This window comes from Dipteris shenzhenensis, chromosome 5 (assembly GCF_047967505.1).
Source record: "Dipteris shenzhenensis isolate YYH24624 ecotype China chromosome 5, Dip_SZ_1.0, whole genome shotgun sequence".
NCBI classification, from domain to species: domain Eukaryota; kingdom Viridiplantae; phylum Streptophyta; class Polypodiopsida; order Gleicheniales; family Dipteridaceae; genus Dipteris; species Dipteris shenzhenensis.
The window spans coordinates 38,125,478-38,197,566 of record NC_141600.1 but is presented as its reverse complement, the minus strand read 5'-3'; the positions used below and the strand labels follow the sequence as shown (position 1 = coordinate 38,197,566).

Here is a 72,089-nt window from a genome sequence, read left to right as displayed (position 1 = left end):
GATGACGTGTCACTAATGATGTGGATTGCTGACATGGCACTGGTGATGTGGCTTGCTGATGTGGCTGTCAATGATGACGTGGTAGTCGGTGACGTGGCAGGATAACGTGGCCTGCTTAAGTGGCATTGATGATGTGTCAGCTGAGCTGGGCTACTGACGTGGCATTTGGAGATAAGATGATATGGCTGATAAGGATTGCCACGTGTCAATCTTTGAGCTAGACCCTATCTAATATTGACCCAGGGTAACTCTACACCAGGTTACCTTGACCTAAGGTGAGTGACTGCCACGTATCCAACTATGGCCCAACCAAACCCAAGGTTAGAGGTTAACCTAACATGGGTTAAATTCTATCTGCCACGTGTCGACTTCTAAGGTCTCTGAACCTTTGTGAAGCAAAAAGAGACAATGACGGATTTCAACGATGGAGTTTGAGAGCTATGAGATGCGAAGTCACGTTGGAGATGGCTATGGATGCTGTTGGAGAGGTCGTTGTTGCATGACTCGTTGGAGAAGAGCGGCTGTCCTCTAGAGGCAGCTGAGCGAGTGAGACGATGTTGCAAGGTAGGCAAAGGAGCCTGTGGACGTCCCGTGCTATGGTTTGGAACGGTACTAGAGAGGTGATGGCTCCTGTTGATCGAGGTTGGTGTTGGCTGTGGAAGGGGCTGTGGAAGGACTGCTATGCATGGAAGCCTGGAGATGTCCGTCGGTTGGCTGTAGAAGGAGCCATTGTTTGGCCGTCTTGGAGAAGTAGCACTGGCTCGCTGGAGGAGCGCTTGGATCGCGAGCAAGGCTTTGAGTGAGGTTGTTGTTGTTGCCTGCGATGCCGAGGCAAAGTTTAAGAGCAACAAGCTTGGAGGCGGCTGGAGCGGCAGATGGAGTGCTCGTTTATGGCATCCGAGAGTAGTTCGTTGTAGCCCGTGGCTTAGTGACTAAATGGAGCCATTGCTCAGCTGCATTCGAGGACCTTGGAGGTGGCTTACATGGGCTGCCGGCCATGAGGATTAGGTAGTTGTGCATGCAAGGTAGCTACGTCGTATCATATTCGCAAGCCTGCGGACTCACACTGAAGTTCTCCAACGATCCCAGGAACAAGAAAATGATGATGGCTAGCTGTTTGGTGAGCTTGTAGATAAGCTATAGATAGCCTCTCAATCAACAAAAAAATCTCTTGCAAGGAATAAAAACCATGGTTTGTTGGGACTAGAAGATGCTTTTTTAATGCAGATAGCATAGCCCTATATCAAAAACCTCATAAAATAGCCATTATAAATGTATATAAGCCTCCCATAACAAAAACACAAACTCTATTCCACTCACTAGAACACATACTAAAAAGTTTCAATACAAACATTCCCACATATATCTTAGGAGACTTCAACATCGACTACAAAGTTAACTGTACTAATATGGAGAAACTACTTACACTCATGGGGAAATTCAACATGAAACAACTAATATCTCAACCACCTACAATTCACGGCTCAACCTTGGATCATATCTGAACAAATTCATTCAGCAAAAACCCACTTGGTGGAAAACACTACACATATTGGTCAGACCATTCAAAAATATACACAAGCATTTTGCCTAGATTGCAAGCCTAATGAATCATATTCATCTTGTTTAGTAGTATAATGCCATAAAAAACTAAATCCACTTATCATCACCTCCCTTATTTATCATTGGTAGATTGTGATGATCTACGGGACACATCGGTAGTAAGGCCATATCACTCACCAGTATCACCTGTTGAGAGTTCACGCTCAACATCATGTGATCATGTGTGCATAGCACCATCACGTGATCATATGTGCATAGCACTAACCTTATAGAATGCTATAAAGGAAAGGGTTAGATCCCCTAACCCTAACCCTAAAAGGGTTTGTATATATTCTATTTTTTCAACTAAATCTAGTGTACAGTTAGTCATTTGTGGTGTGCTCTCTAGCTATGCTACTATTGCTCCTTTGTTGTCAATGCTAGAATCCATGAAAGTGGCATCTGCTCCATTAACTAAGCCGTCTGCAATGTCCATATTTCTTGAACAAATTTCTACTATCCAATCTTTAGGCATAGCTCTGCATGGAGTCCTCCAATACTTTTGGGGTCTATTGTGGTATGTTGATTGTTTTGCTACAAGTCCTATGCCTAACGTCTTTTGCTCTAAGGAGGTGTGGTTTTGAAGTTAGCAAGTGAAAGACGTCATCATTGTGTTTATCTTTTGTTGCGTTCATATAGTATAGGTGTGACATCTCATGTTTTGACTTAGGGGTGCGATTGTATAGGTTGTTTAAATAGAGAAGATTTGAAAGTGTTTGGGTGCCCAATCGTATATGATTTAATATTGTGCGGAATGTGTTATCATTTTGCCGCATTGGTTCTTCTAGCTCATAGTACATCACATGGTCTTTCCAAATGGATGGTACCATAGACAACGATGCAGATCTGTTAGCCACAAAAGATCCATGCATCCTTTGTTGGACTTGCTTGGCATAAGTCTCCACAAAGCAAAACGTCCACACCACCAAATGGCTCCAAGTGGTTGTGTTTTATCTCACACATTCGCATATCTCCAGCGATGAACGTGTTCTACCCAATGACAGGAGAATTTGCATGTGGTGGAAGTGAGAGGAAAGGACAAGCATAAGTAAACAGCTTGTTGAGTGCTTATGCGCTATATGTTTAGAATGGCATTGTTGACCTTACGTAGACACTCATTGGTTGGTAGTTGTCCTTGCATGCACTCAAAAAATGCTTTGCGAACTGCGCCAATAGTGTCTTTATCTCCTTTTGTCATATATGACGTGCAATATGATGCTGCTCCATGTGGGTTGAGAAGGAATTCAAGGTCTGTATTAGCACCCCATAATTTGGAAATTGTTGGATTGAATTTGTTTAGTGAAGACATCCTTTAATTCATGCCTCAAAAATATAGTCAGCTGGCTAATGTTTGATCATAGAATTAGTATGTATTCTTCTTCGGTAATGTGAAGTTGTTTGAGGTAATCATCAAAAGTTTGTTCTTGTATTGTTGGGTTTTCCATAAGATTGGTGATACTTTTCATTAGGTCTTTTGAATTGCTTTTGATTTCTCCCGTATGTAGTGGAGTCAACAACTTTGTTGTGCGCATGGGTGCACGAGGAAAACCAAAGCAACATTTTTAACCTCTTCTTTGGCAAGTTTTGCGATGTTTAAGTCTTTGGATTTCAGGATTAGGCAAGGCAAGCTTTGATAAGTCACAAGATATGTATTTGTCGATAAATTCTTCTATATCAATGCTTGTTGAAGTACCATAGGTAGGTGCGTCTTTGATCCAAAACAACCCATGGTCGTGTTGGCTGGCACGGTTTTGAAATTCTATGACAAAGAAGAAGTCCATCACCTTCCCTATGATTGTTGGATCTTGTTTCAACAAGTGTTTGATTGCTTGGAATCTGTGGACATAATACTAAGCTGAAGTTATTGGATCTCTTCGAATCAAGTTTTGTATTTGTGTAGAAGGAGTACCTTCTGAGGTATCTCTTGACTCTTCACGAAGAGTTTCTAAACATTGCAACAAAGGTTCCCATAGTCTTTCTGCTAATGAAAAGGTAATAAAAAAAGTTGGGGGCCCTAGTTGTCTAACCATGGCAAATAGATTTTGGATGACGTTCGCATGGATGTGAAGTCGCGATATCCAATATTGGAATGGAGAAGGCTTTCAACATCAGTGTTGTGCAGCGTGTCTTTTACTCTTAATGTTCATCCACGCAATTGCGCTTTGCGCATACGTACCCAAGTTGACGACAGCACTTGACGTACCAATACTTTCATGGTTTTAAAAGATATGTTTTCTATGGAGAATGCAAAGCGTCGATCACTTTAGTGAGTTCCCATTGCGCAATGTCTTGGTATGAAGTTTGATCCCGTATATTGTATAAGCATTCACGTCCATAGAAGAGTTTAGGGAATGCTAATTCTTCACAATGTTTTTCCTTGAAAATGCTTAAAGGTGAAAAGCCTTCCGAGGGTGCAATATTTATTGTCTTGTCTTCGAAGTCAATGACTTGCTGGCTGTTGTAAATCCCATGTATTAGCGTGTCAGTTTCTAAGTTATCATTATCATCATCCATGTCATTGTTTCTTGATGAGTTCTCTTGTATTTGAGTTTCTTGCAAAGACTATATATGTTGAGCCCATTCGTGGTTTAATCTAGCATTTTGTTCTTTGTATAGAGAATTTGGAAGTAGCTCCTTCAATGCACGCATTGTTAAAGTAGGTCTTACTAATCCACTCATATAATAATGAGTGTACTCTAGCTTTCTTTTAATCACAACCATGGCTCCATCTATAAGGAATCTCAGTAGTATGTGCTGGGCTCTGTCAACATCAAAAAACACATTCACAATGCTTCCCTTGAGGCTGTATTGCCCATCAAAAGTCAACTCATGAATTTGTGCAAAAGGGATTCGAACAGAAATAGTGTGCTTCAATATCATTAAGAAGACTAGTGTATTTTGTTTTCTTTGGAAGTGGCATGTTGATATGGGAAAATGTTGGTACAATATTTATCTTAATATATTTCGAACATTTGAATGGAGCATAAGCACTTCTCTTTGGGAGGAACTTCCTCGGTAATGATATCATTTTGTAGTTGGCGTTGGACTTATTATGTGTAGCTTGGACAACAATGTTAACGATAGACAACATTTGCAAGAATGTTGAGGAGTGTCCACAATTGCTTTCATGTACTTGTGTAGGGCACTAGACTTTCATGTACTTGCGTAGGGCGCTAGACTTAGTCGCTTTTCTCTTCTTTGTTTCTTGTTCCTTGCTTGAATCAAAACAAGTTCTTTGCTTTGAAATGCAATTGTCTTCTCTTCTATCTCTTTCTTTGTTTTGTGTGCTACTCTCAATACCCTTGGTATGTCCTTTTGCCACATTTGCATCTTCCATTCTATATATCTTTCGTGAAATAGATTGAATATTGTAGCAACCTCTTTAGCACTTAATTGAAGGTTGTTACGAAGAATTAAACCAAGTTGGCTTTCATGTTATTTGGTCCAAGGTATGTATGCTCTTTTACGTTGAATATGGTGCAAAGGCGATATTTGCATTGGTATTGTGGTTTCATCAAGTAAAAGTGTATGCACTAAAATATTGTCATGAAAGTGTGCATGAAAACATTGGTAGGCATTTGTAGTAGTTTTACAAATGACTTTGAATGAACAACCCAAGTATGAGAGTTCGTCAAGCAACTATATAATAAAGATCTTGATGTCAAAATATTTGTTGCCATTATTTTGACCTCTTCAACACATGTAATTTGATTGTATGAGTCGTTATCAAGGTTAGAAAGGATTTTCCAAGGGAAATTAACAAAGTTTGCATTTGTTTTAACACCACAATTAATAACGATTTCTAGCAAAGAGAAATATGATTGCAATGGAAAAAGATCAATCAGACAATTTATAATGTCTGTGTTTTGTGGGTGTCGCTGTGCAAGAAAGCAACGTTTGATGCAAGGTCAAATGCATTGAGACTTTGTTTTTCAAATGAGAAGTCCATTTTCTATTCAAAAAGGAAAAATGAATATCAACACAATGTTTAAATGTCCATCAACAATTACCAACCTTGTTGAATTTAAGAAATGCCTTAGTACAACCAAGAGCTTCCCTCGAAGCCTATTATATGGCCAAAACTATTCACTGTGAAAGTGCCACTACACTTGATGCAATGGAGCATTGAGCGTACACGAAGAACACTTTCACTAATGAAGTTCTAAGAAAGGAGCCTCTAAAGGTAGAATAGTGTCTACATGGGACCCTCCCAAGTGGAGGGCAATGTCTTCACCAAATCGTTGAACTATCTTTCCCATCAAGCAAGGTGTTCGAATAATTTCTTGTGCACGGTTGCAAGTGTAACAAAAAGGCCACTGATGATGTCAACTAACACGAGTGCCAGCATAGACAACACATGAATACTCCACAAGTTGTGAGTTTAGATTTGTAAACTGTAGAATACCACTAACCTGCACAACAATTTAGAAGTTATTGCAAAGCATAACAAAAAACATCGAACCTTGAAGAGTAAGGTTAGGATTTACCATGCAGCTATATCCAAGACTTCCAACTTGGGTAACAAACACTTGGGTAAGCTCTTCTTTCTTGGAACCATCTGGGATGTTTGCCAAGATTGTGAAGTAAAAGGCACACAATGTATTCCTTAGGGCCATATAGGATACATTCTTTAGTGTGTACTAACAATGCCTTCTTCATTGTATTCCTCAACAAGGCATGCAAATAGACTCTTGCGCTCATTCACGAAGGAATCTGGGATACATGAAATCCAGTGCAAATCATATACTCTGTACTACAAAGTTCAAAGGGAAGACATTACTATTGCACTTTTGTATGTAGATGATCTGATTGTGACAGGAAGCAATAATAGCCTCATTAGCAAGATGAAACCAGACTTCTCTGTAGAGTTTGACATGAAAGATCTTGGACTTATGCATGTGAGCTGAAAATGCTGGAAAATCTGAGATACATGAAATCCAGTGCAAATCATATACTCTGTACTACAAAGTTCAAAGGGAAGACATTACTATTGCACTTTTGCATGTAGATGATCTGATTGTGACAGGAAGCAATGATAGCCTCATCAGCAAGATGAAACCAGACTTATCTGTAGAGTTTGACATGAATGATCTTGGACTTATGCATGTGAGCTAAAAATGCTGGAAAATCTAGGATACATGAAATCCAATGCAGATCATGTACTCTGTACTCCAAAGTTCAAGGGGAAGACATTACTATTGCACTTTTGTTTGTAGATGATGCGATTGTGATAGAAAGCAATGATAGCCTCATCAGCAAGATGAAACCAGACTTATCTGTAGAGTTTGACATGAAAGATCTTGGACTTCTACATGTGAGCTGAAATTGTTGGAAAATCCGATTGTGACAAGAAGCAATGATAATAGCCTCATCATCAAGATGAAACCAGACTTATCTGTAGAGTTTGACATGAAAGATCTTAGACTTATGCATGTGAGCTGAAAATGTTGGAAAATCAATACATTCTTCTAAGTGTTATGAAATACATTATTCTAAGTGTTGGAAAATCAATACATTATTCTAAGTGTTGGAAAATCAATACATTATTCTAAGTGTTATGACATAATGAATTCCAATTAATAGATTATGTGTACCTGCAGCTCGATCTTCATTTCTTGGGCCATCTGCAATGATTAATTGATTTGCTGCTCCTCCATCCTTGTTAACTTTGATGATAACAAATGATATAGTGCCCATTGCCATATTGAGATGCGTCAAGGACCTACAATTCATGAAAGGGACATATTTTGCGAGCTTGTGATCATTCGGTAAAGTGATAGTTCCTTCAAATGGTTCACCTTTAAGCACATTTGTTGTGGTGTCAAGATGAATAGAATAAGAAGAAGTACCTCCTTCACCAAGGCTCTTTTTTATCATAGGAGGACCTTCAATCCTATAGAAGCCATCTACTTCCAACTTGTCTTTGTATTGATCTACATAGGAATGAGGGATAACAAATGTGATAGTGTCATAGTTGTGTCTATTAGCGAAGTCAGCTCGAAGAACGATAGCATACTCTGGGTCTTTAGCTTTGTAGGTTCCATATTATGCCAAGAGTTTTCCCTCGAAAGCAAATCTATGACTGATGCAGTCAGTGAGTTGCCATATGTATAGTACCGGTAGTGAGGTAGAATCTTTTAGGTACTACTTATTTGCAACGACGATGGCTTGATTATTTTCTTCATTCTTTTGCTCAGGTAACTTGTCTTGCGATGAGTTGACTTCATCTTCACAAGCCTTCATGGGTGTTACTGACAATTTGCTCGCTACGAATAATTGTGTGACATATATAAGTAATTGAATATTCTTATGAAGTTGCAATGTGACTAATTATTACAAAGACATATGTCCTTGTTCAATGTTCTTAAAACAACACTTAAACACAAGTTCTTACTCACACAATTGAAGAATTTGTAAAAATTGTTATGTTGTATAAAGTTTATGTTGTTCCCAAAGAAAATGACAAATCCCATCAACTCAACTTTGCAAAGCAATGCAGGCATTACATTTTAACTTAGAAACGCCTAATGTTAACTAGTGTTTTACTTAACTAATATGCAACACGCTTTTTTGAACTACGAAGTCTTCTAATGCATGTATATGCATGAAAGTTACATGATTATTAAAGCAACTTACTCAAAAGAGAATATGATTGTTAGTTTATCAAATTAACATTTAAAGAAATAACAAAATGAAAACTATTAAATTGTAACGTACGTTTTAAAAGAAGTCATTGTAAACATAATTAATTATAGTCAAGATTTGTTTTAGCAAAAACAAATGAAAGGGTTAGGCAAACCTTTGTATTTCATCACAATTAAAGCATCCTCAAAATTTACCACAAATCCATATCATCACTAAATTTGAACACGTAACTATTGGCAAAAAAAAAGAAGCGAAAACCATTACCAAATATTTAAGTAAAAACGATAGTTCAAATGAACGACAGGAATTAGGGCCGACTATACTTCGTCTGCCACATAGTTGTACTTCATCGACAAGGGCTATGTCTAACTAAAAGAGGCGCAGCACAGATATATTCAATGAACAAAACAGATGGCTATCTATTGATGCTGTAAGAACAAACAAAAAAGAGAAATTTTATCAAACTGTCACGGCTGGCAAACTATACGATTTCTCAGAGGCAGCACGAAGATGCACGAAATTTGCAATCACTGTTAAGTGTAAGAGTACGAGCAGAATGTCGATTGGAATGCAAAGTACCTGCAAATAAACATGTAAAATAATGAATGCTCAAGGCAGACGGACGACTGAAATACACATGCAGAACCAAATACTTACCTTCAGCGTATGCCGCCTTCACAACTGCTTGAAAGGCCTTTTGCAAAGACTTCTTGGCTGTTTTGTTGATGGCAGAATGGTTCAACAAGTGGGCATCTCTTTCCAAAAGACGATGCTAGGATGGGATTTGAAGGAACCGTCACGAAACCATCACCGTACTGAAGCTCCACCTTCCGTGAGGTTGCGCCATCTGCACGCACAGGTACAAAAAGACAGAGATCACCACCATGCAATCACAATATCTCCAAGGAAAATAGAGGTTCCATCCGCACAAACCACCTTTCCATAGCGCTTCTCCAGTTCTGCAACAAAATAGTCATGAACTGACAAAGTACAACTATAAGAAGAAGATGGAAGTTAAAGATGAAGATGAAAAGGTGGATGAGAGAGTACCCTTGCCAAAGGTGTTGCTCTCTGTATCCATTGCTTCAGGTAAGTGCTCGTTGTCAGTCAGCGGTACGAACGAGAAGAGGAGGCGGACTTCGAATGAGTTGCAAAACAATGACCTCTCCAACTTTATAGAGCGAAATTGCATGCGGAATCGAGGTAGGCTCATCGATGGAGGAGGATAACCGTCAAGAGCGACGACCACCATGACTGCCCAAAACGGTAGAGCAACAAAGGTATTCAAAGGCTATTACACCTACTTTCATGGGCTAATGAGAAATTTCCATGTCGCCTTTGACGGGCCAATGAGAAATTTCCACGTACAACAAAAATAAATTAAAAAAAAACACATTTTACCTTTCCAAAGTGCCCAACCTTCCCTATACCCTTCTAGAGGCAGGCCAAAAAGAGCAATTCTCATATTTGTGTAGTGCGGTGCCCATCCGACATCTACATGCCGGAGTCCGATTGGCCACCGGTGCTTGCCTGACATACACGAGTCTTTGGAGGCCTACTCGATTGGCCACTAGTGCCCGCTCTTGTTCGGTGCCACGAGTCATTGGAGGCCTACTCGATTGGCCACCGGTGCTTGCTCTTGTCCGCACTGCCATCGATGCTGCCCGTCTGACATCTACGTGCAATCGAGAGTTCGTGGAGGCCACCGGTGCGGTGTCTATGTCGTACGCAGATGTCAGATAGACGGGGCACTGGTGGCCAATCGAGGAGATGACTCGATTGGTGAAGTGACATGTGTTCGATTGGCCACCGGTGCCCGCTCTTGGCCGCTGTGCCGCAAGCAGCGAAACAGCTTCATAAAAGGCGGGAGTGAGTTAAATTGGCCAAAGAGGCGGGAACTTGGAACTAAGCTCACGTTTTCCTTCTCCATCTCCATCGTCTCAAAATCTCCTCATTTGCTTCACTTCGCATACTTGAAAGTCTCTCCGAGGCGTTGGGATCAGCTTGGCAGCCTTTACATTCAGAGGAGAAGAAGACGACGCGGAGGAGAAGAAAGGAGGAGGAGGAGGAGACGAAGCAGCGTTCGTGTAGATAAGTCTTGCTGCAGATAAGAAGCAGCGTTCGTGTAGATAAGAAGAAGAAGAAGAAGAAGAAGAAGTACCCGCAGAAGAGAAGCAGCAGCTCCCGCAGTTCTTTGTCGAGGGCTCTTGAATTCAAACGTTTTCTGCAGGAAGAAAGATCTCATTTGCGGTAATGCAACGACGACGACGACGACGAGTAGCAGGGCTTTGAATTTGCGGTAATGCAACGACGAGAAGGACGAGCAGCAACAGCTCCAAGCCCAGGGATCGAGGGGGTCGCTAAAGAGGCCAGCCACAGCTGCGTGGTCAACAACAAAAAGGCTCAATCGGGTTGAGCATCCGAGAAAGCAGCAGAAGAACGACATCAGACATGGCGCTCGAGGCCCAGCAGCGTATGCGGAAAGCACAACAGAAGTTCCGATTGCGTGGAGTCACTCTTACTCTGGATGCTCTCAAGGCCGTCGTCGCATTTCTTGAAAAATCTACGGGCTCCATTGATGATCTCTTGGAGCAGATTGCTCAGGAGCTTGACAAGATGCCTCGTAAAGCTCTTCCCTGTTTCCCTACCCTGCAGAATTTCCCTTCGGACCGCTGTCTGCGGGGACGCATCTCTTGCTCTCACAGAAATCTGTTTTCTGGCAGTTAAAAGCAACGTTCTGAGCAAGGAAGCGATTCAAGAGGTGCTGGCGTCGGTAGAAGGAAGCTTTTATCAGGATCAGAAAGCGCTTCATATAGTCGATGCTTTTCAAGTTCCCAAGTTGCGCTACGATCCCATTCGGAAGATTTTTTACAGGTAAAAAACCAGGCTGTCTTCAAAATAGCTACGCTTGCCGAGCTGTCTACCCTCGCTCACTATCTTTGCCTTTTACCTGGCCTTGTCTGTGGTATGGATGGGGCACGCTTGGAATTCGTCGTTCTGAGTCTTATCTCGATGTTCTAGCGACCCTGCATCTCCTTCCTCAGGAACCTCAATTACTTTTGTTCTCACACCTCTTTGAGCTCTGCAGTAAAAGGTCACAAATTATCTCCGAATCAGTAACTGTTGTATTGTTGCTATTCTTTTAAACTATAGCATAATATTCATGCTCTGAAATGGATGCCAATTGTTGTAACCAGGTGTACAGGCAACCTGCCAATTCATGGGGATGCACAGTCGAAAGCATCCCTGTACCGAGATCGGCTTCAGCTTCTACAGCAGAGGCTTGTTCGAGACAAGCACTTCGCTAAACCCGCTTTGAATTTTGAAGGCGCACGCACTGGTAGCTGTGAGGTGTGGCCTACGAATTGTTATCTAGTTTTACACTTGTCTAAGTTTTGACAGCAAGGTTATATGGTTGCCTGACTCAGAACTGCTATATGGTTTTTTCTGGCTCTTGCAACGCAGATGACACCATTGCAGTCCCTGATAGGATGCACCGGAAAAAGATGGGTAATGGGTGTGATTTCACAGTTAGAGGATGGAAGGTTTTTCCTAGAAGACCTCACAGCTTCAATTCCTATTGATCTATCACAAGCAATATCCTTGTGTGACATTGTGAAAATGATATTATGGAGAATTTTTTTGCATGAGGTGCATGTTAGAGTCTTTAGTTGATCTGTGTAACTGCTCGATTGTACTGTTCTAAAAACTATAATATGCTTGGGGGAGGACATATGACTGCCTAAGGTAACGGGCATGAAGCATAAGATGATGTTTTCCTTAATCATTTCCTCTCACAAGAGAACTACAGGTTTTTTTGTTGAAAACACTATCATTGTTGCTGAAGGAGCTTTGCAACCAAATGGTACATTTGAGGTGAGGATCGAAATTGCCTTTTCTTGACACTTTTTTGGAGTGTCTTCAACATGCAGTGGCTTTAACCATGTGTGCTGGTCCATTTAGCAACTATTTACATTTTCAATTGGTGATAGTCCCCCTGTCCTCGTGTCTGTGATTGACTGTGATCCGTTGTTTGAATTTCAGGTCTACACCTGTGGATTCCCTCCCTTGGAGAGTAGGAATGTCTCACTTGGTGTGACAGCAGGCTTGGACTTCTTTGGTTGTGGTGCTTTGGCAATGGAGGAACTGGTATCCTACATAACAATGATGTGCCAGATTCATAATTCATTGAAACAATACTTTGCTCATGGTTGACATGCTGGTGTCTTGTTCTCTTCTTATTTACTCAAAAAATAGCTAGAGCAGCCCTTGACATTCCTTTTAGCTCCGGCTACAACAATTAGAGAAGGCGGCTGTTAATGACATGTTTGTCATCATATCTGATGTGTGGTTGGATCATGCTGAGGTTTGGCTCCTCCTTTACTCTTGATTTTTGATTAAAACTTGGCTAAAGTTGTACTTTGAGGTTTTATGGCTGAAACTGTATCTAGGGTTAGCTCCATATAGTTTATTTGCTTTTGTGAACCCCAATAAGTGTTACGCATTTGAGTCAGCTGTCTGTTTAGTTGGAGCATGGTTGATTCGAAGCTCGCAAAGGTGCCATTCCAAGCGTTTCATGCCTTTTGGAATGCACCTAATTGTAAAGTGCTTCCGTTAAGCATCATTCTGCATGGCTTTTGCTGTCTCCTTCTATGCCTTGGCACCTCTCTCATCCCTCTCGTTATGACCTTGCCTTCTCTCAGCCCTCTCACGATGTCCATGCCCTCAAAACCATTTCAAGTCCTCGCCCTTTCATTCCTCACCCTTTGCCCTCTCTCAGCCTTCCTCAATGCCGCCCGTTATAACATTCTCTCACAGTTTCTTTGCTTTTGATGACCATTTCTGTATGTGGATGTTGCAAGTCATCTATGCGTGTCCTGCTTCTCTATATATCATGTGAATATTTTCCCTCCCCATCAGTTTCATAAATAAAGTTCTTCTGATTGCGCACCTAAAGACTTGTACAACCATTCAGTTTAGAGAACATCCATATAGGGGAAAATGCCTCTCACCCGATTATGGGGTTTGTCTGATGTTTCATGAAATTCCTGTTTACAATTGTCATTTATGTTTTTTATATGGAGTGTCTGTTTTGTGCAGAGCAGACCTTTGATAAGCTCACTACGATATTTGATGGTTATGAAACAGTGGAGGTGGTTCCCTCAGTATTTATTTTTATGGGAAATTTCTGCTCACATCCATGCAATCTTGCTTTTCATGGCTTCGCAGAGCTTAGGTAAGATGGATTGGAACGTTATGGCGTCCAGAAGATAGCATTATGCACTTTTTTTCCTCAAGCCTCTAATGACAGTTATGTGATGAAGGTCACACTTTGATAAGCTTGGGATGATGATTGCTGCGCATCCTCGGATAAAGGAAGGAAGCAAGTTTGTCTTCATCCCTGGTCCAGAGGATATTGGTGATTTTTTTGCTTTTGTCTCAGATATATTCTTGAAATTTATGTTCTCAAGGGCAGTGAGACAGTTTCTGCAATTCTTTGTTCATTTTATTTGTGAAAATCTTAGTTCAGTGGTCTGACTAGTTCTTGTTGATCACATGCTCATTCAAGGCCCTGCAAACGTGCTGCCCAGGCCAGCTCTTCCGAAATTTTTTGCAAAAGAGGTCATCAAGCACCTTCCAGATGCAGTCTTTTCATCAAATCCCTGCAGGTATTTTACTGCTTCTGGGGAACTGCTTATCTTAATATGTTTTTTGGGCCTGCTGAAACTTAAACAATGACGTTGCTTTGTGTGATCTATTATCAGAATAAGATATTACACACAGGAGATAGTACTGTTTCGTCAAGATCTGCTTTACAGGATGCGCCGCTTATGTGTACTTCCACCATCCGAAGAAGAGACAAGTGATCCTTTTGAACATGTAGGTTTTCGTTACCATTAAACACAATTTTACTATTATGTCGTTTGTTCAAGATATGGTGAACGTCCGACTAGTGAACACTGCATTAGATGAAGCGTTACAGTAACTAAGCTTTACAGAAATCCAAGCTTCAAAATTTCACAAGGTCAGGGTTTTTACAAGTATTTGATATCGGGGTCAGTAGTTATACAACTTGTTGCTTGTTTTATCAGCTTGTGGCCACAATTGCCCATCAGAGTCACCTGTGTCCGTTGCCTCTGACAACTCAACCAATCAGCTGGAACCATGACCATGCTCTTCGCCTCTACCCGACACCACATACAGTACGCTATTCTGTCCATGCAGTGTTTTTGTCTTAAACTTCTAAACTTGAGCAAAACAAAACTTATTGCCATTCCATTCTATTTGTTTTTGAAGCTATATCTGATTCTAGAGTAACGCACTTTCCATGTCTTAATTTGAAACAGGTAGTACTCGGCGATTGTTCGGAACAAAAAGTGTTCAAATACACTGGATTGACATGCATGAATCCTGGGTCGTTCGCTAACGACGGTACCTTCATAGCCTATCGTCCCGCTTCAAGTGAAGCAGAGCTTTCGGCTATATGAAGTGTAATTTGTTGTACATATAGTGGTGCTGAAATTGCAACTTTGTAAAAGTTCGCATCTAGGCACTGTGTTTGATCTTGAAGGTCTTCCTAAAATTTCCACTTTGTAACAAAAGCATATATCTTTTCTCACTCGTAGGAACAGGGCTTCGCTTCGGGCATGCTAAATTCTTTGTTCGTGATTACGTCTCTCTCACTATATATTGCACTGCAACTCCTCACGTCTATTTGTCTCTGTATCTCTTCTACTCACTCATCGCCCTTGAATTCTGTCGATCACTTTGTGCATTGGAAGAGGACCATCATCTCAACATAGGGTGGAGCGCATCAAGCACTCAGTGCAAAAGCATGCATGTGATCGCTCCATTCAGCTCCTTTTGCTATTAGTTTAGTGGAAAAGTTTCTAATAATTTGGCAATGGTGGTTTATAAATTAAATGCCTCAAGGTAGGCCTCATTCTTCCTTAGCTCTTGAATGGTTTAGTGCTAGCTTCTTTGGTCAACGCTAGATTTAAGAATCCAATTTGCTTCCTTTGTCTAGATCCAATGGAGCTCTCGATTGTGTACTTTGCTAGAATCAAGGAAATGGATCAACCAAAAATTAGTTCAGAAATGGCCAAGGTTGAAACAAATGCCTATTTTAAACACTCTAGACTCCTTTTCGCACATGCATTGATCGGTATATTCTTCAAGATTTCATTTCTTCATGATGTGTGTTGGTCTTCAAAAACTTGGATTGGCTTTTGAAATTTTGGTCAAGTCTAAACTCAAGGCTCTAAGACCTTTCATCTCCTCCCTTCGTTCCCTTGATGTTTCATATTCTCCTTCCTTTCAAAGTTACCTCTTGTCCCTCCATCTCCTCCCCACTCAAAGCTTGTCTCTTGTCCGTCCATCTCCTCTAGATTCTCAAAGCCTCCATCTAGGAGTTCCTTCTTTGTGACACGTGGTAAACTCTTGTTCTCTAAGTTGCCACATTCCTCTCTTTTTTCCCTCCCCTTTGTTCATGGTTAATAGTTTAAATTTTCCTCCCCTTTGTTGTTCGTGATTAATAGTTTAAAAATTCATTCTGGATTCCATGTTCAAGTAGATGCCTCCAAGTGCCATAATGAAGCTCCCTCATATTCCTATATATGGAGGAGCCTACACGAAGAGACTTTAAAGGAGTGTCCATAGACAAAATAGTAGCTCTCATCCATCTCTTGAATTTCTTACTCTAAAATAGAAAAATTTTGATGAAAAGCTTGGAAAATATGTTTCCTTAAAGATTCTAGGGTCTTTAAATCCCATGTTCAATGTCATACCTCAAATACTTAGAGATGGTTGTTAATAATAATGATGGAAATTAAATGGGTTAAGAAGCAAGGGAAGAGTAATATGATAGGTTGACATTGAAGATTAGAGTACATAGCTAAAGCACCCTTTGGGATTTGCATATGACCAATGCATTCTAGTTAGACAAAATTGATTGATTGATTATATTTGTATATTTGTTTATTTATATCCTTTGATTGATTTCTTAATGAAAAGTAACAAAGTTGAAAATGAAAAATTAGAGCAATTTTGATTGTGTTGATTGTAGAAATAGTACTTTGTTTTCGCACCATTCCTCATTCACAATTTTAGAAAGGAGCACCTTTGAAGGCTTAAGAAGTAGTCCTCATTTAAACTTCAAGTTTGCTTGGTTGAAACTCTTGAACTTGTTAGTGATGACTTGAAGTTTATAGAGTCTTTTCATGATCTTCGTGCACTTTACATCCATCGCTTAAGTGTACATTTTTTCCAAATATGTTAGGTTTAGTATTTAACATCCATAGTGGTGACATTCCACTTGGCACTTCTCATCCTTGCCATTATTAGATATGTCTCCTAGTATAGTTGAGCTCATCTTGGGTGTTGCAAACTTGAATGGACAAACAAACTAATCTTTGGAAGGGCTTCCATGGATAGGTGGGGTTAAGAGCTTGTGATCTTTGAAATTTACCCACTCATTGACATACATCACACCTTTTGTAATACCTTATGACATCTGCATACATTGTACTTCGTAGTCTAGCATTCATTATTGTACTTCGTAGTCTAGCATTCATTATTGTCTTGTCTTTGATGTTGGTTGAGGAATGACCTCCCTCCATTCCTTGATGAGCTTTGGTCATTAGTATTTTCCCCTTAAGTGGAAAATTGGAGGATCTTATTCCCCCCTTTTTGAATATATGGTTGCTAATTAGTGTGTTTTTTGGGTTTTCGAACAATCCTTCACCTTTCATATGTTGATATGTTTTGACAAGATGTGGCTATGGAGAGGTCGTGTGAGATCTCTTTGCTTATCTCATGCATTTACATTTTGAACAATCCTACAATAGAAGCTCAAATAGCCTCCTCTCTAGATCTTTTGCCTTCGTTGAAAGACAAATAACTCGCTCCATAGTGGGAGAAACTAAGTTTATCGATGATCTTGAAATGGAATACATGAAGTAAAAGCATCGTTCTTATTAGTCTTGGCTTCATGATTGTCTTGTTGATCAAATAGGGCAATGCTTGGTGATCCACAAAAGATGCAAATGGGTTGCCCAACAATTATTGTCAAAAGTTTATAACAATATACATTATCTCTAGGGCCTTCCTTTTTGTGGTGGAGTAAATCATTTTTGCAATTGCCTTGTCCCCTTCAAGTTGAGCCAAAATGGACACAAGTGCCATTCTTGATGCATTTACTTGCATGTAAAATATTTAATTCCAATCTAGATTTTGCAATTGACGTTTTCATTATCATCTTTTGCAAGGTTCGCCATGATTTGACTCGCTTTGTAATCCATCTGAACTTTTTTTCTTGCATTATAAGTTGATGTAGGAGTTCAATTACTTTGCCAAATTTCTTGATAAATCTAAAACGAAAGCTCAAGGATCCCATGAATGAACTTTCCTAATAATGCTTGGCTCCTTCATTTTATGAATGGCATCAATCATTGTTTTCTCTATCTTTGCCCTTCACTTGAAATCGAGTGTCCCAATAGAATGCTTGAAATGACACAAAACATGCACATGTATGGGTTGATGAGGAGATTCGAGTTTCTTTGCATTTTTAGAACACCTTATTAGGCACTCTAAGTGCATTGTGTTTGTGTTGCAAATAGAGAAATTACTACCAAAATGGCCAATAATTCATCAGTGTACTCTTGAAAGATTTTCCATGATGAACCCTTGAAACATCCAAATGGTATGACCTTGCTTGAGCATGCCTCCCATTTAGTGATGAAGCCGGTCTTTTCTCTATCTTCTTTGGCTAGTATTATCTTATTGTATCCACTATCTGAACTAATACATCTTTTGCATCGCCACTTTATTTATGATGTTATTTGTGAAGGGTAGTGGAAATTGTCTTTGATTGTTAGTTCATCCAATGTCCACACACCCTTAGCTTCCATTCTTTTTTGACACAATGATGGGGAACAACCATTCACTTTGATCCACCACATAGATGAATCTTACCCTTAATGGCTATTCTACTTTGACTAACTTTGCATAGATGAATCCTACCCTTAATAGATAATCTACTTTGACCAACTTTGCATAGTTAGGATTCATTCGATATCTCTATTGTTTGTATTTGGGATCCAGGGGATCCCATGCAAAGACATCTTTGTATTGTGAAAAGAGTCTTGGGCTCACTCGATGAATTCGTTAGGGAATTCTTTAGTGACTAATAGCAATTTTGGTTATTCTTGTGACACATTGAGTTCTTTGATGGCTTGCCCCTCTGATTTGTTGATTGAGTTGATGCAACGGGTAGGATTCCCTCTTTCCTTATTCATCTTTTATAAGTCCCAATTTTGGCTCTTGTTTACCCATTGGAAGTTGTTGCTACTCTCATGGCATGAAGGGTTGCAATTAGCACAATGTCCATAGCAATTAACTTGTCCTCAATCTCCATGCAAATGCTTCCTCTACTTCCAAAAATTTGAGCTTGCATTCTTTGCTTGTTGTTGCCATCGGTATTTTTACTTCCTTACCTTCATTTTCTATTTTGAGCATATAATTTCCCCAATTGTGATTGCTTTTGCACCTTCAGCCATGCTCTTCCCAACAACATGGGGTATCCCCTTGCTTATTCTCCATCTTGACTACAATGAATGTTATTGTGAAGTATGCATTGCTTATCTTAATGCATACATCCTTGAGCATCTTGTTCAGCATCACCAATCATTAATCTACCATGTAAATTTTGAAGGTGATGGTTTCAATTTGTTCAATTTGAGCCACCATTAGACTTATTTTGAGATGATGTTAGCTTCAAAGCCTCCATCAATGAGGAATCCCTTGATTGTGTGGTTTTGAATCTTGCCATCGATCATTTCTACTATGATGATTAAAGTCTAGTTGCTTCCTAGAATAGTAATTTATAAACACGCAGCATAGTAGGTTCATTAATGGAAGGGGTTTTTTAAGTTGGGGGACTTACATGCCATTTACGGATAGGAGGGATTTTAAAATTACTTATCTAATACAACTAAGGTATGTACATGTATGAAGGGCGCTTTTGAATTCACAATTATTTCATGTATATGTATAGAAGTAGGGAAAAGGGAAAAAATGTAAAATTTTAAACATAGGGGTGTTTTAAATAAGTGCTTGTTTGCACATGTTATATGGTCTTTTATAGATTGACCACCTTGGGAGTTACTTGCTTGCTAGCAACCTTGGAACAAATTTGTACAATAAACAATGATTTCCAATAGTTGGTCGATGGAAATTGTTACATTCAATTTGTAGAATTTCTCCCAAGCTGCATTAATTTTATTTTGTTCGAGTAGGGAGAGTTCTCTTTCCTCATTATTGTCTAGCATTTCTCTACTTTGGTGTTGGGTATGACTAAATTTGCTATCTTCTAATTCATTAGCGAACTACATTTGAGATTGTTTGTTAGCTCCATCGGAGGCTCTTTTTGCTTCAATGCCTCGATGATCTTGATTACCATCTTCTTTTCTTTTCGAGCGAATTGCATGACTCTTTTGGATTTTTTTGATTCATCTTATCACATTTACTTCAATATGTGTAGAAACAAAACTTGAAATTGGTGCCTGCTCGTCTTGGTTACATACCCTTTGTAGCATGTCTGGCTGCTTTTTCCATAGTTTGTAGTCCTTTTAGTGACGTTCCTTCCCATAGAAGAGATATGCAATATTGGCATCCTTGGGTTTATATGTATGGTAGAGCCTTCTGCACCCTTTCTACTGAGTGAACCTCCGTTGTCCATTTGCTTTTGTTAAACCAATGCTCTCCAATAATGTGGCCCAAATATTTGTAGATATTGCAGTATATCGTGACAACTGACATTCATTGTGCTAGTATGCCCATCGCTTTGCACTTTGTGCACCAAGTTTTTGCTTTTTCTAGAGTTCTTTTTATTCCCATTCCTTTGAGAAGCCTTTTGAACTCATTCTTTTCTATCTTTACTATGTCTTTTTTGACAATTAGCTCATCTTTATTCTCTTCATTGTCCATGTCATGCAAGTGCACCTTTTGATTTTTTTTGGATTCACTAATGACCTTGGTCTTAATCACAATTGCTTTGTGTAGCAATTTGTCATAGTTTGACTCTTTTAGGGTCTGTAAATTTTATTAAGTGTGTCAAGAGAATGTGTCTAAGATTAAATTTGTGGATTTATCTAGGGATAATGGATAGATGACACTACTAGAAATCAGGATCTCAAGTGTGGTCTCTAGGTGTTCTCATGTTTTTTCCTAGATTCAATGTATGGGACCTAATTGGGGGTGGAGCCTGGGTGTGAGGAAGAAGGGTGAGGCGAAACGGGGCGACGCAAGTCGGGTAGGGGAAGCGGAGGCGCAGGCGAGGGCGGAGGCGGAGGCGGGGCAGGAAGGTTGGAGGGCGGAGGGCGGAGGCGGGGGTCGAAGGTGAGGGGGAGGGATGGCGGTGGAAGCGAGGGCGGGAGGCCGGGAGGCGGAGGGGACGGGCGTGGAGAGCGAGGGTGGGGGCTGAGGATGGAGGGGGGGGGGTGAAGAGGTGAGGGCGGGGGACGGTTGGGGTGGGGCGGAAGGGCGGGAGGGGGCGGGGCGGAAGGACGGGAGGGACGAGGGGGCGAGGCGGGAGGGCGGGAGGGACGAGGGGCGGGAGGGTGGGGAGCGAGGCGAGGGGCGGGGGAGGCGTTGCGAGGGCGGGGTGGAGAGCGAAGCGAGGGGCGAGGGGGGGGCAGGTGGAGAGCGCAGCGAGGGGCGAGGGGCAAGGGGGGGCGGGTGGAGAGTGAGGCGAGGGGGGAGTGTGGAGTGGCCTAGCGAGGGGCGAGGGGCGGGTGGGGAGCGAAGCGAGGGGCGGGGGAGGGCGTAGCGACAGGGCGGGGTGAGGCGGAGGGGCGAGGGGGTGAGGGCGTAGCAAGGGGGCGGGGTGAGGCGGAGGGGCGAGGGGGTGAGGGCGGAGAGGCGGGGGGGTGAGGGCGACGGAGGCTAATAGTGTATTAGAAGGTCTAGGGTGAAGTTAGGTCATTAGGATCAACTCTAGGGGTATGAACAATTCTGTGAGGTCTTTTACTAGAATTACGGTTTTCATTTTAGGACGTTTGGTGAGAGGCCATGTGTCAGGATGTTAAACCCCATCACCTAGCCACCCCATGAGCTCTCGTCCCAAAAATTCAAAGAAGGATTATTTCTAGATCAAGATATGTGTACTTGAATAATACTTTTCAAAATTTTCAAAAACATTCAAAATGTATAAAATAATGTTGCATTTGATGTGTCAAAGAGTCTAGTGGAGATTGTACTCAGTATTGATCAATTTGGATCAAGTTATGATTAGTTATATGAAAATTTATAATTGGAATCAAATAAATATTTAGGAAATCAAAGGATGTCTAAAATAATGACTAATGGACTACAAAATCCCTCAAATTTAAAATTATAGTGAGTTGAATCTAGGCTATGATACAGTTCAAATTTGACCTTCAAACAGTGAAGTTATGGCACCTCAAATTTAGGTCCAAAATGGCCTTTTGGGTGGTCTTGGTGGACTTCAAATTTAGGTTCAAAATGTCCTTTTTGGGCCATCTTGTGGTGGACTTCAAGGCTATGTGCAAATGGAGATACCAATAGGGTATATTCTTTGGACTTTTCTAGTTGATGTGGCAAAACAAGCCTTAGGTCGGATGGAGCTAACCTAGGTTTATCTTATTTTGGCCTAGGGAATGGCTTATCTTAATCTAACCTAGGTTTGACTTATTCTAGCCTAGGGAATGTTAACCTAATTATGGCCAATTGGACCTAGCTAGGTTCAATGCTACCTACCACATGTCTCACGGTGGTATCGCCTATTTTGCCATGTGTTAAACAAGTCCTGATGACGTGCCAACCTAATGTACCACATGGACTATTTGTTGTCCTCGCTCCATTTGTTACAATGTCGCTAATTGTTAGTGTTGCTGCACAATTTGTTTGACGTTGTTTGCATGCATTTTGTTTGTTATTGTGTAAGTGCTTTTGAACTATTTGTAGTGTGTGTTATGTTTGTTGTTGTGTTACTACTTTAAACATGTATGTCTTATGTGACTATCTTTAAGCGAGCTATGTTGTGAGTGTGTTGTGTGAGTGCTTTAGTCATGTGTGGTGTGACTATTTGTAGGTGAATATCACGTTAAATGTTGTGGGTGTGTTGTGTGGGTCTATTGTGTGGCAGGGATGCATGGTGTGTGCTATAGGTGTGGTGTGTCATGGTGTATGTGGTGTGTTTTATGGGAGTGTCATGGGTGGCTATTATAGATCAATGTGTGTAGTGTTTTGTTTGTGCTTTGCTTATGTGTTGTGTGTGGTGTTGCATTATGTATTGTGCACAGGTGAGTGTCATGAGTGGGTGTGTTGTGTGCTGGGTGTGTATGTGTGTTGCTGGTGTCTTAGTGTGGTGTTGTGTTGTATATTTTGTGTTTCTCTTATGGGTTTTGTGCATTCTGGGTGTATTGTGTTAACAAGTGCATTATATGTGTTATGGGTGTCACCATTTATGGTTTTGTGTTAGTGTCTTGCTTGTGTCTTGTTTGTGTCTTGTTTGTGTTGTGTCATGGGTATACATGGTGATATTGTGTGCTATGTTATGCATATGTGAGTATCATGCATGGTGTTATGTAGCACTATGTGTGGTATTATGCTTGTGTTTTGCTTAGTGTGAATCTGTGTGTTACATGCATCATGTTGTGTGTTGTGTTTTATGTGTGTTTTGTGTTAGTTGTGTTGATGTGTTGTGTATGACATACATGCTATTCTTGGTGTTGTATTAGTTTTGCAACTAGTCATGCATGCAATAGAGGGGTGGTCTTGACAAAGTGAGGGATCAAGGAGGATCAAAGAACCATAAGAGAGACAAAGGGTAGCAAACAATCACTCTATTGCAATGTGTGTACTTAACAATACAAGATAGGCTTCTTATATAGAGAGAGCCTTTAGAATAGTCAAACCATGTGGGATCCTCTGATCCACATCTCTCGTTGTGGATATCCTCAATCCACATCTCCACATCATGTAGTCCACATCCTAGGGTGGCTACTTTGATTCTTTCCTTAGCACATACCTTAGCCTCTAATTATGTGCTCATGGCACCACAACTCTCAATACCTCCCCTTGGTGCTATGATCCTTTGGCTACTGCAAGGTGGTCAGATGTGAGTCACATTCCATTACCTCCCCTTAGTGCATACATTTCTATTTAAGGTGGTCAAGTGTGGGTATTACAAGATCAAATCCTCCCTTGGATGCTCACATGGCTATTCTCAGGTGGCGAGGTTTGATTTACAAACATATGGGCTGAAGGTGGCAAGGATGTTGCTTCTCAATACATGTTGTTCTTGTCATTCTGCTCATGGCTTGATGATGACTCCACATAGTTGACCTGCTAGTTCTTCAATATGCAATCCTCTTCCTTGTGTCCCAGCTTCTTGCAATGGTGACACTTTGGTTTGTTCTTTAATCTGTAGTCACTTTGATAGTGACCCATCCTTCTGCAATGGTAGCACTTCGTTGATGTTTTACTGAACAATGCTTGTTCTTCATTATAGTTGTTGCGTGTTGATGTAGATGTTGATGTCGATGTTGATGCCTTCAACTCTCTTTCTTTTTCAAGAAGAGAGGATACACATTCCTCAAACTTTGGATTTGGCAAATTCTTCAAAGTGGTTGTGAGTGAGCTGTACTTTGCAGGCATGCCTTTAAGGAGAATTGCAAGTGCATCTTTTTCCTGACTTTTGCATTTATGCCTTCTAGTTGGGTCATAATGCTTTTGATTTTGTTGACAAATTGTGCCATGGATTCATTGAAGCTCATGTGCAAACCATAGAATTCAATCTTAAGATGGATGTCTTGGTTTTTGGCTTTTGCACCAAACACTGTGTTCAACTCATCCCATGCATCTTTGGCATGATCCTTGGAGTCTATATGATGAATTATGTTTGGATCCAAGTGCAATCCAATGAGTGATAGTGCTGCTTCGTCTTTTTCCTTTCAGGCATCATTTTATGTAGTGGGTATGTCTTCTTTTATAGTCTTCCAAAGCTTTTGATGCATCAAGAGATACCTCATTTGTGTAGACCAGGTGTGAAATCCTTCCCCAGTGAACTTCTCAACAGTTGGGGTGCGTATTGCCATTGCAAAGGTCTTACCAGTTGAAGATACTTTCAAATCTAATAGTGTCTAATTGCATACAAAAGATTTGAGTTGACAGGCATGTAGAGCTTGAAAAACCGATTATTTTTTCTTTTTGGAGCGTATGCAAATCATTTCTGGATTGAGAGTTATGGCTTGTCGAAGTTTTTATGAAGAAAGAAGAGGCATGATGATGTGGCACAGGGGGCATTCACATGCTGCAGATACACCATGCTTAGGAAGGGCTATGTGCTTAGATGGCACTATGCCACATGGCAACTAACTAAACCAAACTTATAAAGACCTAACCATGGTAAAGTTAGTCTAACCATAACCTAAACCCAGGGTTACTTGCCCTAACCTTGGTACGATTCTATCTACCAAGGTCTAACCTTAGGGAAGAAAAAGAAAAGCTCTGCAAAGCGACGACTGTGAATTCGGGTTGCTGGGTCGTCGGAAGAAGCGTTGATCGGTAGACAGAGTCGCCTCTGTGGCAAGGCTGTAGGAGCCGGTTGGACTACTTGGGTGTTTAGTTGATGGCGAGAGCCGTTCGTTGGAGAATCCGTCGATGGGCTTGTTGCAGGGCATATGGATGCGTAGAGTTGAGAATTGTCGTCGCTCGTTTTAAGGCTTGTAGATGGAGGCTTTGAAAGAGCTGGAGTGCTGTTGTAGAAGGCGAATGAGGCTATGGCGGGTTGTTGCTGGCTCGACGGTCATTGGAAGCTTTGCTTATTGTAGGTCGAGGCTATAGAGGTCCCATGAGTCGCTAAAGTTGAGAGGAGCTTGAATGCTGGCTGCAGGGCTGACTCAATTCGAATGTTCTGGGGTAAGGTTTCTAATGGACGCGTAGAAGCTTGGTCATCCTCGTCGTCTGAGAGAATGACTGTACGGCGCAACCCATGTCGAAGACGAGAGAATCATGCAGAGAGAGCTAGAGATGGAGTAGGAATGAAGCTCTGTAGCTCAGGATGAAGCAAGCTGACGACCTGGGTGGCAAGACGACTGTTAATTTCTTAACCTGCTGCTGTTTGAAGCACTTCTAGCCGAGGGTGGCTATTGGAGCCACCTTTGCTGCCTGTAGTCGTTTGAGCAAGCATGGTTGCGTTGTAGTTGTAGGATCCTTTAAATCTGGGTGTAAGGTCTTCGGAACCTTTTGATGAAACGTCGTAGTAGAAGGCTTTCTTCACAAAGAGGAAGATGAGCTACACTCGAATCTTGCTCTCTCGCATAAGTACACAATGTAAATTCTCACAACTCACATGGACAGAAATGTCTCATAAAAGAACGAAAATTTTCTCTCCTCTGATCCACATGTGGGATTCTTTGATTCCACATCTCTATGTGGGATCCTCTGATCCACATCTCTCCTTGTGGATATCCTCAATCCACATCTCCACATCATGAAGTCCACATCCTAGGGTGGCTACTTTGATTCTTTCCTTAGCACATACATTAGCCTGTAATTATGTGCTCATGGCACCACAACTCTCAACAGGTCTTGGGTTGAAATGTGAGGATGCAAGCAGGAGTGGGAATTGGGCATAGAATTGAGGACTTGAGCAAGAGAGGGGTAAATTGGAGCAAGATAGCATTTAACTTGAGGAAGAGAGGTAGGGTGAAATTGAGCACTTGAGCAAGAGGTGTGAATTTAGCATGAAAGGGGAAAACTTGAGCAAGATAGGGGTGACTTGATCAAGAAAGGGGATAAGTCAAGCAAGATAATAGTGAATTCAAGCAAGACAGATCGTGCACACTCACCTAATTAGATTCCATTACAAGCTTATGCTTCTAGTTAGGTAATTCCCCTCTTGTGCACACACACCTAGTTAGATTCCATTTCATTTCCAACTTTAAACTTAAACCTTTTTAGAAACTTCTTGCTTGTTCACCTAATCATGAGATTTGGCAAGGCCTTGTTTAACCTTTAAGGATTTTTGCATGTGGATCAATCAACTCACCATCATAAAAGCCCACTTATCCCTTTCAACCTCAAAATCACTACTACTTATAGTAGCTCTCACCATAGTCCCTAGAAAGAATTTTGGCGGTCCCCTTTTCATCGTATACTCATCTTGTGTTCATCTTCCTCTCTCGAACCTCTATGCAACTTCTTACTCCTTCCATATGCATAAACTTGTGGGTTCAATTTTTCTTTGGTAGATCTTAAGGTCCAACTATTTCAATGGGATAATTTTAGAGTGATCTAGACTCTTATCAACTTAGTTAGTAAGTCACATTTTTCCTTTTTTTGCATTTTCTTCTTGCAAACAAGGATGGCACCCAGCAAGGATTGTACCTTTCTAGCCTAGCAAAGATTTTTTGTCTCATGAATATCATAAAACCTAGAACTACTTCCTAAGAGAGTTTTGAACTATCCTTTGCTTACTATGATAATGATTGAGATGCTAATTATGCTACAAAAAAGCAAAGCTATGCAACTTCTCAACACACACTACAAATATGATTTGCAAGTCCACTTACTAAGCGAATGCTTTTAATAAAAAACCTAAAAATAAGCATACTAGTTCAGCAAAAGCTCATAACATAGACGGTCCAAATGCATTCCTAGCTAACATTTTTTGGCAATCCTACGTAGGGAACTTTCTTTCTAGATATGCTGATAAATATGATGGGATGGAGGCCGTACCAATGGCAAACAAGTCTTGACACTAATGAAGGATGAAGATGGGAGGAACTAAAGGAAGAGTATCAACAACTTCCAAGAGAGTTATAGTTCCATATCTATGCTAAGATGCAAGAAGTAGAGAGGCCCATGTGGAATCTCAATGAGCAAACAGCATGTGCGAAGTGGCTCTACATCCAAAACATCTCTCATGATTATCCTTCCACTCAGCCTAACCTTGGGAATATTGAGTTCTTGGCTTAGATAAAACTATGGAAAGGAAGTTACTTGCATATAAATGAAGTCATCAACTTGGCAATGATGTAATAGCAAAGAGGAGATATATGGGTCAAGTATATAAAGTGAATGCCTTGGTTTCTTCTATTGCCTCAACTTCAAGTATACTCAAGGGCTGCACTTGCTCTATTATTCCATCAACTTCATGAGTTACACCATCTAAGTGAGTAATACCATGAATGAGAGATGCATGTGCATGTCCTGTCTCATCTGATGCATGTCATGTCTCAGCTAATTCAATTCCTGTCTCCTTCGCATTCTCTTTGTGTTCTTCCTCTTCTCTTCTTTGCCCTTTCTTTGTATATGGACCTCTTTTTTGAGTCATAGGACTTGGAACTATAGCTCGTGAAGTACTCACCTTTTGCATTTGATGTCGGGGTTTATTTTTTAGGGGCTCTATGTGAACCACTTTAGATCGCCCTCAATCCATCTATTGGTGGAGTAAAGGCTAGAAGGATTTTGTCTCATCCAGAGAAAATAAAAATAAATGGCAGTAAAACAACATATGTATCGAGAATAAAGTATAACTTGTGGAGAAAAGTACACAATGCTATCAAAGATCATTAGGCAGATGGATTGGCAAGAGATGTCAAGGTAGAAGTGTGGAAATGCTTAGACAAGCTTTTTGTTTTTTGCGACCAAGTTACCTGGAGCAAGAATGATCAGCAAGCATTTAAAGAAGCGGTAAAGAGTTGTTGAGAGAGAGGAGGAGTTATTTCCAGTCTTTAATAAGAGCATAGATGTCCTAGGCACCTACTTGGAAGCCTGACCTCACAAATTTAGAGAGCAAGCAATCCGAATCATTATACAAAGAGTTTTAGGTACAAAGAGGATGTGAGAGCTTGTCGCTAGGAAAGATATCAACAAAGAAGAGAAGAGTGGATGGCAAAAGTAAATAGTCCATAACTCCCAGAATCTTGTCCTTGAATGATAAGGAATTTCAAACCAAATTAGAAAACACAGGTAGCTTGAGCAATCTAACATTGAATACAATCCTAAGGGTGATAGAGGGGAAGGAGTGCAAGAAGAACGGCCTTACCTCTAAAGGATATTTAGACACATCACAAGATGAAGGAATGAGAAGCCATATCCACATGAATCCACAAAGGCAAGAAAGGGATCCAAGTTTAGTAATATGCTTCATGAGAATGGCAAATACATCACAAAGCCCACTAGCAAACCCAAAGGCAAATCCAACTTGTTAGGATAAGACTACATATTACCATAAAATTCGAAAAGTACATGGGATGAGAGGTTGAAGATCCTTGTTATACTTGTAAAGCTAACGGATGGCAAAAATTCTGCAATGCAACACACACAAAGAGTACCTTACATACTTCCCTCACCACATTCATATACAAAGCCATCAAGTGGTTTGACTAGTATCCAAATAATCATTTCATGACATAAACGACATTGAAAGCAGACTTTTTGAAAAGGATTTAACTCAAGTTTAGCAAGGAACATGTCATGTTGAAGTTGAATAGAATCAAGCAAACAGTTAAAGAGTCAGTTTACAAGTTTATGACTTAAACAAGGGTGCTCACCAATATATTGGCAATAGCTATCCTCTTCAAAATTTGAAGTCACCTATAAGAAGGCAAAATGTGCAAGTTCCAAATCCAAGTGAAGATCAACCAAGCACACCAACACCTAGTATTGGTTAGTTAGCCAGTACTGATGCATATACAAAAGTAATAATAGAGAAGCCAAGATGGTTGAATAAGAACAAGAACAATCATTATTTAAGGTAGCACAAATAGTACAACTAAATCCTAGAGGGCCCATGCTACCAGCTATTGATACAATAATTAAGCCTCCACTCAATGAAAGAGTGATGAATCCTAACGCACCTTAGGCTAAAAGGTGTAGTATTATAGCTAATATGACTAGTTATTACCTGCTGTTAGAACCGACTAAAACATAACCGTGGTCTATGGTAAAGTTTCAAAGCATGGATTGAATCAAGATGGACCCATCAACATGAGGAGGAAGCTAAAGACCTATCAACAAAATCTAGTGACAAGGATGATGCCAAAATGTCATTGTGCCATATCCATTGTAAGAAATTTCACCAACTCCCAACTATTGTGGATGGTAGTGGAAGAGTGAAAATCCTACCAATTTACCTTTATGATGAATAGTAATTGCCAAAAATGAGGTAAGCACTAGTCACATCCCAAAAGACACCATTGGAAATTATGGAATTTGCACATCAATAGCATACCAAATACTACTAGGGAGTCCATAGTTGAGAGATTAATTAATCATTCATGATTTGGGATCCAAGGGACTCACTATAAAAAATAAGGATGCAATCGTTAGAGTGAATCTTGGTATATGGTAAATCAAGCCCACTGATATAAGAAACATTGATGACACCTCCTTTACTACAATTTCAACTAGACCATCTTTCCAATAGAGAAGGCGTTGAAGCAAGTGGAATGTGACTCACAAAGTGATTAACAGCAGTTAGATACAAGATTAAGTGGAATGTGACTCACAAAGTGATTAATAGCTAGATACAAGATTAGGCAACAATTGACAATTTTAAAACTCAACACCCAATGTTACCTAAAGTGGATGCCAAAATGATACAACCTGAACCACTAGTTTGGGATGAGGAAACATGAGAACAAACTCAAAATGTTTATGGTTGATAGAATGGGATAATGATCCAACAAAGCTATAATTGATAGCTCTGATGTAGAATTTAATTGGGATCTAATGATAGAATCTAGTTAAAGGGTCAAGTTTGAAATCAGAGAATGACTTGGTGATTCTACAAGCCCTGCTAGTGCTAGAATTCCCAAGGATAGGTCCTCCCAAATTAAACAACAATTACAATATCCTCATTCTCCTCACGATTTGTTTCCTTGACCTCCCTAGACCATACCTTAAGCTTCTTCACACCATTGGAGAAGCTTTTGAATAGGTTCTATAGATCCCTCAATTCTTGTTAGCCCCCTCATTAGCATAAAAAACAATCAATTTGGAGTGAGATGGCGTACCTAGAATTTAATTCTTCCCATTTTTCGTACAGGCATCTTAGGCTTGAAATCTATATTTTAGAATCTGCACAAAAATCCAAGCAAAAAAACCAATCCAAAGGGCTGGAAATCAGAGTTACCAAAGTCACATAAAATGTTGAAACAACCTTCACATAAAATGATGATTTTTATTACTAAATAAAAGATGGAAACAACCAAGAGGACTCAGGACGAATTGCTTAGCATTAATGTACTTGTTGTGGTGATTAAAAACTCAAGACAAAAAGCCACAAAGTCTTTGCAAGACACAAACGTGTGGAGGCGACACACAATCGGCTCTCTATGTTGAGAAATCACGACAACAAGTACATTAAACACTACTATCTTCTAGACTTGCTCCAGGAATTTGGGCCACCACCATGTAGAGAGATCTGAATCCAAGAGCTATGACATATGCAGCTATGAGAATCCCTCTCACAAGTAGAGCCAACTGCATCACCGATTAGAAAGACCTCAAGTAGAAAATGCCTTGAGCTGTTGCTAGCTTTGCCATCCAATCACTGACATGTACCAAAATCATGGAGAGATCCAGAGGCTCGCTCTCAGCTCCATGATCTAAGGAAGAGCCAAGAATTGCTTTGACTCTCATGGAGAGACACTAACCGACCTGAGAGAGAGGCGGCAATCCTTCATGAAGGTTGAGGACTCAAGTTCCACCTAGTTCCCATGCATGAATTCATGCCATGTGACAGATCATCTTTACCCTACAAAGGTTACCACTAAACATGCTAATAGTACATGCTAACAAGCCATGCTAACTAAACCAATCCCCCATAATCTGAGTAGGGGAGAAAATAGTATCAAGCCAAAAATTGTTGCCATGTGAAGAAGAATGGGCCAAACCAGCCTGTATCAAAAGTCATAATCCTCGTCCAAATCTATCATGGGTGGAGCCTCATATTTGACCAGTCCTACATAATGATTCTTTTCTTCTCCATCAACCATACACACATTTGAGCTACTATCCTCTCTATTCTTGATGTCGTATGCTTTCTTGTAGTAGTTCTTTTCTTCGTGCCCTTCACGTCCACAATAGATGCAAATTGGCATAATCTTCTTCCCAACATCTCAAGCCTTTCTTTCTCCTTTGTCTTTGGCTAGAAACACGGGCTCACACTTTATAGAGGCATTCATCTTAGATCGCCTTTCCTTGCTTAGGAGTATTGCAACCACATCATGGAAGGTTATTTTGTTGGAATTCAACCTTAAGAGTGTGACAGTTTTAAAGTACCTTGCAGGAAGACTTGTGAGCAAGATGGCTTTGGCATCGCCATCATCAACCCTAGTTCCAAGGGCATGGAGATTTTTCATGACCAACTACATCTTGTTGAGGTGTACTACTAGAGAATCTCCTTCACCCATCTGGAGTCTGAATAGCTCCTTGTAGAGCATAACTTTCAAAAAATTTATCTTCGACCCAAACACTGTCTCAAGTGTACTCCAATTTCATGCTGTTGACTTTGAGACATCCACATGATGAAAAAACTATGCACCCAAAGCTTTGCCAAGGAATCCTAGGGCCTTCTCATTCTTTAGATCCCATGAATGCATTTTCTTAAGGCCTCGATTATTGGCTAGCTTCTTCTCGATGCCAGAAACAAACCCCACATGCCCTTTTCCATGAGAATCAATCGTACAAAAAATTGCTAAGAGGGGAAATTCCTCCAATCAAACCTGACAACGAATGTTTCATGTAGATCAAAATTTTAACTCTTAGACCTAATGTCCATGGCTCAAGGATAGCCAGTATATGAAGAGGAAGCTTGCTCCTTCTTCGAATAGAACTCCTCAATTTTTTTGGGATTGCAACTTCAAGACTCACCAATTAATTTCTTTGAATATTCTTTCTAAGCATATGAGCTCAACTCCAAGCAGTATGACCTGCTCTAATACCAATTGTTGGAAATCTGAGTTACCCAAGTCACATAAAATAATGACACAACCTTCACATAAAATGACAAATTCTATTACTAGATAAAAGATAGCAATAACCAAGAGAACTCAAGACAAATTGCTCAGCACTAATGTGCTTGTTGCAATGATTACAACTCAAGACAAAAAGCCACAAAGGCTTTACAAGAAACCAAAGTGTAGAGGCGACACACAATCGGCTCTCTATGCTGAGAAATCATGACACCTAGCTGAGATATAAACACTACCATCTTCTAGATTTTCTCCAATAATTTGGGCCACCACCATGAAGAGAGATATGAATCCAGGAGCTACGGCACATGCAGCTATGAGAATCCCTCTCACTTGCGCTTTGTTTGACATACTAATTGGATGCATTTCTTCTTCCTTGAAATTTCCTCTATTGGAAGGGTTTCGTCCAATAGAGGGAAATTGACACAATCTATCACGAGATACATTGTGTCAAGTTCTTTGGCATAATGACTAGATTTTGATGTTTGCTCTATGATGATATCCTTGTCTTCTTACTGGATTGACCTCCTTCGTAATATCGATTCATACAATAATCTCTTTCATAATGTCTAAACTTGTGATAGTCCTTGCACTTTGTTTGACATACTAACTGGATGCATTATTTCTTCTTCCTTGAAATTTCCCTCAGTTGGAAGGGTTTACTCTTGGATGCTAATGCTGATGTTATTGTTAATGCTTATGTGCATTTCTAAGATGCTCTACCACTATTTGAGGTTTTGAATGATTCCTCATTGGATTGGCCTTTCCCTACTTGAATAGCATAAGTCCTAGGCTCATCATGTAATGTTGAATGGACTTTGCTTGCTTGAATAGAGTGAGTCCTAAGCTCCACAGCAAATAATGTTGATTGTATTTCTTTAAGTGATGGAAATTTCCTTTCCTTTCTAGACCACCTCCAAATTCTTCTTGGATCAAAAGTTATGGCTTGATAGAAAAGACAGGTCAAAAAAGAGATGTGGCCATCAAGTGCACATGTAGCGTGTGTTTCTAAAGAAGTGTGCCTCTGAATCATAATGATGATGGTGTGTGCACATGCAGATTTCCTCAATGTCACTTGCAAGGGGGTAAGTGTGCTTCGTTGGCACTATGCACAATAAATCTACCCCTTATATCATGAAAGTGTGGTTGATGTCATGAACATACATGGTTTTCGTTAAGCTAGGTGGGGCAAAATTGTGGGCCTACATGGTCTTAGTTGGGCTGGGTGGGGCAAAAGGATCATGTGCATGCATGTTCTTCTCAATGGTGGGCAACTTGGCTAGTGCCTAATGCACAATAAATCTACCCCTTATATCATGAAAGTGTGGTTGATGTCATGAACATACATGGTTTTCGTTAAGCTAGGTGGGGCAAAATTGTGGGCCTGCATGGTCTTAGTTGGGCTGGGTGGGGCAAAAGCATCATGTGCATGCATGTTCTTCTCAATGGTGGGCAACTTGGCTAGTGCCTAATGCACTATAGAGCTTGAGGAAGGGCAGAGGATTGCAGTATGTCTCTTTAATCCTCGCCTACTACCTGATGCTCTTTCAAGCTAGAGCTATATATCACTCTCAAAAGTGGGCTCTTGAGGCACACTCTATGCATATGATGCAACCTGCCAGGATCTCAAATTGTATGGCATCTTGCAACAAGAGTGGCAACCTACAAAAAGAGAGGGTAGGAGAGGAGATGGGGGTTTGGAGGGGAGCGTGAGTGAACAATAGGTGTGGAAATGAGAGATGAGGGGATGAGAGGGAGGATGGGAGGATGCGAGAGGGAGGATGGGGAGAATATAGGAGGATGATAGAGGGAGGATGGGAGAATGAGATGATGAGGCTTGATAAGGGGATGTTTATTGGCAATGAATGAGGGGGTGAGTCAGAGGATGGGACGTAGTGGGTGGAGGGGAGGGAGGAGGGAAGGGGGGGGTGAGGGAGGCAAGGAGGAGGGAGCCAAGAGGGGACGTGGGAGTGAGAATGAGGGAGGAAGGACAAGAGGATGGCGGGAAGGGAGGAAGAAAGGATGGGAGGGGATGTAGAATAAGGCGTGAGAGGAAAAGGGGGTAGTTAGGTAGGAGATTGTGTGCAAGAGTGATGATGATTATTGGCTACTATCATCAATGAGTTGATGATAGGTCAATTTTGACTTGAGGCGAGTGTACTACTGATGGTCAAACTAGACTATCTTGTGGTCGTAACTTCTTTTCAAATGCTCAAATAATCATGTCAAATAGCCGCTTCAACCCATGTTGAGTGACTTGCAATAGCATGTGGCAATCTAGAATTAATAGTGATGTTGATAATGGATCGATGTGTTGAAACATCATCTTTTGGTTGAGAGGACTCAACATGTTTCTTGCTCACTAGTGGTTGAGTCGAATGTCATGAAGGCTTAATTGGGACTATCGGTGGTCTTTTTTTCTCACCCCAGGTTTGACTATAATCTTGTACCCAACTTAGTGTAGGTGTGTGCTTAGCTCAGTCCGAAGTTGCTCGCCTTTGCAGTCCGAAGATTGTCTCTTTGGGTTTCCCACTCCACTCAGGATGGAGAAACAAATGCAAATAGTAAAATACTGATAACAGATGGGGTTTGTGCTATGTGGGCGTATTTGGAGTAAATATATAGATACAACATAATTCAATATGCAAAGTAATCACATTAATCCAGAACTCTGTTGCAATACAAATAGCTCGTAGTTGTAGAACTAGAACACCTGACTCCCTTTCTCATCCTACTCACCTCGGCTGAGACTCAAGACTCTATGAGCATAGCAGCTCAGACTCTACCTTCCTAGCCTCTACAAGACAAAACTAGTTCAGGTAAAAAGCTCATTACAACTCACACTTTACTCCTATACAATCATACTCTCTGCGTGCAGTGAGGCCATTGAGCTAATTGCTTTTCTAACTCATTCTCAAAAATTTACTAGACCACTCCTGTTGATTGGCTTGCAATCATTCTTGCCTCCTCACCTCTCTGTGAAGTCTGGGGGTGCACTGCTTGCCCATTGGTGTTAGCCAAATCCTTTTTCCTCTTGCTTGCATGGTCTTGATTTCGGCCTCAGTTGTGACCTGCTGACCCAAGTTTCCTACTAACCCAAGGGTTAATGCTCGCCTTGACTTATCTTGAGCTATGACCTCATAGCTCTTCTTGGACTCACTCCCCTCTCTGCTCAATTGTTAGAGGCCCACTAGTGGAATGCCATTGGCTAAATTTATGCGTGCATCGCTTGCGATACTAGAATCTATTGCTATTGTTGTTGCACGGACACTAAGGATTTTATCTTCAAACTTGGTGCAAAAGAACTTTGGCGTAAATCCTTTGCTATGCTAATGAGTACGGGCTATCCTTGAGGTTCAAGCTCTCTATATGGAGGAGTTTGTGTAGGCCCAGCTTGAATGCCACTATTAGTAATGGGCCATTGCTCTGGTCCCCAAGAGGAAAGTACTAGGATCTGCCACTCTTCCTCACATTGCTTGGTGAGGTCTAGGACTCTAGAGGCCAAAGGTAGATGCCCTAGATGTCTACTTGTATAGCATTAGAATGTCTCTACTAGTCATCTATCCAATCCCTCAATAACCAACCAAGCTCAGGACAAAGGCAATTCCTATTCTGAAAATAATAACTATATCTATAAATTACATTATTTTGTGGCATCATCCATTTTTGTAGGGTGAACTTATGCAGCCTCCATTAAGGTAGTGTCGGGTAATTATTCTATCAGGCATAATAGTTGTGCGAAATAGGAGGGAAACTACTCCATTGTTGGTGGTGACATAGTTATAAAGTATTGAGCAATTTCACCTTCCTTAGCTTCAAAAGCATCCATCTATTTATTTGCCTTGTCTAAACTGCCAAATTGAATGCAGATGTAGCCAAGTCATAAGCCAATGTTTCCCTAATCATTCAAACCAGATGGATTGTGCAGGGCATTTGAACCATTCTTGGTCTCGTTTGTACAAAGGCATAAGGGGGTGACTTGTATGAGTGCCTGTATCTACTCCAAAGTCGGCCATGGATGTGCTAAGTTAACCTATTCATCTGCATCATATTTGTATTGCTCTTCTATGTTATAATCCCCAAATTTTGCCTCAAAATGTGGTTGGTCTTTAATGTCAAAATGACAGAGGGGAGAAATCTGTGTGGCCTTGTCAAAAGGACTTATCTCGATGAAATCCTTACCTACGTTTTTGCCTGTAGCTCAGAGCCCAATAAAAGCAAAGTTTGGGGCATAGTTTAATCTTCCATGTCAGCTCCTACTTCAACTAACTGCTCATATGCTCCTTGCACTGAGTTGTCTCCTCTTGTCATTGGGATCATCGTGGCTACACTCCGCTAGGCCACCTTATCCCCCATGGCTTCCTCATCAACCTTAGGATCCTTTCTTTGTGTCCATCATAAGATTGGAGTAGCTCCTCAGCTATCTCTACACTCCACATGTCGTGCCATGGTATATTTGCCATATCACACAAGGTGCTCCTCTTTAGCATCTTCATTACTATTTGATTAGGTCCTCTTTAGCATCTTCATTGCTATTTGATTAGGCAAGGACCTTGAAACTATAAAGATAACTTATGTCGCTTGGTTGCAGTTTGAGAGGTAGCTGAAGCCATAGTGAAGTTGAAGCTAGGATTGATGACAAGAAGGAGGATACAATGATTGCCGAGAGTGCGACAACGAGTGTAAAGTAGCAAAGAGCTTAAGCAATGAGAGTTTGCTCTATGGAACAATAAATCTTCATACTCATTGCTTCTGCATGTAGCAACGGCTTGTTAGACAAGATGCACTAACAAATTTAGTGTCCCATGTGACACCTCAGTCGAAAAACGCTCACTATTAGTCTTATGATTAACCTTAGTTGTGGTAAGTTTGAGATGCTTACTGCAACGTGGCAGCCATATAGGCATCTGAGCTGCTCACTATCACCAAGCTTGCTGTGGCAGTTTGTATGGCTTAACTCGACTGCCATTGATCAATTTGGGATTCACTTGGCCTTACAAATTAGCCAATTCAATTGTGCCATTGTCATGAATATCGATCAACTTGTATGGCCCATTCCAACCAAATTTGAGATTGCACACTCCACTGAGACTCCACTAGAACAATAGCTTCTAATCCAAAAGCTATACAAAATGGTGTTAAATTGGTTTTTGTTTTTGTAAGTTGTCCCATAATCCCATAATACAACAGGAAGCTTTGCATCCCATTCTCTTCATTGTGTACTCACTCTCTTTGTGAGGATTCATTTACGAGATTTATTAGTCGACTTGGCCTATCCATTACACCTGGGGTAGTATGCTATAGCAACCCAGTGTATGACTATAAAATCCTTTGTCAAGAACTCAAACACTTCATTAGTTCCTTGATTTGTGACAAACTCAATTGGGCATCCATATCTATAAATAATATTTTCAAGAAGATGCTTGGGTGTAAACCATGCTGAGTTGTCCCTTAGCGCTTTGGCTTTTGTCCATTTGGTAGCATAATTTGCAGTTGCCAAAATAACTTATTCTAATTAGTTGAATGGACCCATAAAATCAAGGTCCCAATGCTGAAAATATTCCCATGGCTCACTCAGTTGCAAAGGCATGTGATCTGGAGGAAGCCTTTGACCCACATCCTGACAGACATCTACTGAACACTATAAGCATGGGCATCCTTGAAAAGAGTACTCCATCACAACCCAGCTTGCAACACTTTGCAAGCAGAAAGATCGCCACCGAGCCTGCATGAGCCTAAATACTGCAGCTCGTTCATGTGGCATAACCCGTCTTCTTAAAATACCATCAACACTCTGACGATATAATTGCCCACCAATCAAGCTGTATTTCCAAGCAATTGCACGTGTTTGTCTTTTGGAAATTAGAAAAGAAGCTGATAAATAGTTCTCTCCTTCTATGATTTGATCAAAACTACATGCATTGATGAATATGTTCAAATATATATTTGGGGTGGAGTTTGTGGGAAAGAAGTAAAGAAGGCAGCCTGATCATCGCCATGCATCTCTGAGAGCTTGCAAATTATTTTGCTTCTACATCATCATCGGCCTTCCCCATGAAGCGATTCTTATCCCAGGTGCTAGATCTTCTCCTGTCTTATGAGTTTTTGCTGAAAGATTTTAGAATCCTTTACCTTCCTGCCCAATCTCCATAATATTCTCTTCTCCAGATCCGGCCATCTAATGTCAAATCGGTGGTAGACGGGCTCAAGAAGCTTTACTTTGAGCGACTCAGGCCACTCGAAGAATCTTACCATTTCAATGAATTTGTGTCACCCTTTTTGGTAAGGGTCACGTTCTTAGCTTGGATCAACACAATTTTTGTCGTTCTAAAAACGGATAAGCGGATTGCTTCTCGGCATCCATTGGGAGCTAAGGACGACTGCATGCACCTGCAGTTAAACAGATTGTTTTCTTGGTTTCATACATTGAGCTTCATGTTGATTTCTGCAAGGTTGGATGCTTCATATGTGTACCCCTTGAAACAAATGTAGTTATTAACATAGACTAAGTGGCAAGAGTTTTGGGCTTTATCTAATTAAGGCAGATCAATTGCAATTAGGGGGCGTTTTAGTTGCATGGAGCTCGTTCATAATGTTTATGCGAAGGTATGAAGACGTTACGATCTGCGTCCTCCTTGTTGGATATTCATTGCTTCAGAACGCAAATTCAACAGGATATGGCGACCAAAACATGCAAACCTTAATTGATTTTCTCTAGCTTGTGCTGACCTATTCAACCTTAATAGCGACTCTAGAATGGGCCAGAACTCTGATGAGGCATCTTTCCACTATTCACTGTTTAGAGTGCCCTTTAAAATATGAACACCCAATTTAAGGATTGTGTTAAAGAAAAGGAGTCGCAATAGAGATCTGCCTCTCGTGTACACTTGGACTGTCCAAAGACTTCTACAAACTGACTACAGGAAGTGCCCCAATGGGCCTTTATGGGCTCCAGGACCTGCCGACCAGATCAGCCAACCAAACCCTAAGTCAACCGACTTGTATTGCTGCCAGCCGACCAGATCTGGCCCTGTGCCAACCTTACTCTGGCCCCTGACTGCCTTATGCAGTCTGCTATTGTAGGCAATTGCTTCCTGCTGTAGGTCTTAACCCACTCTCCCATGTGGTAGCCAGCCATTGGCCTGCACCAGCAACTCTACTGCCTACCAGATGCAGACCCTGTATGCTGCTGACCAATACTGGTCCTTTGCAGGCCTCTCCAGAATAGGTCTCGACTCTCATCCCAGCTCAGTCCCGAGCAGTGCTGTCCTGCCTCAGCTCAAGAGCCACTATATACACTCTCATAACACTGCTTTCTGTCAGCCAAGTTTGCTGACCAAGGTGACGTCATTGGCCGTTTTAAACTTAATCTAAGAAGGACTATCTGTCGCTGCCCATGTGGCAACCTGTTTGCTGTCCAGAATGGTGTAAATTGCACTATAGAGATAGGGCAGAGACGAACCCTGATCCTAGTCCTAATTCTAGGGGTGAAACATGTATTTCTTCGGAATACAACATAGTGTACAGTAAGTTATCTCTTGTGCACTCCACTCTCTCCCCCTTTAATCCTCCAACATGGTATCAGAGTCTCAGTTGCTCTAGAGAGTGCAAGCCTTTACTTCCGTCAAGGCACAAGCCCTCCTTCTTGAGGCTCTTCATCCTTTGAAGAGCTCATCTTGTAGCAATGCATAGGAGAGATGTAGAACCAACGAAACTTATATTTTCATCCTAAACAAATATGATACAAAAGTAGTGTGGCACCCTCTAGTATTAGAGTGCTATCTAGATGTGCACCCTTGTACATAGACTTTAAAAAATGTCAATTTACTTGGTAGTTTTTAACCTTTAATTGGTTTTGTAAATAGTAGTAGGATGGTCTAATGTTGCCACGCGGCATCCTAGGACAGCCATCCCATAAGCAAAGAGGTATTTTGTCCAGACCTATAGTACCTTGTACTCATACAATTTTGAATGCAATCTAATAAACAGAGCCGTGTTTTGCTGCTGAACTAGGATCTCTCCTAGACTAGGTTCTACATCTGTTGCTTGTGCAGCCCCTCACAAGCCAGGGATACCTTCACGGTTTCCAGGTACCTTTTGATGATTTTGCTGTTCTATCCCTCTACTTCTAGTTGAACCTCTAGGATGTGAAGACACACAGGGCAGAGTTCTCCTACCACTCCTCCAGATCCCATTGGTTACAACAGGGTGACAGGATGACTAGGCGTTTCTTTCAGAGTGCAGGCCCCTTGATCTGCGGGGACATAGGTACAACGACTGAGAGACTCGGATGGCATTATGCATTTGGATCCCCAGCAGATCCTAGAGATGACCATTGAGTTTTATTAGAGATTGTTCTAGGCAAAGGAGTCCGTCTCCTCGGGTGGTGGCTGCGGCTGGGGGAGACTGTCTAGAACCACATCCCATCAATGGTGTCATAGAGCATGAGCAAGCAACTAGAGATGCCATTTACCGATCAGAACTTTCGGAGGCTTTGTAGGCATTTCCTTTGCAGATGTGCTTGGGAGAGAATGGCTTGACGCCGACTTTCTTTAGGTGCTTCTGGGAGCACATTTGTACTCCTCGGGCGGGATTTCCAGGAGATCTTCAACATACGCCTTCTTCTTCAGTCCTTCAGCAGGGGATGGATTTGTTTGGGGCAATAGAGCAGACCTGCGCCAGTGGAGGCCGATTACCCTACTGGACAGCCTACAAGATCCTAGCTAAGGTCCTGAGTCTATGTCTGTGGCCAACACATTTGGTGGACATAATCCATGGCACTCAGACGGGTTCGTCCAAAAGCGCAGTATCTTGGGCCTAGGAGGAGTCCCAGCCTCTCGCTATGCTACTCTTGGATTTCGAGAAGGCGTATGATTGGGTGGAGTGGCCCTTCTTGGAGGGCACTATGCAGTGGTTGGGCTTTTCCGACAGGTGGATCAGAGGGTCTCGGCCCTTTATGCGGGTAGTTCCAGCCAGATGCTTATTGGTGGGCACACATGCGACGCCTTCTCTCTCTCCGGTTGAGTTCAGCAGGGCTGCTTCCTTGTCCGTTTCTTGTTTCTTTTTGTGCAGAGGCCTTGGGCTATTTTTTGCACTCTCATGTTGGGGGCTTCATACCATACTTTGTGGCTGCCAGAGAAAAGGGAAGCATAGAGCCATCATCATGAATAACATCAGCAACAATATTGATCCCTTTAAAAGAAATAAAGTAAGAACGGCGAGGTTCCTGTAAAGCAAGTGGCGGAGGCTGAAAAACTTTGGACTAGTGAATGCTTTCAGCCCGCAAAGAATTATCCATCAGAGACTGTTGACCATGCCATTCCAAGTGAGACAGAATATGCTTCCAGTCAAGAAGCAAGTTGGAGACCATAGGGCAGCCATGCAAAGTGCCATCAATGCACCCAAACAAGAAATCCCACTGAGTGGGTTGCCAATGACGAAAAGCAGGAGTACTGATATGTGTGACCAGAGATTGAATCATGAGAGCCCAGGGCTGATCACCTTTTAGAAATTGTAACAACATTTTCCCCCTGTGAGCAAGGATGTGCACCCGGATATTAGTGATATTCAATCCTCCATGCATTTTAGGGGAACAAATTCAATGCACCGAAGGCAGTCTAAGACTATTTCTGCCATGTTTGGAATGCCAAAAGATTTCCATATTCCGCAAGTCGAGGAGCTGCTGGACTCGGAGTTTGCAAATGACACAACACTTTATGCAGAGGGCTTTGGTAGAGAGTCTTGAGGTGGTTAGGAGGGCTCTGGCTACTTACTGTACGGCTTCCCATGCCGGGATCAACTGGGCCAAGTTAGTGGGCTTCCTTGCAGCCACTGAGGAGGTTCAAGAGATTCAAGATTGGGGGGTGGTCCTTGGTTTCAGATGGATCCTGGTGGTCAGACAATGCGGTATCTTGGGTGCCATGTGATCTCCGCGGAATAGCAAATAGCCCCGATGTTGGAGAGTAGAGAAGCTTACTGGAGCTTGGCCAAACTTTCTTTAGCAGGCAGAGCCCTAGTAGTGAACCAGGTACTCCTCTCCACAGCTTGGTACATAGCCTCTTTCTGGTGTTTTCACAGGGGCTACATGGGGCAGCTAAGGCATTTGGTACGCAATTTCCTTTGGACAGGTTCAGATGGCACTTGGGACACTCGAGCTAGAGTGGTGTGGCAAATAGTGATTTTGTCACTAGCCCAGGGGGGCCTCGGCATCATTCATCTCGAGATGCGGAGTAGAGCCCTCCTGGGCAAGTTGGTCTCACTCTAGGCTTGCATCCTTGGAAACTCTTGATTCAACGCAAGTTACTCAGGAACACCCGTCGTACAGGTGGTCAGTGGTGGCAGTAGTCTTTCAGATGGATACTCTCGTCTGTGCCTCTCACAGGGAAGGGCTCCCCTTGATGAGAAGCCTGTTTAGAGTGTGGAAGCGCCTATTTCTTAGTCTTATCAAAGCCGAGCCCACTTGCACGAATGCCTCTCTCTATGAAAACATAGGAGTCTGCAGGCCATGCCTTGCAAAAACGTGTGCGCCTTTCAGCGGTCGCTCTAGACTCCGGAGTCCCACGCTCCCATATAGCGCAAATGATATCTTGCCAGATGTTGACTAAAGTTTCGGCTGGAGTAGTCTGTTGGCCTCCCATCAGTGAGTGAGACCCATATATGCCAAGCAGTGATGCTAGCCATTGTCTCCCACACACTATCCTTGGTGAGAGGTACAGGGCACACTCACCTGGGAGGAACTGTCTCGTGTGCCTCTATCCAGGTCACTGTTTGTCCATGAATCCAAAAGGATGGCGTGGTGGGAGTCAATCAAAAACGCATGTGCCTTCTCCGTGAGCCCAAGCCACCGTCCCTCCCTCTCCATGCGTTGGGTACTCACTGTTACCTTTCAGAGCTGCTGACCAAACCCTCTGTGCTGTTGGGCATCCCCAAAGGCAGTGAGGAATCGTCTCTGTCACTCCGTCTGTACAGCAGTGGTATCTGTTGTGCGCCCTCATCTGCCCCAACGAGGGGCCAATTGGTAAGCCCCCATGTGCTCCCATCTAGAAGAAATAGGAAATAGTTCACGGTCGCAAGCTGGACGGGCTAACAACCACAAGGGAGGAGTTTGACAGGAAGCCATTGCTATGCACCCAGAGGTTCGAGATCCAGACAGCCGCATGCTTGGTCGACAGATGCATATCAGTTGGGCATAGTGGGATAGTGGCCCTACATGCTCCTTTGGGACTTGGAGGCAGCTTCCTACGGAGGAGTATGATAGAGACTAGGAGCCGGGGCCAGGGCAGCAGAGATTGATGCAGCGATACCGCAATCTTGGTGGGAGGGGCTGAGCACCACCTGAATGCCGCACTGTTGGTTTGGGCAGTTTTCACGGACAGTAGTGCCTCTCAGGGTATAGTTCGTCAAATAGACTCTTTGCCCCTTCCAGCACAGTTTTACAAAGTAGGGGAGGGAGGCCTTTTGTTAGCAGAGCTGGAGAGTGACTAGTGGGACGAGGATGCTATGGACGGCTTACTTGGCAGAGGATCAGGATTGTGGGACGGTTGGGCAAGAACTGGACCATTGACCCGGATACGGTTCTCTCGAAACAGAGAGGGAGCACACTTGCGCCTATGGTTATGGGGCGTCCTCTTAAGGACATTCAATGGGATCCAGGGGAGTGACTTTGGCCCACCCGAGTAGGGCACTCTGACAGGGTGGAGGAGGTGGTTTTGTTTTCTTACACGAGCTGTATAGGTTGTCGTTTGCAGTGGAGGCAGCAGCGTGGACTCCCTTGAGGGAGCAACACTGGATTGAGCAGGAGGTCCCTAGGAAGATCATTCCCCGGTTCTGGTCATGCCTTAGTAGGCACTATGTTGGCAGCTCTGGAAACAGGTAAATCAGATTTGTTGGAAGTTTAGCCAGGGCATATTGCGAGGGTAAACTGCTGGTTGGAGGGCTGCACATCGGCCTGGATTAGGGCTGGTTCGGAGACTGTTGAGGGCTATATTTGGCCACCCAACCAGGTCGGGTGACCTGACCAGTCTGGCCTGCAATGGCAGAATTGGAAGAGGGGGACCCTGCCCTCTTGTATCACATCCAATCATGGAGGTTTTTTTAGCAAGTTTATGCAGAGTTTTCCCTGACATCTCCTGCACATTCCATCTGTTTTCAATTGCAGTTCTTTGCATTTCAGTTTGCATATTCTGCCCTCAGTTTTTGCTCACATTTCTGCTACAATTCCACAAAGTGTGCCATGTTGGGTATGACTTGTGGTAAGTCATAGCATATAACACTATTTGGCATTTCGAGGTATAGCTATCCCTGCAAACATGTGTAGACTGCTATAGTTTACAAGGTTGTGGTAGCACTATAATTGGGTGGTGCGGTGTATATGAAATGATTATATTGTGCCCTGAAAACTATGCCAAAAGTAAAAATCTCTCTCATAAGTCTTGGAAGTGTTAGCCAGGCATCGTTGTGTCTTGACAAAGATAGTTGCAAAGTGCTAAAAGTTGAGAAAACAGCTTTATGTTTTGACTTTTTGTGGCTAAATAATACAGATCATGACATCGATTCTAAAAAGAAAAGATACACAAAGGTAGCGAGTGTTGAAGATGTGCTGTTGGATAGATTTTCTTTTAGATAATGTTTACATCACAATAGGTGATTCTTGTTTCAACAACTTACAGGAATTCCCATGGGCACTAATTGTGCTGTATTTTTAGCAAACTTTTATCTTTTCACTTATGAATTTGAGTTTATGCAATGTCTTATTTCTATCAATACTTGCCCTATCATTTTACATAAGCTTAGCCAAACTAGGCGTTTTGTAGATGATTTGTTTGTACCAAATGTTCCCGACTTTCAGTACAAAGACACTGTACTTTTGGAGAAGGAATCTATCCTCGTGACTCTTGTGAACTGAACTGCACTTCAAGAGGGGATTCTTGTGTTTTCTTAGATCTCATACTTTCTCAATCTACCGTAGGATTAGAGGTTGATATATTGGCAAAATATGGAGTCATTTGTTCCCAATTCCATAGATTTTCCCACCTTTGTACAACTAAGGAGTCTTTTATTACTCAATGTAGTAATTTGATCACTTTACTAATACACAAGAGGTATAATCCAAGAAAAATAATGAAAAAACTACGCACATTCTTAGATATGAAGTCTTTTATCTATGGTGTATCGGCCTTAGGTATGCTTAGAATGATTGAACATAAGCTGAAAACAAAAAGCGGGGAGCTGAATAGCCCGTTTTTCTTTTAGTTTCAAAAGAGAGTTTGATTGACTATGCATGTGCTTTCTTAGTTAGGAATGTATTTTTGCATCTTTGTAGGAAACGGTACATAAGTGTAAGGGGTCCATTTAGTTTTTATGTTTTAAATGAGAGAGAGAGAGAGAGAGAGAGAGAGAGAGAGATAGTCTAGAGAGAGAGAGAGAGAGAGAGAGAGAGTCTATTAACGTCAACAGGTCTATGGAACAGCAAGAAACCTCTAGTACATCTGCTTTAGGGAGAGCACATGGCAGCTCCCAAGGAGTGTGAAAGCAATCCCCAATTTATTTAGAGTACCTACATAATAGTTTGAAAGAGTAATTAGCCATACATCAGTCTAAGACTGAGAGTCTTTTGGTTTGAATTTGAACTCTTTGATTAGAGCTACGCCTTCACGGTAAATTACCCATTTTCCATCCTTTCTGGCAGCCTTGACTTCAGCTAATTCAGCTGTCTTATTCTTGAGTTGAGCTTGTGTAAGCTTCTCAGCTATCCATACTTTGGTACCCTTCAGCTTGTAAGATTGTTGAAGGAGCTTGATCCGCATATCTTTTGACTCCAGTGTAAGGATGGCATGACCTTTATAGTGCATAATAGAAGCTGGCCTGGAGTCGTCATCATCATCATCCATCCATTCAATGTTGGGTAAGCGTGCTTTGATCTTTGTCAATATTTCACTATATGTGTCCTTCTATGTACCAATCTTTTGGGAGTCCCCCTATTCTGATCTTTAGCGCATTATTACATCTAGCTTCATGTTCTTTAATCTCTGCTTGAATATCAGTCTTACTTGCTTTGGTATCCACTTCCACAATCACTTCCTTCTTAGTGGTTTGTACTTCAATGCGAACTAAATCTTTGACTGTAGAGACTAGCTGCGAGGTAGGGGGGGAAGCCTTACAATATTTCATAGCTTCATCAATTATTGCCTGCTTACCAGGCCCTTCTAGAACTTGAAGTCGTGCCTTTACCTTTGCCAGTTCCAGTCAGATCTCTCTCACTGCTTGCTACAGATAAATCTCATCATGTTGCTCAAGGATGGGTCGTTTTGAGCCTTCTTGTTGGTAATTGCGTGCATATAGAGAGGGTGTCATGGCTGTAACTGTAGAGTATTGAGTCTTGATGGAGGTTGAAGGAGTTGAGGGGGACTTGGAGGAGAGGGTAGGCCAGTCCATAATTGGCTGTTGGTAGAACCTCCTAGCTGAACCTACCCCCCCGGTTGGGTTGGGGGTTTAGCTCAACTTGGGGTTAGGGTTAGTTTGTTATTGACGAAACTTGGGGAGGGGGGGGGGGTGTTTGTTGTTGACAAAACTAGAGGGGGTTGGGAAAGCTGCTGTTGATTGTTGGGGCTGGTGGATGCTGGCTAGTGGCGGCTACTAGCTACTGGTGGTGGCTACTGGCACCTAAAAATAAAAAAGTAGCAAATGAAGGGCTAAGGCGGCGCGACGCAACGCAACGCGACGCGATGGGCTGAGGAGACGGGCGACGATGAGCGGAGAGAGAGAGAGAGAGAGAGAGAGAGAGAGAGAGAGAGAGAGAGAGAGAGAGAGAGAGAGATATGTATTCACAACCAACAAAGCCACAAAAGCCAATTGAAAGGTACACAACCGTGGGGAGGGAGAAAGGAAAGAAAGAAAGAAAGATATATTAACGTCCGTAGGAGGCCTTGCGGGCCTATGGGACAAAGTACGGAATCAAGTAACTCATACAGGCCACTGTGGGCTGGGGCAAAGGGCTCACTAAGGCCCTTGCTGAGTACTAAAATGCTATACTAGTACAAAATAGCAAAAAAAGTAGCAAAATAGCATGAGAGTGGCATGAAGATATCAAGTGCTCAGAGCTAGAGTCCCAAGTGTATGAACTGGCTCCACGTATCCAGGCTCCATGATGGCTCTCTAATGAGAGGCAAAGAGCTCACATATCTGTATCTGTCGGGATGTCTCCTGTGGTGGTGGAGGGCGTGGTCTCCTCGATCTCTGGATCCGATGAGCTATGTCAAGGGTGATGCCTCGCCTCGGTTGATCTCCCCTAAGGAGAGCTGAAATAGGTCGGACCTCGATTGTGTGTGCTCTGGTCGCCTGTCGCGCCGTGTACAGTCTCTATGCCCCTCGTTTGGTAGTGCTGTGTTGGCTTCCTCCATTGATCCATATATCTCTCATGTCGGCTAGCTCCTCCTCTATCCCAGAGTGCCCTGGGGCTGAGTCAAATGCATAGAAATCCGTGACCTGTCTCTGCGCTCGGTCTACCTCGGTACCCTGTGGTGCGGTGGTCCCATCCTCTTGCTCTCTAATATGTCGTAGTAGTATCTCCTTGTGTCGTCGCATCTCCATCAGGTAGAGCCCAATACAGACCTGGTCCTGGAAGTGGATCAGTCGTGAGAGTGGGCCAAAGCCGTACCCCTCCTGAAAAAGGCAGTGGTAGCACCCTTGGATCTCTAGGGCATCTAGATGTCTCTATAGTCCCTTTGCCGAAGATGATAGGAGGACTATATCATCCGCACATAGTAGGATTTGTATCATCAAGTCTGCTAGTGGTGCTCCCTCGCCTCCTAGGCGGTCTATGAAAGATGTAATCTCATCAATGTAGAGCCCAAAGAGAGTCGGTGAGAGAGGGCATCCCCTCTTTACTCCGATCGTGTGCTCTGAACCCAGTCTGATAGGCCTCCTAGGACATGAACTCTCCCTCTAACTGACTCGTATAGGCTCACTACTCCCCAGATCAGAACCTTTGGAATCTGCATATCCCGTAGTCTCCTGATCATGTGGGATCGTGGGACAGTGTCGAAGGCCTTCTAAAAGTCTACAAAACAAGTTTAGACTTTCTGGCGTCTCGAGCTCGCCTCCTCAATGATAGCCCTCAAGGTGAAGATGGGAGTGCTGTCTTCGGAAACCTGCCTACCCTAGAGCACGTTGTCCTTGTGCCTCTGTATGGCTGTTGATCTCCCTCTCCAGTATCGATCCGTAGATCTTGGCTAGCGTGTGGCCAATCATGAGAGTGCAATAGTTCCCAGTATCCATGAGGTCGCATGCCTTGTATACTGGTACTATGGTGGTGGTACTCCATGAGGGTGGGAAGCTGTGACATGGCGTGGTTGAATATCTGTGCTAGTACCGCAGCCAAAACCTCCTGTCCATGATCAAAATGCTCAGTCCGTAGCCTGTCATGGTCCTGTGCTCTCCGGTTGTGAAGCCGGCTGAGTGCAGTCTGCACATCCTGTGCAGTGAACAAGTGCCAAGTGGTGGGCTAGGGCATAGTGGACATATCAGGTGGTGCTTGCATTGGGACATCATAAAGAGAGCATGCATAAGTGTGCCAAACACCTGGGTCTGTGATGGGTATAGGTGGTTTCCCCTTCGAAATAAACCCCAGCCAATGGTGGGATCCCCCCCTCGGAATGAATCGATCACCTCATCCATTCTACAGATGAGGAAAGCCCGCCGCTTACGATGTGTCAGTCGCCGTGAAATCCACTGTGCCTCGAATGATGTCAAGTGGCCAAGGGCTTGCTTGCGTGTGAGGTGAGCTCTCATCTCTCTGCACTCATCATCATACCAAGGATTCTGTGGCATCTTCCCTAGTGAGGCACGTGCAAATCGAGTCGTGGGGGACGACCTGATGGCTGCGTCCATGACTACTGTGGAAAGGGTGTCTGAGGCATGGGCGAGGTCTTTAGCATCTCCAAGTAGTAGGGCTGGAAGTCCCTTAGCCAAGTTGCTCACATAGATGGGGTCCAGGGCACGATCGAAGTGAACCTGTACACGAGTGGGCTCAGGGGGGACCCTCTCTGTGGCTGGCATAGTCGTAGAGATACAAAAGGCTAGGTACGAGTGATCAGCACCGAGTGGGGGAGGGGGCACAATAAAGTCGTATATCCGTGAGGTAAAGGCCAAGGAATCCAATAGATAGTCTAGTGTGCTTGTCCCTCCGCCATGTGGGAAACAAGTGAGACCACCGGATGATGGCCATCTCTGTAGACCATTGTAAATAATGAAATCATGAACAGCCCCTAGCTCAAGTAGATGTCGTCCATACTCTTTCACTTGTGGTGCATCTGCAGAGTGCGTCACTATCCCGAGCCTGCATCTAGTTCTGGTACTATGAGGAAATCCGATGCAAAGTCCAGTAGGCCCACCTGCCTATTCCCTATGCGTGCATTGAAGTCACCAAGAAGAAGGATGTCCCCCTGCCTGGAGAATTCAGTGATATCATCTTGAATCGACTCATATGGACTGTGCCCTTTTGTGGTGACCTCACGTGATAGGATGTAGTATCTGGAGGGAAATAACACACTGCTATGAGAATCGGTCGTGCGTCTGGTAGCTGGACTCGTATCCACATGTGTCGCGCATGCTCCTCTCTCTGTGCCACTGATATGAGAGGTCTCATGTGTGATCTAAAGAGGATAGCCACTCCCCCCAAACCCCGCACACCAATGTCTCTCCTTGTCTCCTTCCTATGAAATGACTCCCATGTATATCCTGTCACGGTGGGCAGTCCTCTCTCGGGGCTCTCATGTGTCTCAGTGTAGAAGACCATGTCTCTGTCAGTGTATGTCTCCGAGAAACCACCTGGATCAGTAGACTAGAGTGTGCCATTGCAATTCCACACTGTAATTTTCAGTCCACTTTGTGTCCCTCTGGCCCGACATCGTCATAATTCACCCTCTTCTTTCTCTTCCTTTTCTTCCTTCTTCCCCCGGTCCTGATCTCCTCTCTCTTGGATGATCACCCTACCATCTCTGTATGCAGCCCATTTCCCTGCTTCTCTCGCTGCCATGACGTGTACCATACCTTCTCTCCCGTGTTCCTGTTGTAGGAGGGTGAGGTCATCGTCCAGGTAGATCCGGGTTCCTTTCAAGGTCACCCTTGTGCTCATGAGGGTCTTCCTATCCATGGCTGTTCGGAGCTTCATCACAAGTGGCCTTGTGGGTGCATCGGGCTTACCAACTCTCCAAGCTGTCTCATATGTCAGGTTCACACCCATTTTGGTGAACAAAGCATTTGGATCTGCCATAGGAGTATCTCCTACTGTGAGGCCTCGGACTAAGACATTTAGGGGGAGAGAGAGAGAGAGAGAGAGAGAGAGATTTTATTCCTGTTTTTGGGAAGATTTTGTTTATTGATTTGCTTGTTTATTTTTGCTTAGTCACCTTCTTTCTTTATTTCTTGTTTTCTTTCTCTTTTGTTTATATTTTAGTAAGCACTGGGTTTGCCCAAGAGACTCCGTGGGTCTTTGGAAACTCAGTATAGCTGCTTATGCTTGGGCATTGATGACGACATAAGTGTTGCTTTGCTTGCTAAGTATGTCTTCCTTTTGTTTTTCAAAAAAGTTTTTGTTACCTCTTTCTTCCTCTCTTTCGTTTTCTCTTTTATTTTCTATGTAGATTTTTGAACTTTAGAACAACAAAAATTCTAAATTTGTATGAATATTCTAGTCTTAGAAAGGTATATTGTTGTATCTTGCATCAACGTTTGTTGCTCTAACGCAATTCTCTTGAGAGGCAATGAGGGCCATGGGCAGTCAATTCATTTTGATCCTTGAAAAGCTTTCCCCTTTTTTGTTTAGGCCTCAAGTGGCTGATTAAAAGACAATCTCAGACACTTGATTAAAAGACGATTTTGTGTTCTTTTTCAGACTGAGAGTGAATTTTATGCAAAGCCGATGGTGATGGTGCTGGGCCAGTATTCTACTGGGAAGACCAGCTTTATTAAGCATCTTTTAAAAAGAGAATATCCAGGTATATTGCAGATTGTTGTTTTGTTTTGCAATTTTCTATTGTTCCTATCAAACAACTCTTTAGAACTGTTAATATTCACTAGTCATTTGTTGAATACTTGATATCCGGCAGTCTTGTTAGACAACACTTTGACTTAAACTGTATCTTGATCAGGCGCATATATCGGACCAGAGCCTACTACAGATCGTTTTGTGGCTGTGATGGTGCGAGCTCCTAAGCTTTCTTGAGTTAGTGGTATGATCTGCATAAGATGCATTAAGATATGATCACTACAATGTGACATTTGTTGGTTTAATTTTATAGAGGCTGTAAAGACAATTTTCTGTTTGATTTGACAGTTAAAGAAATGGTCAGAATGTTAAAAGGATCTGCTTGTAGGACTATCAAAAGGCAAATGTAATTATATTAGTGTAATAAATCATGGACATGCTAAATCTTGTGTTATCAAAAGGTTAAACCATTGAAGCGAGTGGACTTGAGAGGCGAAGACAACAGATCAGCCTCAACTATTTTGCTTTTGCAGGAGGGAATTCAACACACAACAAAGCTCTATGTCAGGTGCTTAGGTTTAGGTCTGGAATTAGTTTGAAGTCTATCAAACTTTTTTCTCTGTTATGGAAGTGGAGTGGTATACCCAAGGCAACTGAAACCGGACCAAAAACCCTAAAACAAATCGGTTTTGAGCTTTGAAGCCCTAAAAACGAATCACTGCTAGTAGAAACGCAGCCTGGATCTCCGATTCGCAGCATTAGATAATCACCAAGATAGATTTCGAATTTCGTAAATAATAGGGAAAAACAGCATCTAATAGCTTCATTTGATGATGAGCAGCAGCAAATTTCTTTCTGGGAATCAATACGAACTGAGAGAGGGAGAGAAAGAACAGAGATTGCTACTTCCATGCAATATTTTTGCAATATTTCACAATAACTTTGCTATAGAAACTGGAGAACACGAACTGAAATCTGAAAACCAGAATTGCAGCACTTAATCTCAAAGATTCTTCACGATAGAACAGAGCGAGAGACGACGGAGACGCAGCACGTGCAACACTAAGGCCCAGAAATCTGTATTCAGCTTTGAAGCCCTATAAACGAATCACTGCTAGTAGAAATGCAGCCTGGATCTCCGATTCGCAGCATTAGATAATCACCAAGATAGATTTCGAATCTCGTAAATAACAAGGAAAAATAGCATCTAATAGCTTCATTTGACGATGAGCAGCAGCATATTTCTTTTGGGAATCGAAACGAACTGAGAGAGGGAGAGAAAGAACAGAGATTGCTACTTCCATGCAATATTTTTGCAATACTTCACAAGAACTTCGGATAGAAACTGGAGAACACAAACTGAAATCTGAAAATCTGAATTGCAGCTCTTATCTCAAAGATTCTCTGCGATAGAACAGAGAGAGTGAAGAAAGAGACACAGCACGCGCAACACTAGGGCCTAATATTATTCTATTGCAATAGAATAATACTTTGTACAATTGGTTCTGAAAAGAGCATGAAGCTGAGTACAACTCGTGAATGAATCTGGGAGGCTTGGGGACTTTCTTTATAGACTAGGCCTAGCAAAAAGCTAGGGCCTGCTTTCTAAAAGCTACTTTTACAAAAAAACCAAGGTTTTTAGGCTTGCTTTTTAAATTTGGTGCTTTTGGTGCCTTTTTTATCTCGTGGGCCCTCCTTTTAAAGAGGCCTCCCCTTTGTCCATGCTTTTAGGCCTAGTGGGACTTGCTTTTTGTGCTTTTCTCCCCACCCTTGGGTTCTTTTTGCACTCTCTTAGGTCCTACACATTGCACAAATAAGTTCCAACACTTTATCTAGCTTAGATAAAACAATTTGCAGATCTTCAAACTCAATATCCTTTACAAAAACTAAGTATGCACAAATATGACTTTTCATTACTGAAGAAATTGCAGAGGCAGATACAATAGGGACTGAACCCTTAAGTTTGACATCCAATACATGGGTCTTCCTCCTATGCATCAAGGTGATTTTCCGATTGAAAGTGTCCAGCATAGTATGCACCCTGTGACACCGTGGCATCCCTAGCAGAACATCACAGCCCTCTAATGGCATAATAAAAAGTTCCTTCCTATCCATAAAGCATTGTATGTGCAAACGGAGCTTCCCAATGATAGGGGTGATTGGTGTACTAAACCCTGGACAAGCCAAGCCTGCCTCACTCATAGGCCCCATCTCCTTTGCACGGATTCTAAGTTTGCCTGCCAACTTAGGGGAAATAAAGTTTGACGAGCCCCTGAATCAAAGAAGATCAATGCCATTTGATCTCTAACTTTGCCTTATGCCCTGCATAACTCAGAAGCATCCCCATTTGGCTGCTCGCCAATTACATCAGGCATTAATCCTGCAGTGGGCCTAGGCTTCTTGCCTTTCTGCTCATCCCTATCATTGGCCCTTTCAGTGTGCGTTTTGGGCTTTCCCGTGCCATGTGCCCCTCTTCCTTGCAGTCAAAGCACTTATTAGCATCCATTAAGGCTTTCCTCTCCTCACGTGACAGCCAATTAGAGCCTGGTCTATCACGCTTTTTCACCTTATTAAATGGATCCTTTGAAACATTCCTTGGCTTTGCTACTCTTTTGAAGGTGTCATATTTGCTGCTCTTGTAACCACTTGTTTTCCCAAGCAGCAACACATCCGCAATTGTTGTATTTTCAATCAATTGGGACATGTTGGTTACCCTTGTCTTCGTGTTATAGTCTCTGATGTCTTTAGGCAACCCACAGCAGTATATTCTACTCTGACAATGGTACATGCCGATAAGAGCTAACCAGAAATAAGGCTTCTCAAAACTTTTTATTGTACTCCTCCAAGTTATGGCAGTTGGCTGCATCCAACTTGTGCCATGCTGTCATAGCATCCACCTCAAATGTGGTGGTCAACCAGGTAGCTGAGAATAACTGTTTAAACTGAACCCAGCCGGTTGGTGCTCTATTTTAGAGCAGCAAATTTATCCACCACGGTAGGGCTTTCCCTTTTAGAAAGGTGCATCTTTGAAGATTCAATGAAGTTTCCTTCTGAAAAGGCTGCATCAAACTGTTGAACGAAAGTTAATGCTTTCAGCCTATCCTGAGCCCCATTGAAAGTCTCAAACTTCACTTGTAGGAGCTCCCAAATTACCATGCATTCTTCCTTGCATCCCTGCATGCAATATTTCCATACATTATGCTATGCATTCCGGGCTGCATACCCCCAAACATACTCCCTTGCATACCATGCATACCAGGCTGAAAACGCACTGGATAGTTTCCAAACATTCCAGGATAATCCACAGCTTGCCCAGCGATTGTCTGGAACACTGAACCACCACCAAAATATCCTGGATGCATTATGGGTTGGGGAAAGGCTTGCTGTCCCTGATTTGCATTCTGAAAATTATTCCCTTGAGCATGCAAATCAACTCCAAGACCATAAATAGATTGCTGCAATGGAGCACCCTGTACATTTGGTGTTGCTGAAGGCTGTCCATTGAATGCATGGAACCGTAAGGCTGCTTCTGAGCCCCACTGGTTTCCCCTGGATGTGAATGACCCTTTCTCTTTTTAGGCTTAGAAGGGTCTGCATAAACTCAGCAAACCTTGGGTCCTCGGTAAGATGAGCAAGTGCTCCCACTGCACTTATCTGAACAGTGCATCAGCCTCTGTTAGCACCTATGTGTTGGGAGTGTAGGGTGACACCTTAGGTGTAGGCCTGGGGCACTTTTTACTCCAACTAGTGGAGGTTTTTTCCCCCGAGCTTGGCAGGCGCACTTCCATGTGACCTGCAGGGTGTGCTTAGCAAGCACAACCTTATCCATGTATATGATGTGACTTTAGTCACATCTTCTGAATCAATCATTCGAGCTTTGTGTGCTTGCTCTCTCCTCGTGTGTCTCGTCTCTGCACCAACAAATGGTATCAGAGCCTCGTTGAGCTCTTGCCTCTGGCCCAAGCTTCTGCTGCTACATTCAGTCCATACATCCAAAGACTGTCCGTACAGTCCGTACGACTGTACGGAATTTGTACCTTGCACATTTCGCTAGCTGCGCTGACGCCGTACGAGTGTATCTGCAATCAGTTCGCCGTACGGGGTATCTGCAAACAGGTCGTCGTCCGTACGTTCGCCGTACCTTTTGCGTCATTTCTGTATTGGACTTGCGCCACTCATCCGTACCTGCTCGTACTCTGTCGTACTTGTCGAATCTTCTCAAACCTGCGTCGTCGCCGTACGTACTAGTCGTACTTACTTGCATCATCATCGTACGTACTAGTCATACCTGCTGTCGTACCCGTTGTACTGCTTGTACCTACCGTACCTACTCGTACTGTACTTGCAGTAGCGCCGTACCAGCTTACCTGCGCTGCCCGTACTAGCATCCGTACATCGTTGAGTGTCTGTACATCACCTGGCCGTACAGGTTGTACCTGCGCACAAGTTCTTTCTTGCAGGAGAAATTTGCAGGTGATCTTTGGCAGGCACATTTTGCAAACAACCATTGTTTGGCTTAGTTTTTGGGAGCACATTTGGGGCATTTTGTTTGTTGCAGACATTGCAATCAAATTGCAGAATCTACTTCAGAAATTTGGGGTGATTCCATGGATGATTATCTCACGAAGGTAAAGGATTTACGGGAGCAATTAGCATCTATGGATGAGATTGTTCCGGATGCCTCGTTGGTTTCTATAGTGTTACAGGCCATCCCCGACACGTATTAGAATGTGTCCACTACTATGCGGCTTATGATGAAGGGTAATCCCAATTCAATCACCTTCGATGAGCTTGTTTCTGTACTCTTGCAAGAGGAGCAGTGCAGATATAATAGGACCGTGATGCGTGTGGCTGATCAGGCTTTTATTGCCAGCTAGAAAGGCAAAGGTAAGGCTGCATTTCAGGGGGGCAGCAAGCCCAAGAAAGATGCAGGCCAGCCATCCGGCAAGTATGAAAAAGAGGGTGAAAAACCCAAGAAAAAGGGGAAGTGCAACTATTGTAAGAAGCCAGGACACTACATCAATGAATGTCGCAAGAGGCTTGAGAAAGAAAAGAGCAAAGGGGCCAGCATGGCAGTGACGGATAATGTCCCCAAGTCGGATAACAAAGAGGCTGCAAATTACACTTATACATCCTCCCATGATGAGGAATGGGCTTTTGCAGTGTTATGTAGTTACAATCCGTCTATTCATGATGCATGCCTATCTGTGAGTGATGCCAATGTATGGTATTTTGACAGTGGTGCTAGAAAGCACATTACCTCACAGAAGGATTTGTTTACATCTTATGCAGCTGGTTCTCATGGAGGCACGGTGACATGTGCCAACAACTCCTCCCATCCTGTGCAAGGAGTGGGAAAGATTGTACTTACCACAGCAAATGGTGGTGCATTTACACTCTCTGATGTGCTATGGGTGCCTAGCATCAAAAAGAATTTGCTTTATGTTTCAGCCATTGCCCATGGTGGCTTAATGGTGAAGTTTTTGGATGACAGATGCACTGTACATGACATTAGTGATGGTGATACAATTGTGGCTTCTGGAACTTTATGCCATGGTCTTTACAGACTTGATCACTATGAAAGTGCTTTGCATGATGCTTTATTCACCACCACCCCATCACAGTTAGCAAATGCTGAATTATGGCATGCTCGATTTGGCCATCACAATTTCAGAAGTTTGCTGCGTTTAGACAGCCATGAAATGGTGTCCGAGATGCCACACATACATACTCCGACTCGCCATGTATGCAAGGGATGTATCTTGGGGAAGATGCATCGCACACCGATTCCCAAAGATGGGACTGTCAGAGCTGTCCGTAGATTACAGCTTATACACAGTGATGTTTGTGGTCCTATGAGGACTCCATCTATTGGGGGATATCTGTATTTTGTCACTTTCATTGATGATTTCTCTCGTTTCACATGGCTCTACCCATTGAAGGAGAAGTCAGAGGTGTTTATAAAATTCAGATATTTTATTACTCAGGTTGAGAATTATGCCTTAGAAAAAGTGGGGACACTTCGCACTGATAGAGGGGAAGAATACATGTCCAAGGAATTTCATGCATATCTTGCAAAGAGAGGCATCATCATCAGTGTACCACTCCATACATCCCAGAGCAAAATGGGCTCGCTGAAAGGAAAAACAGGTCGGAAATGGAGATGGGTAGATGTATGCTCAAAGGCAAAGGTTTGCCCAATAGGTTCTGGATGGAAGCTCTCATGTGTGCAAATTATGCACTTAACAGATGTCCCACAAAGGCCTTGCATAATCTCACCCCGTATGAGGCATGGCATGGTAAGAAGCCTTCTGTTGCTCATCTCAGAGTATTTGGTTGCTTGGCCTATGCACATGTGCCACAGCAACATCGTACTAAACTTGATGATAAGGCTCTCAAATGCATTTTCGTGGGGTACAGTGTTGAAAGCAAAGGGTATCGGCTGTATCATCCATCCAGCAGGAGGATTATTACAAGCAGGGATGTCATTTTTGCTGAGGATTCCACTTAACCATTGCTGTCCTGTCAAAAACAGCCTGATGTCTACTCCAGGGATGTGTTTGAACAAATGCTGCCCATGACAACTGAAGGTCCCTCATTTTCAGAACATTCCAGTTTGATTCCCCATGCTGTTACGCAGGCCGGTACAGCAACTAATCAGCCTATTGTGGCTGAACCACATATGCCTATAGATGAGGCAAATATTGACCAGGCAGTTGATGAGGAAAGGACAGCCATTCAGTCATCCAAACGGGTGCCCAGGTGGCTGATTGAAACATTATGGGACAGCAGGTTACATACTCCTTTACCTGTGAGGACTCCTGCAAAATCTCATCATGCATCTGGGTTGTTTATTGATTATGCCTTTTAGAGCACATGCAGTGATGAAGAACCTCTGACATTTGAGGATGCTGCAGAGGACAGTAATTGGATGGCAGCCATGCATTCAGAATATGATTCCATCATGCAAAATGAATCATGGCACTTAACTGAATTGCCTCCAGGCAAAAAGGCCATTGGTACTAAGTGGGTCTACAAGATTAAGCGGAAGGCTGATGGTTCAGTAGACCGCTTCAAAGCAAGACTCGTTGCGAAAGGGTATGCTCAGCAAAAGGGTATTGATTTTGATGAAACCTTTGCCCCTACCTCTCGCATGACCACTATCAGATGCATGATCGCCATGGCAGCCCATTATGGATGGCAAGTACATCAGTTGGACATCAAAACAGCATTCCTACATGGAGACTTGCATGAGGAGGTTTATGTTACACAGCCTCGTGGATTTGTGCAGGATGGACAGGAACACTTGGTGTGCAGGCTTCGCAAAGCTCTGTATGGCCTTAAGCAGGCACTTAGAGCTTGGTATGAAAAGATACACACATATTTGGTTGCCCAGGGATTCAGCAACAGTCCAACTGAGAGTACCCTCTATGTTAAAAGGACTCAGGATGTTTTTTTGGTCATTGTTTTATATGTTGATGACATGCTGCTCACAGGCGCCAATGAGCAAAATATTGCAGCCTTCAAGGCTGAATTACATTCCTCATTTGAGATGAGTGATCTGGGCCCTTTGCATTTTTATTTGGGCATTCAGTTTATACAGCGGGATGATGGTATTGTTCTGATACAAACTAAGTAACATCCAGAAGTTGCTTCAGCGGTTCTCTTTCCAAGATTGCAAGCCAGTTGCAACTCCTGTGGAGACTGGGATGAAATTCAGCATTGAAGATTCTGGGGATGCTTTTGATTAGACATTGTACCAGCAGGCTGTGGGCTGTTTGATTTATTTATGCAATACACGGCCAGATATTCAGTTTGGGGTCTCCTTATTGAGCAGATTCATGCATTGCTCAGGAACAAAGCATTGGCAGGCTGTTAAGCGGGTGTTCCGCTATTTGCACGGTACTATGCACCTTGGTTTATTCTTTCCCAAGGGGGCTGATCCACAGCTGCATGCTTTCTGTGACCCCGATTGGGCAGGATGCTTTGACACAAGAGTGTCCACTTCAGGTTTTTGCTTCTACTTTGGGCAGTCATGCATCTCTTGGTTGAGTAAGAAGCAACCCTCCGTGGCCACTTCCAGTCGTGAAGCTGAGTACAGGGCAGCTTTCACAACCACCGTTGAGTGTGTTTGGCTCAGGCAATCATTTGCTGATTTGGGTATGAGACAGGAGTCTGCTACCTCTATTTTTACAGACAGTCAGAGTGCTTTGGCAGTTGCGAAGAATCCCGTCTTCCATGCTTGCACAAAGCATATTGAGGTTCATTATCATTATGTCAGAGAGAGATTGTCTGCCTTAGACATCAGCATGATCTATGTGCCTACACTTACAATGTGGCAGATATATTCACCAAAGCATTGTCTCATCAGAAGTTCGAAGGCTTTCGCAAGCTTCTGAACTTACTTCCTTTTGGTGATTGATATCACATTTGCCTTGTACACTGTCACCACTTCACTCCAGGGGGGTTTGTTAGCACCTATGTGTTGGGAGTGTAGGGTGACACCTTAGGTGTAGGCCCGGGGCACTTTTTACTCCAACTAGTGGAGGTTTTTTCCCCCGAGCTTGGCAGGCACACTTCCATGTGACCTGCAGGGTGTGCTTAGCAAGCACAACCTTATCCATGTATATGATGTGACTTTAGTCACATCTTCTGAATCAATCATTCGAGCTTTGTGTGCTTGCTCTCTCCCTGTGTGTCTCGTCTCTGCACCAACAGCCTCCTCCACATCTTCAGCATCATTAGACCCTCCAGGTTATGTTTTATTCACATCAGAAGCATTAACAGATCGCTGTCCATCGGCATTTTGAGCATCTTGAGAAGTTCCCGCATTCGTAGGCTATCCATCTTGCTCAGCTTGAGAGGACTCTCTTCCATATCCCAATCATCATTAGTGAAAGACATACTTGTGTAAATCAACTACAGCTGGCAATACTAACTCTAGAGACAACCACATGCTCACCTCCTTAGAGAAGATGGTGATGTCCCAGCAACGGAACCATAAAACCGACCTCAAGGCCAAGAAGAGGGCGGAACCAGCCAATACTCTCAATTAAACAATTCAGTAAATAAACAACTAGTAGAATGGGAGCTAGAGCCTAGAATGCTCCTACTCAAGACAATAACACAGACTTGCCTCAAACCTTGGCGACCCTTTCAATATTTCTTTCTTAATTGTAGAACCCTGCAAATAGGGGCACTTTTCTCTCACTAGAGGTTTTTTCCCCTAACCACAGTTAGTGGGTTATTGTGGTTTTGTCACTTAGACAAAACCACCTCCACACTACTTTGTATCTTATCCTATCTATTGCATCTTCAACGTTTGCTCTTCAGCTCGTCTTTCTGCTTGTCTGCCTCCCTCTTCTTCTCACACATCATCACAACTCTCATGTAAGACTCTTGACGACAAGAGGGACTGTCAGGAGGGAGTGAGTTTTCGAACTACATATGGGTAGGACCCTAGGAAAATAATGGGCAAGACCATGGGTTGCTAGGTGTGTAAGGACCCCAAGCAATCAATGCCTTAGGGGGTGAATTTGTTGAGTGGTCCAAAGAGGGGGAAAAGGGCCCTAAGGATCTAAGGTTTGGTCCCAAAAAGTGCCCCACTAGAGGGGGCATGGGGGCAAATGAAGCGTAGGTGTCCCGTGGCACCTACTAGAAACCTCAAAGGTTACGTGCATGGCTTACGGGTTGTTGGAAACACCTAGAGAAGCACATGGCGCCGACAAGAGGAGGAAACCGGCGTACGGGATCCATGCCGAGGGCCATACACTGCACTTCGGACTGTGTGGGTCAATTTAGTGTCCGTACAGGTGGCCTTGAGATAGCTTGTTGGACCGTAGGCTGTTCATATGGTGAATAGCCAGTACTAAAGAGGCTCATGGACTGACAACTTCATCCATAGAGGTCCTGGTTGCCCACAAGGCCAAGGTTATTGGCCCATGAACTGCTTCAAAAGGGGCTGGTTGCATTCAATCGTCTCTCTCTCTCTTCCTCTGTCATTGCTGTTGTATGGGCACGGTATGCTGATGTACAGGAAGGATAATGCACCATTGAGGATGGGTCGCACAAGCTCATGTATGAGCTTAGTTGGACAAGCTGGTTGCTTCCGCTGATCCTGCTCCTTTGTTGTGAGCTGTCTTGACTCTTGGAGAGACTTGATTGGGAGGGTGGTTTACAATGGATGCTCCTAGTTCTTCGAATGCAAAGTTCCCGAGATCGTAGGCTGATCATTTACACTTTCACCCATTGCTTGGGCATATCAATAGTCCGGTGGACACCTAAGGCAGTCAAGGGAGTTGTATGACCCCGCACGGGTTGTTAGTAACAACTCCAAGCTTCATCATGCAAGCATTTGGAATAGAGATGGATACCTATTGCTTTGTAATGTGAAAGTAGAGCCCAACAGGGTTATTGCTTGTGGTATTGATGCCCTCTGGAAGTGAGATATGCACGGACTGCAAGGGAAGTTGAATCTATTGTGTATCCCATGGATTACATTGGTCACTGCCTAGAGTTATGGCAATAATTCTAACGCTCCCCTGCAGAGCCAATGTGATGATGTACAAGGAAGTGATCAATCACCGAAAGGAGATAAGCTCAGGGCACTACGAAATGCCTCAAACTTCTCACGTGGAAGTACTTTGGTGAAGATATCTGCAACATTGTCATGTGTTGACACATAGATCATACTGATCTCCCTAGCATGCAACTTCTCTCTGACATAATGATAATGAACCTCAATGTGCTCGTGCGAGCATGAAACACAGGATTCTTTACCACTGCTATAGCACTCTGACTATCAATGAGAACCCTCCAATGAGAGATAAAGATCAGCAAACAAACGATGCAGCCAAACACATTCAACTGTCCCTGTGAAAGCTGCCCTGTACTCAGCTTCACACGAGGAAGTAGCCACAGTAGATTGTTTCTTGCTCAGCCAAGAAATGCAAGCTTTGCCAAAAAAGAAACAATTACCACTTGTGGACTGCCTAGTGTCATAGTCTCTAGCCCAATCTGAGTCACTGTAAGCATGCATTTGCAAGTCACCCCCCTTGGGAAATATCAAGCCATAAGACTTTGTGCCTTGCAAGTAACGAAAGATGCGTTTTACAGCTTGCCAATGTGTTGTCTTTGGGCTGTGCATATGCTTGCTCACTTGAGATACCGCATAATGAGTATCGGGCCGTGTATTGCACACATAAATGAGGCATCCAATAGCCTGGCTGTAAAGTGTGGCATCCACTGATTCACCTGCATCATACATAGTAAGCTTCAGCCCTTGCTCATGGGAGTGGCTATAGGCTTACAATCTTCCATGTTGAATCTATTCAAGAGCTTTTGCAGATACTTGGATTGAGATATAACAATGCCACGCTTGTCTTGTATGAACTGGGTCCCCAAATAGAAATTTAACATGCCCAAATCTGTCATGTCAAATTCAGCTTTTAATCCAGCCTTGAAATCTGCAATTATTTCCTCATTTGACCCTGTGAGCAACATGTCATCTACATAAAGAATGATGACTAAAATATCCCCTCCATCCTTCTTAATGTAGAGGGTGCTTTCAGTGGGACTTTTTTGTAGTCCCTTGCTTGCCAGGAAGGCATCAATCTTGGCATACCATGCACATGGGGCTTGTTTCAGCCCATACAAAGCTTTATTCAGCTTGCAAACTTGATGTGCATTGCTTGAAATTTCAAAGTCAGGAGGTTGTTTGACATAAACCTCTTCCTGCAAGTCCCCATTAAGGAAATCTGTTTTTATGTCCAACTGATGAACATTCCAAACAGAAGTTGCAGCCATGGCAATAAATGATCTGATAGTTGTCATTCGGGATGTAGGAGCAAAAGTCTCCTCATAATCTATGCCCTTTTTCTGAGCATATCCTTTGGCAACCAGCTATGCCTTGTACCTATCAATGGACGCATCAGGCTTCCTTTTCACTTTGAAAACCCATTTGGTACCGATGGCATGCTTTCTTGGTGGCAAATCCACAACATCCCAAATCTGATTTTTCTCAATGGACTGCAATTCATTGTGCATGGCATTCATCCAATGCACATTATCCTTGGCTTCTTCGAAAGTATCAAGTTATTCTTTATCAAGAAGAGTACCTGCATAAGCTGATTCAACAGAAAGAGCCCCCCCTGCGTGCCTTGCTGCACTATGAGTCCTGTCAGGCAAAGGTGCCTCAAGCCTACTCTCCCTGAGAGTTTGTAGCAACCAGTTTGGAAATGTTTTTGCTGCATGTATCTCTTGAATCTCTTGCCTGACAACATCATCCATTGCCTGTGGAGGAACAAAATCAGTAAGGGGCTGAATCGGGGCATGTGGATCAGGAGGAGGCTTCTGTAAATACCGATTTTCAGCATGAGTATCAGTTGGGGGACCAAAAGCAATAGGAAGGAACCCCGCAAAAACATCATCTGAAGAAGTTGGAATAGTGAATTCAGCATGTGTATGAGCTGAATTCTTTGAAAAGGTTACATCTCTACTCACAAAAATCTTGCGTGTGGCAGGATTGTAGAGATGATAGCCTTTGCTTTCTGCACTATACCCAACAAAGATACATTTTAGTGCCTTATTTGACAACTTATGTCGAAACTCCACAGGCACGTGGGCATATGCAACACATCCAAAGACACGAAAATGATCTACTAAAGGCTTTCTCCCATGCCAAACCTCATAGGGAGTGATTGTCTTCAAAGCCTTTGTGGGGGCTTGATTCAAAACATAATTGGCACACATGAGCCCTTTGAGCTAGAATCTTCTTGCTAGTGAGCATGCATCTATCCATCTCCATGAGAGCTCTATTTTTCTGCTCAGCTTTGCCATTTTGTTGAGGGGTAAGCCTCACTGTAAGCTGATGTGTGATGCCTTTCTCCTTTAAAAATGCCTCAAATTCATAAGACATATATTCCCCCCTCTATCAGTGCGAAGTGTCTGCACCTTGAGTCCTGTCTCGTTTTCAACCTTGGCCACAAAGTGTTTGAAATGCATAAATATATCTGATTTTTTCTTCAATCCATAGACCCAAGCGTAATTTGTGTAGTCATCTATAAATGTGACATAATACAGATAACCACACAAAGTAGGTTTCCTCATGGGACCACAGACATCACTATGTATGACCTGTAATTTTCGGACAGCTCGAACTGCACCATCGTTTTTAAAGGGAAATCTATGCATCTTACCGAGGATGCACTCTTCACAGGCATGAGGAGGAGGTGACTCCAAAGGAGGCAATGCATCAACCATAGCATGCTACTGAAGTGTCATCAAGCTGCCATAGCTCGTGTGTCCATATCTGGCATGCCATAATTTCGCATTTTGCATGGCAACAGTGGGAGTGTTTATTGCAAGTGCAAGATTGGATCTTTTCTCATAAACATCAAGCTGAAAAAGACCCCGATACAAAGTGCCAGACAACATCAAAGCATAATCATTTTCTTTGTCTCAAAATGCACACTTGGCATCTTCAAAGATGACCTGAAATCCTCCTCGATTGAGCGAGGACATTGAAAGTAAATTCTTCTTGATATCAAGCACATAAATAACATAAAAAATTCTGAAATTTGTGCCATCTGTGGAGGTAAGTATAATGTCACCCACTCCATACATTGAATGAGAAGAATTGTTTGCACAAGTCACCCTCTTTCCAACGGGTGGTGTATGCAGAGATGCAAAAAGACTCTTCTTGGAAGTGACATGCTTGGATGCACCACTATCAAAATACCATGTGTTCAATGTCTCATTGAACACTAAAAGTGCATGCATCCTTCGAAGGGTCATAGCTGCAAGTCAGGAAAGCATAAGAATTATCCTCAAGAGTGGTTGTAGTATCTGAACCAGTCACTTGAAAATCTGAAATGCAAGACAAAAAGGCCAAATCTCCTCTACAAAGTTGGCTGTAGCATCTGCTCCTTCATGTGCACTAGGGGCTGATGCATCTAACTATGGCAAAAATAGATTGGAACAAAACATAGTTTCACTTAGAAATATGTAAAGTATTACAACAATGCCTATTTTATACACAAATCTTTACATGAATCTTTGGGAATGGTGAGTAACATAATGGGATGGCTTTTGAAGAAACCCACATGTAGAGTAGACTTCTCTATGAAAATTCCCTTATGATCCTTCTTGCAAGTTTAACTTAATAGGGGGTGACATTGAAAACCCTCTCTCAACCTAGCCTCATGAAAGGGTTTCTTCAAAGAAATCTCATTGAAGCAAGCCATCAAGGTAGTTTCGCTAGCGAAACTCCTTTGAAGCAGGTCTTCCAAGGTAGTTTCGTCAGCGAAACAACCATGGACAACACTTTTAAAAGTGGCATAACTGTCACATCCAATGTCCAAATATAGTCATTTAGCTACTCAAATTGATCAGAAAATCCCTTTTGAGCACATCTATGGAGTTATATTTTATGAGAGTGATATATAAATCCAAGTTAATACTTATTTATAGTAATTTAAACTTCTTTAGAAACATATCCATAAATATCTTGTTATTTATGCTATTAAAACACTAGAAAGCTGTTGTCATATTGATATAAATGTGTTTAATAAGTAATTATATATGTATAATAGTCTTACATTGAGAGTGATTATGAGGGATGTTTCTTAAAAGAATTATTTTTCAACACATTTTTAAGGTAATAACAGGGGTACAAAGGATGTTTATGAAGAATAAAATTTATGTTATGTAAAATTGAATGAGTAACAATTCTATATATTTTTATGATAAAGGGATCTAGTTCTAGTGAAAATAAAAGTGTAAAAACCATGTTTCCTAAAGAAATACAATTTTTTAAATCTCTTGAAAAACACGCTCGGATAAACCTGCTCATAGGTTTTAGCTCGAAAAATTGACGCATCCGCTGATTAGCATGTTGCTTTTGCTGCCCTTTCACTTTAGGCTTGAATTTTGAAAGCATGGCATGCTCGCCAACCCGTGTGGCCATGTTCTTTCTGGTTTGCTCCTCCTGCAATAAGAGTCCTACCAGCCCGTGAAAAGAGAGAAGATTGGCATCCCCCCTCAATGACAAATTCAGCGAGGTATGAAAACTGAGATACGACTCAGGAAGAGAATTCAGAGTGGTGGTAATAATCTCTGAATCAAGAATGATCTCATCTATATTCAGCAATTGTTCCCTCAAATCCTGAAGCTTGGTGAGGTGAGCATTCATGGAATCACCCTCATCCATATGTGTGTGAGATAGCTCTCTCTTCAGGAAAGAGACCGGGGCATCATTTCTGGTTGCAAACATGCTCTCTCAAACATCCCAAGCTGCCTTCGAGGTCTTGCATGACCGAATGTGTGGAATGATAAATCTCTTGACAGAAAGAGAAATAACTGAAAGAGCTTGTGCATCACGTGAATCCCACCTTTTCTGTTCCTATGTGGGAGGCACCAAAGCAGCAACTGCTGCACCTAACACTTGTCTTGCACCTTGTGCTTGACCTCTACCCCTTCCTCCACCTTGTTGAGGAGGAGTGGCAGGTGCAACCATAGTCTCTGGCCTTGTCTCATCTCCGTTGGCATAATCCCATAGATGTTTGCCAACTAAGATATTGCGAACTATAAAGCTCCATAAGGAGTAGTTGGTGCCATCTAACTTATCCTCCTGTGTGAGCATATCAAAACCCTCATTGGGGTTGTTCTGGCCAGATAAAACAAAAATGCAGCAAATTTGACAAGTGAAATCCCTTCTTGGGATCAAAGATGCACAATCAAAGTCTGCAAAAAAATCTGCCCAAAATGACAGCTTGTTGTTAGAGCCTATCAAAGGCTTAAAATGCACCAGAATGCTTTGCAAATGCCCAAAATCTGTCAAATTTGTCTGCAATAAATGGCAAATGTCTGCAATGTGACTCAATCTGAGTCCAAAATCTCTTGCAAAACTCCCAAATTGTCTGTCCATTGCCAAATTGCATCCAAAATGCAAAAGCCCCAAATTTTTGTAGGGCAAATTATGTGAAATCCCCAAATTTTGCAATTGTTTGCAAAAGCCCCAATTTCTACACAGGGAAATTGCAATCAAAAGAGGGCAAATTTTCCAAAAGCCCCAAATCTTGATCAAAATTGCAATTCTCTTGCAAAAGCCCCAATTTAACTGCAAATGTGTGCAAACGAGCACACCCAAAACTCCAAATGCACCCGCAAAAAGAATTGCCACACGAAAGTGCATGGGCTGGAGTGAACCTCCCATCAAGCGAAAGAGCACAGGTTGGTTGTACGGAATGGTAGCAGTGCACGGAGAGAAGTGTACAGACGTACATGCAATATGCCAACGTACGGACAAGTAGGCGGACTGTACAATGCTGAGGTCCCCGTACGATGATGTACGGTCGAATAGAATGAAACCTGTACGGACGATGAGCGCGTGACCTGTATGGACGATGAGCGCAGTGTACGGACATCAACCTGTATAGCTATCTGTGTTGTTGTACTTATGATTGTACAGACATCAAACTATACCGACGAGCAGGTCGACGACGGGAGTGTATAGACGGGAACTTCGAGCCTCGAGCTGCGAGATATGTACGGGCGTCAACAGGAATTTCGTACATTCGTACAGACTGTATGGACAAATGGCGAGCAGGATGTATGATGAATGGCTAGGTGTGGGGTGCGGGCTGAAGCTGGGCTCTAGGTTCGAGAGCTAGTCCTGCTCTGATACCAAATGTGAGAAGAAGAGGGAGGCAGACAAGTAGAGAGACAAGAGCTGAAGAGCAAACGTTGAAGATGCAATAGATACGATGAGATACAAAGTAGTGTGGAGGTGGTTTTGTCTAAGTGACAAAACCACACTAACCCACTAACTGTGGTTAGGGGGAAAAACGTCTATTGAGGGAAAAGTACCCCTATCTCACTTATGGATTACATTGGTCACCGCCTAGAGTTATGGCAATAATTCTAACATGATGGTGGTGTGTGGATGTGCAAGGTGGATCAGAGATATCTTTTTCCTTGCTTGCCAAGATGAGATCTAATGTCCTAAGGGGATGAGAGGGCCCTCATTGCTAAGTAAATCAAATATTTGAAAAGGAAAAGTTATGACAACAAAAGGAAGAAGAAGAAATGAGAGAGAGAGAGAGAGAGAGAGAGAGAGAGAGAGAGAGAGAGAGAGAGTTATGTTAGATTATTTTTTCATAATTAAAAAAACGATCAACACAAACACAAGGAAACAAAAGAAACATCAACACAACCACAAGGAAACAAGGGGAGGGGATATATCAAAGAAAAGTAAAAGTAGACAAACTTGAAGACTGAAACGAAAATGGCATCAAAGCTCCCAATTTTGATTCTATGTTCTAGGATCCTAAAGATACCCAAAACCAAAACTCCAAAGATATAATAACGTAGAACAAAAGCGAATATTCCTCAATACGTTTCTTGTATGATAGAAAATTTTGTATATTACAGATTTGAGATAGTCTTGCAAAATTGGGATGTAATCGCTCCATATTAGCCGTATATAAAATGTTGAAGTTAATATGAGACATACTTATGATATTGAATAAGTCAAGTTGTCATAGATATCAACTTCTAAACCTAAAGAAGATGGAGTGATGCTAAGATCTAAGCTTCCACTTGTACAATCAAGTTCACAAAATTCAAATTCCTCCACCACATGAGTTTCAATCTTTGTACAGAAAATATTTGAAGTTTATGGACCCCTAATCTAACTTTGTGTATGAGGAATAACTGGACAAGTCTCCAAAGAAATTAAAATGTCAAATGAACTCAAATTCGAAAGTAAAAGATAGAAGCTCACTAAGTATACGTATACAAACAACCCATGGGAATATTGTAACACCTCATACATTTCTTACCCCCCTGCATTTTTTCCAAAAAATCTAACTGGTAAGATTGAGTATATTTTCCTCTTATGAAGTTGCATACACATCCACACACACTGCACACATGCACGTGCACGTCCATGCATCATAAGGCATTGGTACCGTCATGTGTAGGGATAAAGTGATAAGTATCTCCCAATGCATTCATCTCTTGTCGAGTCCTGGTGTGCTGTCTTGTAGTCCTTGGTAAATTTGTACATGTTCATTTATTGAGCTAATGAAAGAACTCTTACTGTTAATTTTTGATATCTAAAAAAATGGTGAGGATGGCACCTCTTGGATGTTTTAAACAATGGTGAATTTGGTGGGGATGGATTACTGATCACAACTCAGGATTATTGGAACTTAATACTCGCAAGGTATTGATTCATCGTAGCAAAAGAGAGAAGGATTGGTGAAGAGACATTCGACACTTGTTCCTTCCCACCCACCTAGTTTGTGACCAAGTTGGTTGAAATTTCGTACTAGATCTGTAACTTGATTGGTTGAGTACTTCATTCAAAATCTTAAATCCCACTCTTGAGCATTTACAGGTGTGCACTGATTTGATCATTCAGAGTTGAATTGCCGTGATTTTACGATGCCCTTTTTTTATCTTGTAGGAGGGCACAGAAGATCGAGTCCTACCTGGAAATGCCGCTGTTGTGCAAGCTGATATGCCCTTCAGCGGCCTTAGTAGATTTGGATCATCATTTTTGTCAAAGTTTGAATGCTCTCAAATGTCAAATCCTGTGAGTCCAAGGCATATTACAGCGAAGATCTTTCTTTTTTAGCAAACCACAAGTGATTAATCTGACATCTCGTTCCTTTTGTTTGACATAGCTATTGGAGCAGTTTTCTTTCATTGATACTCCAGGAGTTCTTTCAGGGGAAAAACAGCGAACAGAACGTAGTTACGATTTCCCTGGAGTAACTGAGTGGTTTGCAGCCAAGTGTGATCTGATTTTACTTCTGTTTGATCCTTACAAACTTGACATCAGCGATGAGTTTAAAGAGGTGATCAATTCTTTACATGGGCATGACAATAAAATACGACTTCTTCTGAACAAAGCTGATGGTGTCAATTCACAACAGGTAGGATAATGTACCTTGTCTAATTCACCCTTCATATTCCTGCTGCACAAGTTAAAATTTTTGATCTTGATGTGTAGCAATTAGCTGATGTATGGATCACTACATACTCTCCAGCTGATGAGGGTGTACGGTGCTTTGATGTGGTCACTTGGAAAGGTGATCCAAACTCCAGAAGTCATGCGAGTATACATTGGGTAAACTTACATTTCAACTTTATTATGGAATTTTATTTCAAGATGTTCTGGGTATATATTTTTTATCTGCCTTTTGAATAAGGCGAAACCATTTGGGATACAAAGAGTTGCTTAGAGAGGAGGAATTGACTAGTATGAAGACCTTTGCATAAATGGATACTAAATTGTGTGTGTGTGTGTGTGTGTGTGTGTTGTGTGGAGATATAACCTCGCGACTGTTGTGAGATTGAAATTGCACTATTTCTTGTGTTTTATGACATGAATTTCGGCATATTCCTGGATTCATCCCCCCCCCCCCCCTTCCCTCTCTCTCTCTCTCTCTCTATATATATATATATAGGATTTGAATGGATATGGTATTGGTTGCAGAATCCCTGGTGTGGGATTAATTTTTGGGAATGTTAACAGATGTTGTATTGATTGTGAATAGATCATTCTCAGATCAACCTCTGAGTGAAAAGGTAAGTGGTGAATACGGAAGAGAGCTTTTCAAAAAGGAGCAGGACGATCTTCTTGATGATTTAAGGAGTATCCCTAAGAAGTCTTTGGATCGAAGGGTAAGCTTAGATTTCAGGGGTTGGTGTTGCCTCTTCTGCAGCGAGTCATGCTACATTTCATTGAATCTACAAAACTGGATTTTTTATGGCAGGTTAATGAATTTGTCAAGCGTGCTCAGGCAGCAAAAGTCCATGCTTTTATCATAGGGCATCTTAAGAGTCAGATGCCTTACCTATATGGGAAATCCAAAAAACAGCATGAGCTCCTTAAGAATTTGAAGCAAGAGTTTTTCAAGGTCTGGCACGTCTGCATAAGAACATTACAACTTTGCTTGAAGGCTCGTTTTGCATGCTATACTCGAGAAACATGTTTTTATCACCTGCCTTTGCCCTTTCGACTGTTTCAATTGATGTCGCTCTGTGCTGCCACAGGTACAAACCAAGTACCACATACCCTATGGGGATTTCCCAAATGTTGAACGATTCAGAAACACTCTAACGACCTACAGCATTGACAAGTTTGCTCGATTGAAACCTAAGCTGATTCAAGATGTTGATGATATGCTGGCCTATGGGATACCTGATCTTCTGCGGGAGTTTGAACCTGCAGGCAATGTTTCTTTGAGTCCTGTATTACAGGAAATGAAAGGTGGTCTTGCATATGGGGAGACTATGAATTGAAATAATATCTATTCCAGATTTTTTCTGTGTTCCCACTTGTGACAAAAACCTCATAATATGGTACTCAGATTTCTTTCCATCTGTGGTCACCTGTGACGAATGCCTTGTGCTTCAGTAGTGTTATGAGGAAGGTTGAAAGTGGTCGATTCAGTTTCTAGAATCTAAAATAATGTTGCTGTCATCCATATTCCTAACACCTCCCTAGACTAGAAGCCTCTCACAATGAAGAATTGTGAAATTTTAATCAATCAATGGGCCAAAGGAATAGTAAAATCATAGAGACAGAGATTGAAGGGCCAATTTTGTAAACTTCATTCAATTTTGTAAACCATGTCTATCATAGCTCAACCATTACTCATTCATTTGGCTATTTAATGTTTCTTTTTCTCCTGTGAAGGAGAACCTTCCAATTCACTGCTTTCAGCGTAAAATGATATTGTTCCTTCTGAATTGATGCTGATTCAGAAACTTATCACCTGTGTCTCAGGGTTTGGCTATGTCGATTGCTATCTAATTTCGAAGTACATCTTTTACGT

General features: G+C 42.3%; 2 protein-coding genes and 1 pseudogene across 3 annotated transcripts; 2 read left to right on the top strand and 1 right to left on the bottom strand.

Annotated features, from left to right (window-relative positions):
* The first annotated feature begins 10,151 nt into the window (after positions 1-10,151).
* On the top strand, positions 10,152-14,909 carry DPB2 (DNA polymerase epsilon subunit B2). Its single transcript, XM_087374800.1, has 13 exons — positions 10,152-10,870; positions 10,971-11,121; positions 11,445-11,598; positions 11,713-11,845; positions 12,047-12,123; positions 12,292-12,396; positions 12,533-12,613; positions 13,353-13,483; positions 13,572-13,666; positions 13,817-13,916; positions 14,013-14,127; positions 14,340-14,450; positions 14,595-14,909. Exons 1-13 carry the CDS (start codon positions 10,699-10,701, stop codon positions 14,733-14,735), a joined length of 1,566 nt encoding a protein of 521 aa, XP_087230926.1. The 5' UTR covers positions 10,152-10,698; the 3' UTR covers positions 14,736-14,909.
* Positions 14,910-38,104: 23,195 nt separating this feature from the next.
* LOC147901987 (EH domain-containing protein 1-like) lies at positions 38,105-71,878 on the top strand. 2 transcript variants are annotated; one of them, XM_087374499.1, is made up of 10 exons: positions 38,105-38,330; positions 38,424-38,537; positions 51,148-51,250; positions 51,404-51,453; positions 69,710-69,838; positions 69,930-70,181; positions 70,296-70,375; positions 70,806-70,932; positions 71,025-71,168; positions 71,305-71,877. In XM_087374499.1, exons 1-10 carry the CDS (start codon positions 38,310-38,312, stop codon positions 71,551-71,553), a joined length of 1,269 nt encoding a protein of 422 aa, XP_087230625.1. In that variant the 5' UTR covers positions 38,105-38,309; the 3' UTR covers positions 71,554-71,877. The 2 variants fall into 2 exon arrangements, with proteins under 2 accessions (XP_087230625.1, XP_087230626.1); XM_087374500.1 differs by lacking the exon at positions 38,424-38,537 and having other exon boundaries at positions 71,305-71,878.
* On the bottom strand, positions 53,032-54,128 carry LOC147901988 (uncharacterized; annotated as a pseudogene).
* Positions 71,879-72,089: the final 211 nt, after the last annotated feature.

Excerpts from the sequence above, each read along its gene's own strand:
- DPB2 (XM_087374800.1), top strand. The coding sequence starts at position 10,699 with ATGGCGCTCGAGGCCCAGCAGCGTATGCGGAAAGCACAACAGAAGTTC. Across the intron at positions 12,614-13,352 it reads TGTGGTTGGATCATGCTGAG|ACCTTTGATAAGCTCACTAC; the intron begins GTTTGGCTCCTC and ends TGTGCAGAGCAG. Across the intron at positions 14,451-14,594 it reads TCTACCCGACACCACATACA|GTAGTACTCGGCGATTGTTC; the intron begins GTACGCTATTCT and ends AATTTGAAACAG.
- LOC147901987 (XM_087374499.1), top strand. The coding sequence starts at position 38,310 with ATGAAGCGATTCTTATCCCAG. Across the intron at positions 38,331-38,423 it reads TGAAGCGATTCTTATCCCAG|ATCCGGCCATCTAATGTCAA; the intron begins GTGCTAGATCTT and ends TCTCTTCTCCAG. Across the intron at positions 71,169-71,304 it reads TGAAGCAAGAGTTTTTCAAG|GTACAAACCAAGTACCACAT; the intron begins GTCTGGCACGTC and ends GTGCTGCCACAG.